The 71306-nt window shown below is 43.7% G+C and overlaps 3 protein-coding genes across 4 annotated transcripts in view; 2 read left to right on the top strand and 1 right to left on the bottom strand.

Moving 5' to 3' along the window:
• The window catches only part of atpv0e2 (ATPase H+ transporting V0 subunit e2), a 10479-nt gene extending 5210 nt beyond the window's left edge, over positions 1-5269 (top strand). The window contains exons 3-4 of the mRNA XM_075464192.1: positions 41-139; positions 2572-5269. Of these exons, the coding sequence (XP_075320307.1) occupies positions 41-134 (94 nt within the window). The 3' untranslated portion in view covers positions 135-139; positions 2572-5269. The remainder of the gene's footprint in view (positions 1-40; positions 140-2571) is intronic.
• A 7662-nt stretch (positions 5270-12931) lies between these two features.
• On the top strand, positions 12932-41565 carry LOC142379169 (uncharacterized). Its single transcript, XM_075464301.1, has 11 exons — positions 12932-15461; positions 16358-16468; positions 16589-16697; positions 16796-16885; positions 16991-17107; positions 17345-18170; positions 28021-28194; positions 28839-29028; positions 31615-31688; positions 35343-35471; positions 35654-41565. The coding sequence occupies exons 4-11, from the start codon at positions 16877-16879 to the stop codon at positions 35767-35769; spliced, it is 1635 nt and encodes a 544-aa protein (XP_075320416.1). The 5' UTR covers positions 12932-15461; positions 16358-16468; positions 16589-16697; positions 16796-16876; the 3' UTR covers positions 35770-41565.
• Positions 41566-53435: 11870 nt separating this feature from the next.
• LOC142379087 (ectonucleoside triphosphate diphosphohydrolase 7-like) lies at positions 53436-68819 on the bottom strand. Of its 2 annotated transcripts, none has more exons than XM_075464189.1 (14): positions 68646-68819; positions 67004-67102; positions 66685-66867; positions 64392-64597; positions 62982-63132; positions 62709-62812; positions 62512-62571; positions 62263-62411; positions 61976-62142; positions 61679-61880; positions 57571-57690; positions 57349-57434; positions 56310-56471; positions 53436-55896 (listed from the first exon to the last, which is right to left on the bottom strand). In XM_075464189.1, the coding sequence occupies exons 2-14, from the start codon at positions 67009-67011 to the stop codon at positions 55680-55682; spliced, it is 1815 nt and encodes a 604-aa protein (XP_075320304.1). In that variant the 5' UTR covers positions 67012-67102; positions 68646-68819; the 3' UTR covers positions 53436-55679. The 2 variants fall into 2 exon arrangements, with proteins under 2 accessions (XP_075320304.1, XP_075320305.1); XM_075464190.1 differs by having other exon boundaries at positions 62263-62408.
• Positions 68820-71306: the final 2487 nt, after the last annotated feature.

The following is a 71306-nucleotide window of genomic DNA, read 5'->3' as shown; positions in this document are numbered from 1 at the left end:
CCCTGTACACCTCTCCACCCTTCTCTATCTTTTGGCTCAGCTGGTTGATAGCCATCCTGGCCCAGGCCAACCCTCTGTTTGGCCCTCAGCTGAAGAATGAAACCATATGGTATCTGCGCTACTTCTGGGAGTAAACCGGGTGAGTTTGTCTTCATGATGTGCACTTTCGGGCATTGCATCAGGAACAATATCTGGTAGAAGTTCCTCAATTTTGAAGGAGTCTTTCATGTGCTTGGAAACACCTTTTCCAATTAAGTTCTGACATAGCAAGAAATGTGACTCTCATGGCTGATCATACGAATGATCAGCTGTTTGGACTTTTAGATCATGCTAGATGGGGGGGGGGGGGGGGGGGGCCCATTGTGTAAAACAAAAATAAAAACAGAATAGAATCATTTTCAAATTTTCAACCTGTATTCAATTGAATACACTACAAAGATAGGGCTGGGCGATATGGGAAAAAGTCATATCACGATATATATATATATCACGATATGAAACAAATCACTATTTTGTGAATTTTTAAATGTTCCCAATTACTCTTAATTGAGATTTGAAGATATCAGGTTAATTTAAAAAAAAACAAAATACCTCCACGCCACCGAACTTTTCAACAATGTCATCAGCGATGTCATCCCTTACGCCTTGGGCTGTGTCTTCTGTCGTTTCCTCAGAGGGAGCACTCATGTTCTGTTTTTATACGGCTGCAGCAGCACAAACAAACACGCCACGGCTAGCTGCTGGCATGGCTTTATTCCAGCCACGTGATTGGTTCAGCGCGGCACAACTCTTGTTGTCATTTGGCTGTTCGTATTGTCTGTCAAAAGAAAAAGTACCATGTTTCATATCTCTATCGAGGAAGAGTTACTCCTCAATAGCTATCGTTATGGTTTTCTCGCCCAGGCCTATACAAAGACACAACATTTAATTGAACTCATTTGAATTTGATGCCTGCAACATGACATGACCACGTGGGCTCAGGAACACCCAGGAACCATTTATCAGCAACACCCAGAAACGCTGCTGGTTGCTCTGGGCCCGAGCTCATCTGAGATGGACCGACGCAAAGTGGAAAAGTGTACTGCTGTCCACATTTCATATTGTTTTTGGAAATGTCGGACGTCGTGTCCTCTGGGTTAAAGAGGAGAAGGATTGTTATCAGCGCAAAATTGAAAAGCCAGCATCTGTGATGGTGCGGGGTTGTGTTGGTGCATGGGTACCCTGCACATCCATCAATGCTGAAAGGTACATCCAGATTCTGGAGCAACATATGCTCCCATCAATACCAAGACAATACCAAGCCACATTCTGCATGTGTGTTCATAGCAGAAGAGTGGAGGTCCTGAACTGGCCGGCCTGCAGTCCAGACATATCTCCCATTGAAAATGTGTGGCGCACTATGAAGTGCAAAATACAACAACGGGGACCCCGACCGTTGAGCGGCTGAAGTGGTACATCGAGCCAGAGTGGGAAAGAATTCCCCCCAATAAGCTCCAGCAGATGGTGTCCTCAGTTGGGTGAAAGGAAAGGTGATGTGACACCTTAGGGAACATGCCCCTGTCCGTGTTGCAGGCATCAAACTCAAAACGAGTGAATATTTACGATAAAGTTTCTCAGTTTGATGATTAAATATCATGTCTGTACGGTATATTCAACTGAATCTGAGTTGAAAATGATTGTATTCTGCTTTTATTTACATTCTACACAATGTCTCAACTTGATTGGAATTGGGGTTTGCAGTTCGTTGGTTAATGTTTTCTTCCTGGCAGCCTTTCCGAAGTCGGCTTTAGTTTTACATGACAGATGTTTGGAAACCTGAGAACCTGAGTCATTGTCACAAGTGTCTAATCTGACCACAAATGGCTAACATAAATTCTGCCTGCGTTAAATGGAGTAAATCTGTCGGTATCTTAGCAGCCACCTGAGACTAATCCAACACCAGCCTTTCATACAAAAGCTCACACAGTTGATGTCTGTGTAAAAGCTGTGAGTTTGACAGTAGCTCCATTTCACTTTTTCTAAGGAAAAAGTGCATTAAAGAATAAATTTGAATCCGAACCACAGCTGCTTTTGAATTACAACGAATACAGAAACACAAGTTATGTCAGGAATCCGATTCTTTGACCTGGTGCACACAGTGTATCTGACTGGGCCTTTATTGGGTCTCTGACTGAATAAATGTTTATTTCACTTTATTATTAACTTTTATTTTGTATTAGATAGAGAAAAAGAAAAAAAAAAGAGAAAAAGTTTAAATTTGAAGGACCGTTCTAACCGGTTGCTTTTGTATATTTCCCAGCGTGTTGGCTGCTCATTTATTTAGCTCTTTTTTGAGAATGCAGTCAAGAAAAGGACCTGCCACTAAACAGCCACAATAAAGAATTCATTTTTATGAACGTCACAAAAATATGAGCTGGCTGAGAAACCGCGAATCCTGTTCTAAATTCTCAGGGTCGTGTTTGCCTCCTGTTCCCTGGTAAGTTTGGACTGGTTTCCACAAACAAGCTGACCCTGAAGTCTTTTTCATTTGGTTAATGTCTGCCTCTTGTCTTGTGTGCATCTCTGTTGCAGGACTGTGTGTGGGATGCCTCTTACTGCCCCCCCCGCCGCGTCCCCCCTCGGTTTGCTGGACTTAATTTAACATTACTTCTAACCACCCAACAGATCCTCACACTCTCACCTCCAGTCTGCAGAAATGAAGGATTACATCATAAGTTGCAGTATTTTGCTTTATTTAGAATAATGTGCAGCTTCTGGATGCTGAGATTTAAAGATCATTGTGACACATGTGCTCTCGTGTGTCTTTAGATGAGGACACCTTTTGTTTCTGTGCTTACACTCAAATCAAAATGAGGAAAGGAAACGCCCCAACATCCTGTGTTAGAAGTTGATATTAATCTTCCATTTTGGAAATGTGCAGTGCTGTAGTTCACTCTGTGTTAGTTGCCATTTTTGGTTTTGTGTTGCTGCCATCAAGGAACAAGAATTGTTAAATTGTGTATTTATTTTGGCTGGACACTGATGTGAGTTTGTTGTAATCACCTCGGTGTCCACACCATCTATTCTATAACTGTTATTCTCTGTGATGTAACGGCGTGTGAGTGTGTGTGTGTGTGTGTGTGTGTGTGTGTGGACTGCGACCACAAGAATCTCCTAAACTGTAGGTGAAGAGCGATTCCCTCCACTTTAAACCACTTCAGCATGAAACTCCCTCCCAAATTCCACCTCATGCTCCACGTTTTGGAGGTCCTCGTTGCCATGGTTATTTCATCACCCAATTCAGTCCATCTGCACTTGACCCCTTTTGAAACAAATCCAGCCCATGCTGAGCTGCCTGTGCACAGACGTGCTGCAGGTTGTTCGGTTTTTCGCTGGCCGCTGCCGTCAGATTTGCTGTTAACATCTTTACGTGCAGTTTTCTCCTGTAATCAGGTGGTTAAACAGCACTCCCACCATATTTCTAATTTAAACTTTGTCAGAAAGATTCTTTTTGGCTCCTCTGGCTGGTTAATTTGATATGTTAGAGGCCGGGAATGCTACTGCATCATCCATCATCCATCATCCATCCATTTTCTGCTGCTTAGAGAGAGAGCCCCACACCTTCTCAAGCAAGTCTGGGAGTACACCGGGTGTTCCTAACCCAGCCAAGAGATTTAATCTCTCCTGCAAGTCCTGGGTCTGACTGAGGCCGTGTCCAAAACCCTTCTCCTGGGAGGAGTGCAGTGGGCATCCTGACCAGATGCCCTGAATCCCCCTAACCTTTTGATGTGGAGGAGCAGCCACTCCATTCTGAGCTCTTCACCTCATCACTGAGGCTGAGCCCAGCCACCTTTCAGAGGAAGCTCTTTTTGTGATCACTTTCTTTTGATCGCTACCTCCAGCTCATGACCACAGGTGAGGGTTGGAACCTTACACCGCTCCGACCACCACCCCCTCATCAATCCCAACCCGGAGTGAACATCCCAACTCTTTCCAACAAAGGAACATGGCCTCAGACTTGAAGGCGGTCATTTTGATCCCAGCTGCCTCACACTTACCAGCTGCATGCCCCCCCCAGGGGATTCTTTTTAATGAATCCAACAGGACCACATCATCTACCTTTATATGCGAGACCACTTATTCTCTCTCCAGTATATCTTCCCCCACTCTGTAAGTCTTCCCACGCTGTCCACGGAAAGGTTTCCGTGCTTGTCGTTTCAAACCTCTCTTACGTTTGCCTTGGATAAGATGCAGGTGTTGTTGTCATTTTGACACATCTGAGTCCTCTGTGGAGTCTCAGCTGCCACAACCACAATTGCACCTCCTCTCTCCACTCCCTATCTCCAGTTACTCTCCCTCCTCCCACCACTCATCCTCCCCGTTTTCCTCTCCAAAACCACTTTGCTTCAGCCAAAAAGAAATTAAATCAAAATACAGCTACTTTTTAGAAAGACCAAATTGCGTTGTATCTTTGCCCCCCAGTACCTTTTTTGTAATTGTGGTCGTGGCACACATCTAAAAGTGGATATCAGACTGTTCGGTAATGTACTCAAGAGAGAACCCGCCGCACATGGAATTCAGCGGGACCTTTTTAGAACAATGCCGCCGACTAATTTTGTCTGGAAAGCTGATTTGGTTGCAGTCAGTTTTTAGTTTCGTTCCAGGTGAGCCAGAGGTTGCATACCTCTGAACCCCGCAGCTCTGATAACGTATTACGCTGCAGGGTTAGAGATGGTGGTACTGACAGAGAGTCAGAAACCAGGTCATGTAATTTAAGCCCCGGATTTGTTCAGCACGAGCATCAGTGCACACTCTGGAGATGTATTTTGGGTTAGTTTCCTGTGGTTTCTTAGAATTACGCTCGACTTCACTCATCATGGAACACACAACAGTTTGCTTGCAGAAGGATGAAGCTTCACTTTCAGTGAATGGCATTAGTCTCCCCATGCTAAGCACACTGAACTAAAGGAGGGAAGAGCAGAGACTTGAGCTACTACGCACATAATGACAGTGTTTGCACCCGAATAGTTTGATCAAATCTGCTGCTTCTCTTCTTTTTCTGTTAAATCTCTTCAGTTCCTGTGATCACTGGCGACTGTTCATCTGCTAAATGTTCCTGGCAGCATTGATGGAGATGGTTTTGAATTGTGTTGAGTCACCATGGTAACAAAATTGAATAAATTACTCTAAATGTTGACTGAGATGTAACCCCATATTAGTGTGAAGTGAATGATTCTGCTTGAGTGGTGCTGTATGTGAAATACACAATAAATATCTTTTGTCACATACAGTCAAATGGCACTTTTTAAAAATTATTAGTGATCTCGGATCCTCACAGGTTTATTCTTTCTGTTGAAGAAATACACACACACACAAAGAGAAGAACACACCTGTGTTTTCAGTGGGAAAAAAGTACGTCATCAAAGTTTAAAGGAGTTTGAAGGATCTAGATTCCATGTAAAAGAATGTTTGATCAAAGTAACCATAACCAAAACCCTCAGAGTTTTCATCTTCTCACAAGGATGGAACAAGTGCACATGCATGCACAATAAAAGTATCATTATTTATGAGGAGTTTGGTGTGTGTGCAAAAAAACAAAACAAAAAAAAAGAAGCTGTTTCTCTGCTGGACACAGAGGGTGAAGCCCCCTGCTGCAGGACTGAAGCACTTTAATCAAGTTACCTTGATAATCAAGGACATGGTCTGCCAACTGATGGATCATCACAATGGCGCAAACCGGCACACGTGTATCACTCGGTCATCTAACTCAGTGGTTTTCAAAGTGGGGGCCACCACGGGGCACTAGGGGGGCCTCAGAAAATTGGAGGGAAGAAGAAAAAAATGCAAAAATAGAATCTAATTTTTTTAAACATTATAAAAAATAGTCACATTTTTTTAATCAGTATTGTAAAATACAATTTATAATAATATATCATATTGAAATGTTATTTGCCATGCTTGTCTTTCTGATTGGCTGCCAGTCAAAACATCGTAGACCTGGCGGTTTGCGCCTGTTCTAAAGCTGCTCTGCTCCTCAAGCTAGCGTGTAGGTAGCTTAGCCAAAATGGACAGATTTTTGACTAGGAAGAGACTGAAGGAACAGACCAACAGCCCTGCAGTGGAGGACACTGCTGCAAAAAAACCTTAAGAACTGGCCAACTAAAATCAGAAAGTACGAGGCAGCATACATTAAGTTTGGCTTTACAGCCATACAGAAAAATGGCCACGATTGCCCGAAATGCATTCTCTGTCTGGAGACCTCTCAAATGAGAGTCCGAAAAAACGGTAGACTTCTTCAGACGTAAAGAAGAGCATTTAGTCAGGCAATCTGCTGCATTCACACAGGGAGCTACTGTCTGTGAATAAAAGAAAGAAAATACGTTGTAAAAGTTGATGTTTCTTTACATATTTTGTAGCATTGTCTGTGGTTTGCAAAGGGGGTCCCCGGCCAGAAGCTAATACTGTTTGGGGGGCCTTGGCATGGAAAGGTTTTGGAACCACTGATCTAACTCACCTCATTCATCAGCAGCCTGCAACACTTCACAACAGATGTCCTAAAGTCCGAATACCTGTTCCCTCCACACATTTAGGAACCAAAGAGTTCAGGTAAACTGTCTGCTTTTTAGCTGGAGGGGTAGATGCTGATTAACTAAACTTTAAGGTGCTTTTACCCAAGAATAGAATGATTTCTGCTCAAAGGCTGAAATAGATATTTACATTTGCGTACTTAAAGTGCTGATAGCCAAGCAGATGAAAAATAAGGTTGAAAATGGATGATTTCTTTACGAATTAAATCATAATGTTAAAACAGAAAAGCCTCATGACATGATTTACTGTACAATGAGACTAATATTCTTAAACATGTGACTAAAATAATAAACTAGTCCCAAAAAGAGCTTGTGCACATTTGAAGGTTCAATTTCACAAAATGCATGGAAAACATCCAGGCTTAATAGTAACAACACACAGCCTCACTAGCGATTGGAACATTAAAAAGAAAATACTTCCATTCCTACATGGATCAACACCAAATAGATACACAAGGTTTGAAGGCACACTTACAGCCATGCGAGCTGACCTATATACCACCATCTGTACAAAATATGGGTTATGCTTCATCATAACAGAACAGCTGCAAGCTTGCAGATCCATATTTTCACTGCACGCATACGGTTACAAGGCAAATACAGATATGTGACAGTTGGATACAGTTCATTAACAACATTTTTTTTATAGACCAATAACATTGGCAGTTACTTCTCAGATGAAGTGAACGGGAGTCTTCGTTGTTGTGCTGCGCTCCATTCGCCTCGGAAGCTGGAACTCTGAGTTTGGAATGATCCTCACACCCAAACTGACTCTGTTCCAGCTGCCAGTCAGAAAACAACAGACTTGACTGTAAAGCAAAAGCTTTAATGTGTTCAAACTTTTTCACCAGCTGCTTTTTATTAGGCAGAAAGAAAAAGAAAGTTCAAAATCAAGAAGAAAGTCTAGATACTGACATGCTGACTCATTCCAAAAGCCCTGTAAAACTATGGTAAATGGAAGATCCGGTAGCTAAGAGTTGATTTTGTAAACACGAGTTTATGTTTGTGTGCTTGAGAGTATCAAACAATTTAGTGTTGCCAGCAGAGAGGTGGATTAAATGTAGACACTCAGCAGTACATCACCTTGTTACCAGCATGAAAGTTGAGAGGTGGGACTTGAGACAATTTGATCAAAATGGTTGACACATCAAATGAAGAGGTGTGGTCCCAGAAATAACCCCTGGGGAACACCCTTGGTTGCAGAGGGAAATTTGGAGTTGTCCAAGTTTTAAGGTTTTTTGCACCTCTGAGACTGAGTGGCATTAAACGAAAAGGATAAAATAATCGCCAGAACAAGCAATAGAAAAGTCTGCCTGACTAATTTGAGTAAAATCACAAGGATCCAGAAACAGTCAAATTACACAATCACGTTTTTTTTGGCCACCAAAGAATTTTTTGTCCACAGCGTGAACTCTGCGATTATTCCCATAAGAATCTTCCTAGATCTCAGATGATTACTTAAATGTTCAAAGATTCAGCAGCGAAATTAGCTGCCTTCAAAGCAGCCAATCTGAGTCGAGTGTTGATCTCCATGCTGTGGCCCAAGCCACATTGGGATTTCGGAGCAGGCGGAATAATGCAGGATAGTATGCGTTGCTACATCTTTTAACTGGTTACTCTCTGAAAGAACCATATTTGTCATTAATTAACGTCGGCTGAAAAGAAACAAGCAAACAGTAAACATAAGAGAAATAAGACGAACTTTCCAAACTTGGTATAATTTCCAGCTTTCAAATGCAGACTGTGAAACGTATTGAAACTCAATTAAAGTATTTTTGGATTTGATGGTAAATTGTTACAGATGAATGATTTTCAGAAGTCAGATATCAGAGGTGTTTAGCTGACAAAGCTGCAACTCAGTATATTTATGGGAAAGTCCAGTTCAATGATAAAAAAACCCACTATTTTTTTATCGGTAAGTAGATTAACGTATTTTATGCCAGAAATAAGGTCCAGGTTTAAAAAAACCGAGCTTTTCCTTTAAATAAACTTTCAGTTAACTTCTCTGTTAAGAAACCAAGCTTCTACAACCTGGTTTCCACATAAGTGGACATCAATTTTTCGGTTATCAGACCAAGTGTCCCCATATGTGGACATCATTTTTTTTTTCAAAAAGAGCTTCATATTCAAAGATAATATCTGCTTATTATACTTATTGGTTCCTCCTAACCCCAAATATCTAGAAGAAATCTAAAATGCAAGCCAAACCAAAGCTCAGGTCTGAGGAGGGTGAGCAGAAAGAATTATGTGTGTGATTTAGAACCACTGGAGAAGCAGCATTTAGCTGTTATGCTGCAAACAAGTGGAACAAACTGCCAGGGGAGATTCATTTTTCACCAAATGTAGACATTTTTAAATCCAGGTTAAAAAAAATTATTTTCTCATGTGTCTATGCATGAAATCTGCACGATATCTTTGAACTTATCTAGACTGTTGCTTGTTTTTAATCATTTTAATTATGTTATTTGTTTCTCTTTATATTCTTTTATGTATTTTTAATAGGGCTGGGCGAGTTAACTCGTTATTATCGCGTTAATTCGTTGATTATTTAACGCTGATAAATATTTTATCGTGCATTAATGCAGGTTTTATTTTTTATTATTTTTTTATTAAAATAAAATAAAAATTTGGGGGGCTTTTGTGCCTTTAATGGATAGGAAAGTTCAGAGAGACAGGAAGCAGGGGGCAGAGAGAGGGGGAACAACACGCAGCACAGGGCCGTCCGATACGGGACTCGAACCGGGGCCAGCTACAGAAAGTAATTGGCGGATCCACCAGACATGGAGAAGGATACGGAACTTTTACTTTTTCCATTTTCATTTTAAAGTTCTTCCAGACGGCGGAGTCGACAGAACCAAAGTCATCTGTAAACTCTGCCAAGTTGAATTGTCTTCTCACCGTAGTAGTTCCAGTCTAAAATATCCCTTAAAGGCAAAACACACAACTGATAGCAGCAAGTCATTCAAGGAAACAGACAGTGGAGCGAGGCTTCTACATAAAAACTACATAAAGATGCTGATGTTAAAAGTGTGTTTGCACAACAAATGTTATGGCACTTTCATTTATATGGCAGCACAATTAAAATAAAACTAAATGCTAAAAGCCATACACTACTTTTGGATTCATTTTTGGATTTTGCGTACAAATGTGATTATTCAGGGAAATCATGTGATTAATTAGATTAAACCTTTTAATCGTTGCCCAGCCCTAATTTTTAATGCTTCTTCCACTCCCCGCTGCAATGCTTTTATTTTGTAAAGCACTTTCAATTGTTTTGTACATGAAATGTGCTATACAAATAAATTTGATGATTGATATGTGTAAGAGTGGTTGTTATGTGAAGCCTCTGTTAACCTCGGCCTGCCGTCCCTTGCCCTGTCTGACATGTGGGCACGGAGGTGAAGTGGTTCCAGCGGGGCTCTGCCCGGAACCATCCCCGGGACACCGTTGGGTTCAACGGGTTCGAAGCTACACTTCTCTCGGTGTCCTTAAAGACGGGTCATGTGACCCCGCCCCTCTGACGAGCCTGTGTCGTCACTCAAAACCATATCCGTTTTCACTGGTTTCATTACACGTCAAGTTGTACAGAGTGAAACCCTAAACCGGAAATCAAGCAGTTTGCTTTCACAATAAGAGACAATCAGTCCGTGGGACGATAACTGCTCTGAGGAACCCGACGAAAAGTCATCTTACTCAGGCTGGTAACATTATGCTTGGTTTTCACATTCAAATAACCAAGTTTAGACTTTGAGTAGTTTTTTTTTTTTTTTTTTAAGTTAAGCTGCTTAAGCCAAAAATAAGTACGTAATCCTCTTATTTCAATCATTTCAGCTGGGACAAATCAGGTTTTGGTTTCTTTGCTTTTGTTTTGCACAAGGTTTGAAATGATGTGAAATCTTCTTCTTTGTTTTGTTTTTTTTACAGCTCAATGGTTTAAACTTTGTGCCAGTGAACACACTTCCAGGTTTCCAAATGATATTTTAGCTCTACGATCATCTGAGTTGGGGTTGTGGGATAGTTGATATGTATCTCAGAAATCAGTTTTACTCTTCAATTTAATTTAAAAGTAAAGGAAGAACATGAGAAATAAACATAAAACACACCAGGCATTAGTCAAGAAAAATACACCATAGACAAATATGAAGAACTGACATATTACCAGGGGTGAGGCTAGGGTATTTTTAGTGGTGCCAAGGGACCACCGTGAGATAGCTCGGCACCCCCTGGCTCAGCACATTTTTAAAATATTATATTATGCAAAAACACTTTTTTTTTTTGCTCAAGGATGCATTATTTTAGTGACCATTTTATTTATTTTCTAGCATTTGTTTTTGTTTTAACTCTTTCCTCCCAAAATAAATGTTGAGTTATCTTCAATATTTGTCTCAGGCTCTCTGTTATCCCTGTCAAGCCACAGTCTTTTGAAATGAAGAGGTCAAAATTGAATGTTGTAGGGGAAAACACTACTCAAAGCAAAACTAATGCGACTCCAAAATTTATAAATGTACTAGTTTGCCTCAATTAGTGAGAAATAATGTGCCTCTGTGAGCACTGGGGGCTGGGCCCCCCTAAAGACCAGATCCTAAAATCGCCTCTGCATATTCCTAAATTCTTCTTCTTTGTTTCAAGTTGACATATATTGTTAAAAGGCGCAGACAGAGGTTATTAACCTGTGAATTCAGTCTGCTGCAGACAATGACCTATAACCTGTCTGAAAGCTGCCCTTTTAAACAGATTCCTTTCTGAAAAATAATGCAGACACAACGGCAACAAATGGAGGACCAATCTCAGTAAGCAAACTTTTATTTTGGATCCTTGGCCGGAAGTCAGGCGCCCTCAAACGTTCGGCCGCGACGCTCGGTCTAAACGCTATTTGTTAAACTTTAAGTCTCCCAACATTTGGTGGCTGAGACTTGCGCCTGTTTTCACAGCTGACAGCCTTCATCCTGCCAACAGGTCAGTGACACAGCTCCGTCCTCTTCCTGCTCGGTCCGCTTGGAGCCCGAAACATGAAGCTAACCGCTGCGACAACAAGTGACAGCAAAACAGACTCACAGCGCACGCAGACACATCCACGCCCTCCATCTCTCACTCCTCACGTCCTCATTGCTCTGTTCAGAAAAAAAGTGGGTTCAACCTGCCGAACCGGGCCAGAGTCTCCTGGCGTCCCGGGCCCCTCGGAGTCAAACACGGAGGGGTTCGCTGGACACAGCCTGGAGAACTTTAGCAGTTAAATCATCTATATTTACGGGGAGGTCAGTGCTTGTACTGTCTCACCCTTTATCTCCATAACTGCAGGCTTCTAACTGCACCAATGAAAGAGAAGGAGAGGCGTGAGGAAGAGGAGGAGGAGGAGGAGGAGGTGAAGGGCTGTTAAACAGCCCTCCAACCATCTTTTCTGTCCTGTTTATCCGCTATGTAGGCCTTCGGAAGTGCTGTGAACTAACTTCCTACATGTGGCTGTAGGTGGCCTCAGCCGCGGCAGCTGCTGTCCGAGCGGGATCCTCCTCTCCCCTCCGTGGATGGTGCGGGATAATATCTGGAGAGGCCGTGGCCGACATTTTTAGCCGGGTCCGGGGAGGGGGGCCCCCTCAACTCTGAGGGGACACCCGAGGACACGGGCGAAGGTAAAGCGTCTCACAGGGAGGGTGTTTGAGTTCTACACCAAGTTGAAGGGCAAAGGGCCGGTAACAGGTTTTACACTGAGAGAAATGAAGGTGTTTAACTGTCTTGTGTGATTTAAGAAAAAAAAATGGCCACTTTCACATGGAATTCCATGCATGGAACTAAACTACCTGATTTAGTAAAGATTGGTAATGAATCTATGCTTTAACCCAGAGCATATTCTAATCCCAGCTCTGAAATGTAATATTTGGAGCCCATAATTAAACTATCACTCTTTCTAACTTCATGCACAGGCCTACGTTTCCTATGTTTTTGCGCACACTCGACCAAATTGAATTTCTCTGGGTTTTGTTTTGGTCCTCGGTTCTCCGGACTGAGCCGTCCTGTGGGAACACGCCTCGGTTTGCTCCGGGTTGGAGCTGCCAGCAGCTATCACCTGCAGGTGGACCAACACCAGGGAAAGTTCCTGTTTTATTCTGCGCTGCGCATTAATGTTGAGTTCAGGTCCACGGCAGCGTCCACCGTGTCCGCAGGTGGCTGCAGCCGTGAAACGCGCAGGCCGACAGAAATGCGCAGAAATCGACCGTATTAACAATTAATATTGGACATCCGGTGGCACTGCCAGCTGCGCCCCGTTCGTATTGTTGTCTGCGCTGAAAGGATCCCTGTTGTGTCGACTGGATACTCCGCCAAGCGCGGTGGCTCCTTTTTTGGTAAGGAGATCTGTTTTATGTTGTTCCAACATATAAAGATGTTTGTGATGTGACTGTGCGATGTGTAATGGAAGAGCGAGCCTGGTGCGGGAGCGCGGATCCTCGGCTCGCCGTGCCATGCGGGACGCGGAGCTGGCTGCCACCATGGCACCTTCTCTTCGCCTTGTTTCTGCTACTGTTGTCTCCAGCTGTGCGGACACCCAGCACGGCCATGCCTCGTGCGTTTTGGGTGCACCGATCGGTCCCGTGGCTGATCGGAAGGCTTTTTTAAATAATTTTTTTGTTAATGTCGGGGATACTGTGGATGCGCTCTGAAAAGGACTGGGAGCGAGCCGAGGGAAGACAAAACGGGGTCACTCGTGCTCTCCATCGGTAAGGGGAAACGCAGCGTCAAGGACACGCAGAGGCGGGGAAACATCCAGGTCACACGGAGTTTATTCGATGTGTGTTATTCTGCTGTCATATTTCACTCATTTGATCACGGGAAACAGGAAGGAGTCCCAGCTTTGTCCGCCACTCAGATTTTTGGAGCTTTAATTCGGTGAACTGGCTTCCCAGACAGGCTGGCAGTCAGACCAGACCGTCTCTCCTCTGCGCTTTCCGGTCATACTCTGCTATTTCAGCCTTTCTAAAGGCTCGTGCTTTAATTCACTTCTTTTTCCACAGTTCCCTTCTTCTCTGTTCGGGCGTGACCTCGGTCCGTCCGACGCGGGGCTGTCCGAGTTTTTTTTTATCTTTCTCTGCTGAAGAGGCCTCCAGCTGCTGAAGGTTCATTGTCTGGTCAGGCGGCTCGTGCTCTTAATTTGCCTTATGGTCTGCTGTCAGAGTTGCTTACTTCCACTCTCACATGCGTTGGGTTCGTGCTTGGATGAGAATAAGTGTGCGCTATCATTTTGGAATGCCTTTAATTGAAGAAAAAGGTTTTATAAGGACGGTGGAGAAGTTTTAAAAGGAGAGAAACACCAAAGCAGTTTGTCGCTTTTACACACACACACACACACACACATATATATATTATTTTATATGGAAACCTCATTGTGAGGATCAGAGGTTGAATAGGTCCCATTTCCGTTAAGTGGGGGTAAACAAACGGTTTTTAAAACGACCTCACTGTGAATCTCTTTTGTTTAGCGTTAGTAATGTACTTATGTCCAATAAGTACATGGTGTATGAAGGCAGGTGACACAGTGGCTTTTGTGCACAGGATGGTTTCAGTGCAATCTGTTGGTTTCCTTAGCTAGGAAACTGTTTTTGAATTGGCTCTATATGAACGAATTGGATTATTTTATGAATAATTATGATTACAATGAATTGAATTCCAATTGGCTTGAATTGGACTTTATTATCTAAGTGCCTTGAGATGACATTTGTTGTATTTGGCGCTATATAAATAAAAATTAATTTAATTGAATTGAATTGATGGAATGCTAGCCAAGGATGGAGGTTTGTTTGTCCAGCAGTCACTGTGGCCACACAGTGTTCTTCATAATTACTCCAGTGCTTTTCTACCGTGTTTTGCAGAGTCAGCTGTAAGCATCCATGTGGCTGGGTATAAGAAGGATAAGTGACTTTAGTTGTGCACAAACTGCCCTACAGGAGCCATATGAAAATGCTAGCACACGTGTTTGCTTTGTGAGCGTGGATCTGGTCGCAGACGGCACACTTGTGTTGGTGTCCGCTCTGCTTGCAGTCTTGTGTACAAAGTGGATCATGTGCTGAATGTAAAGCGGATGGTTCGTGCTGGTTGTTGACCTGCAGTAGTTTGAGATTAAGTGCTTTCATGTAGTTTTTCTGTCGGTGTGCTTCTGAGCAGAGGGACCTTTGAACTGTGCCCCATGTTGGTACAACACGGCGGCCCGCCTGCTTCCTACATCAGCCGTGGTAGGAATAAAAACACCAAACAGGAACCTGCTTGATGTGTGGTGTATATTTACCTGGTAAATGCAGCGAATGACACAAAGATCTCGGCTAAGTTGTAAACGTTGAAAAGTCCATTTACATTAGGTTGTTAATGTTAACTTTAAAACCTCAGATATTAGCACATTAGCTAACGCTCTGCATTTGCCTGAGGTTTCTGTCATATTTGCTGACCTTAATGTTTATCTCAGGCAGAGAGTGAAGCGGTCAAAGCCCCTGAACACACTGTGGTGTTGGCCCGTCTGACAGAAAAGCGTCCGCTGTTGAACCTTCAGCTCCCAGGGCTCCGTCTCTCAGATGCTTCTGCTCTCAGTGCTACTGCTTCGACGTCCCTATCAGGATGGGCGATTTTTGGAACATCTGTAGTCTGCTGGGATCGTTGCATTCGTTATCGACTTCAGAACTCGACTGTGTGTGTCTGAAAAGTCTTTGTGTACACAGTGTGTTGGTTGCTGGCTTGCTTTGTGTGCCAAATACCAGTTTTCCATATTCCGTGCCAAGACGGTGTCATAACCGCCCAACCAATCCTCATTTCCTCATTCTTGTGTGCCTGAGGTCAATCCACAGAGAAGGTATTATGGCATTGTTCAGATGACTGAAGCAGGGTCTGCTGGAGCTGCCTGCTTTGTCTTCTCCACAGGTATTTAACAGTGGGCCCACATTGCTCCTGCAGTGTGTGTGTGTGTGTGTGTGTGTGTTTGTTCACTGGTGGAGTGTAACCACACTGGGTGGAGTTAAAGAGTCATTCCTTCGGAGGACAGTTGAGTCAGGTTGAAAGATATGCAGAGCCGTGCTCTGTAACTTTCTCACAGCGTGCTAAAAGGGCATTTTGTGTATATCCCTGTGTGACACAGAGCTCCATTGTTAGTGGGAAAGAATTCAAAGCGCACCAGACGTCTCTTTATTATCACGAACAGCCTCGGTTGCATTGTTTGCAGTAATCCGTCTCTTCCTGTTGAGTCATGTTTGCTAAAAACGACAGTGTTTATAGATATTACTGGGCTTCAGTATCTGTGACTCATAAACTGAACATTCTCAAAGTGAAGGACTCCCAGTCAGGAGACCAGCGTGTTGCAGGATGTGTCCTTCTCAGTTTCCTTTCGGACGTACAGTAACTGTTCATGAGCTGAGTGTTTTACTCTGAGACGTGTTTAACTTTAAATGCTCAGATTGATCCCGCTCGTTGTGTCTTCATTTCTTTCGCTGCTGATTGTGTAATATTTAACAAACTAACCCGATCGTTGTTCCTCGGTGCGTGTTGGCTTGATAACAGCCCATATCGTCTCTGTAATTGTCCAAATGTCTTTTTCTAGTGCATGAAAGCTTTTCATGCTCAACCTCTCGCTGTTGAGACAACATTCATAGGAAGTGGTATGGCCTACATTTTTAGCGGCATGCTTTTATGTTGAATAAATGATGTATTAATAGAAAAACTAGCCTTGCCTGAACAGTGAAGAGCTCACTTCACTAAACACCCAATGTAAAAGCCACACATGTCCGAGCAAACTGAATGCATCTGCATTTTATCATCCTCAGAGCTGTCATCTCTTCTTATGTGCTGATCCAACTGAACTGGAGCTGTATTGTGTCATAAAATAATAGAGCTGTTATATAACAATCCATCTGGCAGTGTGCTTTTTATTTATGGTGAGTCCCATGCTCAAGACTCAGCATTGATGTGCATGACATAATCCTAAATCTCTTTGCTTTAACGGTGAGTTTACTCGAGCTTTATTGCTTAATGCTCTGTGTTTTGACCTTAAATAGACCCGGGTCAGACCGCCTCGCTTCCATCTGTTCCTTCAGGCTGTGACACAGAGCTGCAGGGCTGCAACATGTGAGAAACGGCTCCACTCCTTCAGCATCTCAACCTTCGGTAACAAACATCCTCTCCTTCTCTCTGCATTTCTTCAGTCTTTATTGTGGTCTCTTCCTCTCATGTCTCAGTTCTCTTTGTTGCATTTCAACACTCAGATCTGACCTTGGTTGTGTTTCTGTAGCCGAACTGATTTAAGCTGACACCGCGTCCACATCCTGACACCCCCTGCCTCGGGCATGCCTCAGGTAAAGTAGCAAAGCCACTCAAAGTGAGGAGTTGTTGTTCCTGACAGAGTTCTGGTTCCCACGTTGGAGTTTTGTCCCACTCTGTGTGTGTTTCCTCCCTCTCAGCCGGGTATGAATGGGATGGAGCCTGTGTTTGGCGAGGCCTACGGGGGCCACAGGGGCCTGCTGAGCCCCTGCCCAATGGCCATGTCGCCACAGGGGGGCAGGACTGAGTATGACCAGGTGAGATGAGATGTTATGAAGAGAACTGCTGTTTCACCAGTTAGAGTTCATTGTGAAACTTTAAATGTTTGTGACAAACATCTGTCATCTGGAGAAATTAGAAAGAATATATATATGTTTTAGATTAGCATATAATGAGGATGTGGTGACTCAGGAGTGATGTAAAACAGCATGTTGTTACAAAGGTAAACCTAGTTCTGGATCAGCTGTATTTAAGCGTATGTCTGTCCCCTTTAGAGTGTGCTCCTTATGCTGGGCTCCTCAGCACCACCCAGGAAGCGGCCCTTTGAGTTGCTAAGTGACCTGGTGGATGACGGGGGCTTTGGTGAGGACCAGCACCCGGAGCGCTGGGATGTGTCTGCCCTGGACGAGATGACTCGTTACACCAAGCTGGGCCTCGGGGTCGGAGGGGAGTTGCTGGCCTGCTCCGAGGAGGCTGTCCTGATGGGTCGCTGGGGGAGGAGCCGTGAGGAGCAAGAGGAGGAGGAGGAGAAGAGGAGAAAGAATAGACACGCGTCCCCTCTCGTAATCCAAGAGGTCCAGGCCAGAGCTGCAGGGCAAGAGGAGGGGCAAATCTCTGTTCCCATAGCAACACAGAGGGAGTTGTGTTTTGCGGGAAGAACAGCAGGAAGAGGACCGGATGGAGGGATGTCGAGGGAGTGTACAGTGGAGGTGTATCAAGTGGCACAGGAGGAAGAGGAAGTGGCAGCAGCAGCAGCAGGGCTGGCTCTGGAGCACTGCAGCGAGGAGCACAACTACTCCCTGAGCCAGGGAGGGGAGCTGGGCCCGGAGCCTGCTCACAGCTCCCAGTCTGAGGGGGAGCAAGCGGTGGAGACGCAGCAGGAGGAGCAGGGTAGCGATGAGAGCCGGGTTAACACGGAGCTGGAAGAGGACGAGGAGGAGGGGGAAGAAGAAGAAGAGGAGGAGGAGGAGGAAGAGGAGGAGGAGGAGGAGGAGGAGGAGGAGGAAGAAGAAGAAGAAGAAGAAGGAGAGGAGGGAGCGGAGGAAGCAGAGGAGACAGCTGTGGAGGCCGAACTCTCGAGCTCTTCGGAAACTGAGTGTGGTGAGTTTTGGCTTCAGTGTCTGACCCGATCTGCCCAGCAGAGACCCGTTTACTTGTCTTTAGTCCAAACGAGACCTCGGAGCATCATGTGTGGCGTGGCCGGCTGACCAGAGGCCCGTTGGATGTCTGTGGCTGTAGGTGTGACTGTCAGGATGTGGCTCTGGGGGTCAACTGAATACGGCCTGCCACGGCCACGCTGCTTTGCCTTTAGAGTGGGGCAGGGGGCTCGTTTCACAGAGCATGTTCAGCAGCGACACAAGCTGGAGTTTTGAAAAGTTACACCAACATACCAGCTTCAGGCGGCAGCATTCAGCTGGTGGCTCATTAGAAATGTTTTCCAGCCTCATTACTTCTGGACATCACCCTCTTCTTTCATTCACGTGCACTGAAGGCGACTGTGGCAGGTTTAACAGCTGCTGTTGGGATGATTGTTTAACTGTGAAGGTGCCAAACATTTTTGTTTCAGGGACTCAGTTGTGAAGATTAGCTGCTTCTTCTATTAATTATGAAATTCAAATGCTGCAAGGAATTCCTCCATTTCCTTTTTGATCTCAAGTTATTTCACATAAGAAAAGAAAAGAACAAGGACAGGAAATGTCTTCATTAGTTCTCCCAACACTTAAAGACGTTCTGACAGGGAGGATTCCAAGTGAAGCGTTTCAGCTGTCATTTTGTCCCATTCTTCCTGCAAACGTGTCTTCAGGTGTGCAACATTTCGGGGTGGTGGTTGTTTGGGGACAGGTCAGGACTGCAGGTGGGCCAGTCCAGCACCCGTACCCTCTTCTTCCTCAGCCATGCCTTTTGGAACGTGTGCAGAATGTGGTTTTACGTTGTCCTGTTGAACAATGCATGGACGTCCCTGGAAAAGATGTGGTCGTGAAGGCAGCATATGTTGCTGTAATATGTCAGTGAACTTTTCTGCATTAATGCTGCCATCACAGAAGTGGACGCCGCCTCTGGACCAGGTTAAATCGGGCCTCTTTTCTGCACAGTAAAGTTTGTGAATGGAACTCTGTATTGTAGTGCTTGACAAAGGTTTCCCACAGTATTCCCTTGTCCATGTGCTTCTATCGGCTGTTGATGAATGAGGGTTCTTTGTGCGGATCTTTAGCCGCATTCGCACTGTAGGAACCTTTGGCAGTTCCTATAACCTTTTCAGGAACGGGGCCACGACCCTCAGTTCCTATAACCATTTTAGCTCCTTCTCCTCAGCTGGGTCTTTTCTGGGTTCTATAGGAACACATCTGACGGAGGTGTTTGGTGGTTGGTAGCTCCGCCCCTTGTCATGTTGTCACGGCTGAAATGTTTCCTCATACGACACAGACACAACCGGCGCGTGTTTAATAAGTTAAACTTACACGTGGTCTCCTTTGTCTGCAGCGCTCTGCTCTCCTTCCTTCATGAAACCAAGAAGTATGGCCTGCGCTCCATCTTTCGTCTCCTGACTCTCTCTGTGAGCTCTTCCAGCCTCCATGTTAGACGCCCGATGTGATCGTCCACGATTAATATCACCATCATGCAGACCATGAACACGGTGGCCTCCCCGCTCTCCATGTTAGCTTCTTGTTTTTTTTTTTTTTTCTTCTCTCCTTACTTTTCGCGGGTTTTGTTTTGTTTTGTTGTTGAATGTGGCGCTAAAGTATACACGTTGGTTTTGATTGATTTTGTTTTCTTGCTGAACAGACCCGTTCAGCAAAGACACCACCCAAAGCCACCAAAAATGTTAAGGAACAATGTAGAGCTTTTCTACCCAGGCTCCGCCCTCGCAGTGACGCAACACCTTCGGCTCTGCTACACTTACTCAGGCAAACTGCTCATTCAGGTGGATTCGAGTTCCCGAAAAAATGGGAACTCCACCCACTTTGTCGGGAAGCAATCAACTTTGAGCAGCGCCAACGGCCCAGGGTAGAGGCGTGTTCAAGGTAGTGACGTGGTTGAACTGCCACTCAACCCATGGATTGTACACGGAAGCGCTTCATTCAACATCAACATGTCAAGCTTTTGACACTGCTGTAGATGCTGTAATGAAAGTGTTCGACGGGAGATTCTCGTTAAAAATCGAGCAAAGAACAGCCCTGGAATAATTTCTTGACAGGAAAGACGTTTTTGCCTTGCTCCCTACTGGCTTTGGTAAGAGTTTAATCTACCAGTTAGCCCTGCTGGTAGCTAAATCATACGTCAGAGGAAAGAGTGGTGTGATTGGCTTAAGCTTAGGCACAGCCTTTTCTGGCCACAACCAGTAGCAACCCGAGGGAGGCGGGTTGACCAGGCCATTTCGAATCGTATTCGTTATGGTCTTGGTCAGACCAGAATCTCGAAGAGATTTGAAAGTCTATGTTAATCAGGCTAGAGCTTTTCATGGTTCTAAATCTGCACGACGGCCACTTTTCAGAGCGAGCTGAGCAAAGCAGCCGCAACACAGAAATAAGCTGTTATTACTGACCAGCAGCAACAACAACAAAGCTCAGTCATCTGTCATCCCGTTTCTTTTCTCCGAGTTCTCTCTGGCAGTAAAGTCCAATCGGATGTTTATTTATGATGAAAGTGTGCGTTTTTTATCTTGCTGTTGGTATGTGACCTAAAGGAAATCGATATCCTGCATGACTTGAAACCAAAGCTGTGTACTGCAATGTCTCAGCCTCTGGGAACTCCAGGGCTGTTCCGGGCCTTGGAATGCATAACAGAAGTCGGTGTGTACTTCAAAACGATACTGTTAAGATTCACAAACTTCTCTTGTGTTGCTTTTAGGATGTGAATTCCCACTGCGTCCTCTCTGTTTCCTACGAGGTTCTTGTGGGTTCTGTTATGTTGAGATAGTTGTCTTTCAAGTATTTACATAAACCTTCTGTGATTTTTTTTTTATTTTTATTTTTTTTATTTATTTATTTATTTTTTTTAAAAAAAAGATTTTATCTCATTATTGAGATGCAGAAGTGGGCATACTGAAGGATATGTTCTCTGCTCATGATACAAGGTGCCAACGATAATTTTTAACAGTTAATTTTTGAGTAAAGGTGCATGTGAATTTCTGCTAATACTAATGGTGTGGACTAGATTCTTTAGCCTATAAGAACGGTGGTTTCCAGAAGGTAACTGAAGGATGTTCACCAGACTTGGAGGGTCTAAAGAAAGCTCCTGTTTGGTTGTATGATGCTTTCTAATGTGTGTCTTTAGCCAGTTTCCCAAACGCACTGGAGTCCTGAAAGCTTTCAGAGACGTTCCAGAGCAGTGGCATGTGAGAATGACTTCCTGGAGAGGAGTGAGATCTTTGGAACGTCAGCTGGAGAGGTGCTGAGTGAAAGTGTAGGGGAATATTCAGGAGCATTTCCTGCTGCTGTGTGCTGCTGGTGGAAGTCTGTCCTTTCTGCTGAGCTTTGATCTGCCATTCTCAACACGTTGTAAAGAAAAGGGTGTTTTCCACAGCGTCATTGCTGCATGACACGCTGCCCCCACACGCTCTCCCTCCTTCACATTTCCAGCTGTGAGGATTCATCTTCATCAGAAAGCCTCCTGCTGGGATGTGCTTGTGTGACCAGTAACTGCGGGGGGAAAAAACTGTCTTCTGAACATCTCCAGTGTGTGGAGATCTCCATCTGTGACAATGGCTTCTGTAAAGTCTGGAAAATAGTTTTACCTTGTGTCAAATCAGCCCTTTAAAGCAGCCTAATGCTTAACGCTAAAGCAACATTCTGCATATGCCCCGAGTGTTGGAAGCAATGGTGTCCTGACTGCTGGAGCTGAAATCTAAACACGTATATTAGATGACACGCACGGAAACTGGCTTGGCATCAGATGGCCATCTTTCCCAGGCTCGCTCTCCCTCCCATCGTCATCACATTAGATAAACAAATCTCAGGCGTCTTGTTGCGAGGTAATGAGAGGTCACTGGCTTGATCCCAAACACCAGCCTGGGTCAAGTTACAACTGTCACCAGGCGCTGTTGTTGCTCTCCATTGTTATGCTAGTGTCTGTACAGATGAGCTAGAGTTGCCTGGGACTACTGTAAAAACCTATATGATGGATGGAAAAGTGTGTGTATGTGTGGACTTGCGATCCCTAATGGCAAAGATCATGGTTCTGGATTGCGAGTTGGATTAAATCCAACTGGAAGCTCTTGATCGGAGCAGGATGTTGATGACTTGTGAACGTAGCTTTGACTGTTTGAAGGAGCGTCTCTTTTCTCCTCCTGAAGGTGCAGCTCTGTATTATATATGATGTCATTACTCGTGGCTCTGGACGCCTGAGGCTAATCTTCTGTGACATCTGTTCATGAAACGGAGTCCATGCGTTGGGTTTTGGCTGCTGGTGGCTTTGTCACTGGGACGTACGGCATGTGTTTGTGGATTAGGGCTCACAGCATGATTTCTTACCAGGCCACTGTAAACGCACAAAGCTGTCGGCTATCCTTAGCGTTCAGCTATCACTTGGGATTTCTGTTAATCGTCTTGCATACGGCTGTCGGTGTTTTCCACCTCTGTAGTAATGGATGACTGTCGGTTTTCTTTGAAACACAAAGATGGAATGACCTGGAGGATTGAATCTGTATTTGGATGCTTTCATTGCAGCTTCACTTTGGTGGACTTCAAACTGTAAGTGGTTCTGTTTGAACATCTGGACCAGACTACAGTCATTAATGTCTGTTTCTTTGGTCAGAATGGACATTTTCTTTTTTCGAATTTCTTACTTTTTTTTTTTTTTTTTTTTTTTGCAAGTCTTAATTTGTGCACGAGATTCCAGTAGAGACACAAAGTGATCACAACAAAGCAGCCTTTCAGCCTCACTTGATACGTGCCCCCATGAAAACTCCATTTGTGCACTTTTGGAGAGTCTCTAAAATAAACATTCACTGCTGAGGTGCCCGAGATCAAGGCCCCAGACCACAGAGCTGCTTTAGATGTGTGTTCACAGCTCACAGATGGATTAAACTCCGAGGTCACAGTCCTGTGTTTCTAAAAGCATGTTGGCATATGAGGGATTCTTCTTCTTTGTCTCATGGATTCTGTGTCAAGTCAGCGATAAAGTGTAATAACCCCCCCCCCTGCGCTCTATCGGCTGGCAACACCTCTTAAATGCACCACGTGCCCCTCATGCAGGGGCACAAAGCACTGGTGTTACAACTAAACCAGGCTAAACAGTAATTACAAACAGCATTACAGCACGCAGCATAAGGCTTCCAGTCTAATGCCTTGTCACACCAAGAGCGACCTACGCTACCTGAGCGCCGGAAATCATTATTTCTCTATGGAGGGTGAGCGAACTGGGCGACCAGAGCGGATTCCAGCGATTAAACTCAAGCTAATATTATGGTAATGAGCTATGACGCGGTTCGGCGAAAACCAATGACAATCCACAGATTGTAGGGGTCCGACAATCCACGGGGTTCGCGGAAATAGACGTGTAAACTTTGGTTCCTAGTTCCTACGTATTTATTTATTTAATTAATTTTAATGTAGAACATGCACGTGTATGTTGTTTAATGTTACTGATGTGAATTTGCTATAGATCTCAAAAATCCGAGTACAGCCTGGCACGCTTGCTGAAAATGATATAGTATCAGTGTTTCCCGCAGCGCATTATAGTCAAGGCGTCCACCTTAGCAAACTCGCACTGCCGCCTTGCCAACGTTCCCCAAAAAAAAAAAAAAATGTTTTTTTTTTTTTTTTTTTTAAACCGAAGTAATAATGCTTTGCCAGGCTCAGACATTAAAAGACAGCATTGATAACGTTGAATTGCGACACCTACTGGTTGTTAATGTAAATAAAAAAGTGTTACAGCTCTTAAACAGCTTCGTTATTGCTCTAACAGCCCCCGTCCCATTCCAAGTACCCCCCACCGCCACCCGACGGAACGCTATCTGCGCAAAACCCCTGGTCCCGGCCGACGACTCACCACATTGACTAAGCAATTTCCTGCGGGAAACACTGAGTATGTGTATGTACTAGGGCCGGCACGGTATATGTATTCGTACCGAACCGTCACGGTTCGGTACGCGCATTTTCACGCAGAATACACACGGTACGGAAGTTTTCTGAACGCGGAACTTTTATTTTGCAAGAGTTTCCTTCAGGACCCATTTAAACACTGCCACATGCAAGCTCTGATTGGTCCGTAGAGATATACGCTTTCGGACAGAGTAGTTATAAGAACGCAGTTATCAGAACTGTCCTACTCGAATTTCGTTCTGATAACTGTCCTTCCCCAGCTGAGCTGTTTCAGTCTGTATTGCACATGAGTCGGGACCAGGGCTCTCAAGTCTCACGCAATGAGCGTGAGACACACGCATTTCAACAAGTTCACACGCTCACATGCCACACATGCCATTTCTCACGCTGAGAAATGATCAACTTCGTCGCACAGATATTCTAATGGCCGATACTATAAACGAGTCAATGGCAGGTTACTGTGCGCTCCTACAGCTCAGAACTATAGCTCTGGTACAGCTGTCTTGATTTAGCAACCCATCGGCCAATCACAAAATAGAATTTCTCAGCCAATCAGAAAACAGAATTTCTTGTTGCCGGGTGAGGTCTGAAATAGCTTTCAGCTGCAAGCACGCGTGCAGAAGTTGTAGACGAGCTTGAGGTGGAAGAGAACCGTCAGGATCATCAGCAGGTCATATCTTCATTTATTTTAATCTTTTGTTAGTTACTATAGTTTTCCTACTCCTTGTAAAAGACCAATACCTGCCGGTTAAAGTGTTCGTTGGAGTAGTAGGCCTAAATATTCAGCACACACCCTTGACATGAGCAACTTAATGAAAAATGAAAAATATGTAGGAGTGTAATTAGGCTTCCGTGGTTAATTTTTTTCAAAGCTGACCGGTATGAACAGATTCCCAATAAGGCTATCTACAATTGCCAAACTGGTATTAGTTCCGCCACACTGAAATGCTGATGCAGAGAGGGTTTTTTCCATGGTGGGGCTCAATAAAACCAAGACCAGGAACACGTTGGCTCTGAATGGAACTCTGTCATCCATCATGACTGTGAAAATGGCTGTGCTTTAAATGGGAGCCGCCAATATCAGTCATCAAGCATCAAAATCTGCCACAAACACTTACAACAATACTTTGCATAAGACTTTGCATACCTAAAACAATTTATTTTTAAAATATAGCAGAATTTAGTGTAAAAGTGAAGATTTGTGATTTTGATATTAATAAAACAATTTCTTTGTTCTTTAAGTAGCTAGTTTATGGCGATGGGATACTGCAAGGGACCAGCCCCCCCCCCCCCCAAAAAAAACCCGAAAGAAACCTCCGCACACGGCCTGGCCCCTGCCCCGCCCGAATCTCACTCCAAGCAAACTTGAAAACTTGAGAGCCCTGGTCGGGACTGATGCGCCGTGCGCAGCCGTCCGCGTCAGTGACGTGTTAGCCGTTAGCCGTTTAGCGCCACATTCAACACCAAAACGGAACAAAACAATACCCGAGAGAAGAAAAAACACCACCAAGAAGCTAATATGGAGAGCTAGGAGGCCACCGTGTTCATGGTCTGCATGATGGTGATATTAATCATGGACAATCACATCAGGCGTCTAATATCGAGGCTGGAAGAGCTCACAGAGAGAGTCAGGATCAAGCGCAGGCGATACTTCTTCATTTCATGAAGGAAGAAAGGAGAGCAGCGCGCCGCAGACAAAGGAGACAACGTGTAAGTTTAACTTATTAAACACGCGCCGGTTCTGTCTGTGGTATGATGAAACGTTTCAGCCGTGATAGCATGACATGGGGCGTAGCTACCGACCACCACACACCTCCGTCAGATGCGTTCTATAGAAACCATGAAAAGACCCGACCAATTACGTCTCCCAAATTTTATTACAACAACCCCTGGATACGAATACATGCAGAGCAAAAAAAATTACCGAAGCAATTGGAATTTACATCGCATCTGCTATGCGCCCATATTCCACTGTAGAAGAGGCAGGATTCAGATATCTTATTACATGTGCTCGAACCTCGCTACATGCCTCCTTCGGCACTGTACCGAAAATGTACCGAACCGTAGGGTCCAAACCGAGGTACGTACCGAACCGTGAGTTTTTTTTTTGTACCGTTCCACCCCTAGTATGTACGATGAGTAAAGAACAGAGTTTGGTTAATGCTGATGGTGTTTTTTACGTGTTAAGTGCCTCCACCAGGTGGTAGTAATACTTCATATTAGACTCTTGCTTTTCCGAGACAAACTATCTGGTCTTGACACTATGCTCGTCTTCCGAAGTGAAGAGCCAGTTGTTAAAGTATTTTGTTTGAAGCAAGATCGTGTTCCTCTCAAAAGAGCGGGGGTGCTGCACAGCCGCGGGGCCTTTAAAAGTTGAACATTCTAAATGTGACGTCACGAGCGAACAAAGCTACCAAAGTGAATTCTCAAGCGAAGCTTCTCCAGCTACCTCCGCTACCAGGCAGCGTAGGTCGCCCTTGGTGTACACGCAGCATAAGGCTTCCAGTCTAAGGCTTCCAGTCTAAGGCTTCCAGTCTAAGGCTTCCAGTCTAAGGCTTCCAGTCTAAGGCTTCCAGTCAGGTTGGAGAGCTCTGCCACTGAGCAGTACCCTAACCATCCTTTTCTCCTGATCCATGACAGAGAGAGGTGCAGGGCAACAGCAGCACCCACAGGCTGCTTTGCTGTTTCCTTTCTGAGCATTTAATCATGCACACACATTAGCTACAGCATGTGAGCAAGCTAACTGAAATGAGTAAATTGGCTGTTGTTCGATCAAAACAAAGCCCTGGATCTTATTACCCCTCTTTGTCCACTTTGAAATAATAGCTACTATGTCATGGTATGTACTAAAATGTATTATTCCCTGTCAGCTCTTTGATGGCTCAGCAGTTCTGTCACTTCACAGGATATTTAGAGTTGCATGGAACTATGTATGGTGTGCTTCTCAGTGAAATTAAACCAGCAGATGAGATCAAGCAAGATAAGAGCAAGAGAGAACTGAGCTTTTCCAGTGCACCCTGGAGTCAGATGAGGACACGATGGCTGCAGTGTTCTGCAGAATGGCTTTGACCCAGATGAGCAGTGAAGTGCATGTTTGGGGCACGTATGGTACCCAGAGAATGATTTCCGATCTGTGTGAGTATCAGATGTGACAAAACTTTCTCCTTTTCTCTTATGAGATATTGTTGAAGTGAGAATTAAGAGTCACGCTGTGCTTTGAGTTGCTGGAGATCAGGCGTTGGCAACCTTTAACACTCAAAGAGCCATTTGGACCCGGTTTCCACGGAAAAGAAAACACTGAGAGCTGCAAATACTTTTTCACATCTAAGATGAAGATATTTTTTACCTTTCTGCATCCTTAAATGTTCTATTTTCTTCAGATATTTTTCTTCTTTTGCATTTCTCCACACTTGGCCTACCTGGGTCTGAAAGTCTGGATAAATGCACAGCGTTTTGGCCGGCATATACCAGCTTTCGGCGAGCACGACGCATGTTTTGAGCGCCGAAAAATAATAGAATATAATTTTATTTTGATATTTCAAGATCACAATAATCTTCCAATTTAGACCTACAATAAAAAAAACTAACAATCACAAATAAAATACACTTCAGTTGGATACTTTTTAATTTATTTTCCTGCAGCATGAAGAGCCGCGGGTTGCCGACCCCTGCTGTAGATGAGTGAATCGCACTCAGAGCCATGCTGTAGATGGATTCATTATGGGGCAGTATTCCTGTTAAAATTTAAAAATGTCTCATACAATATTCATTTCTTAAAAATCCAGTCAACTACGGAGGAATTGTAGAAAGCAAGTTTCCACTTTTTCGCTTGAGGAATGAAACTTCTCCAGCGGTTTGTATAAAGTGCCCACGTGTGAAAATCTCTGTGTTTGTGTTTGTGCCACCAGAGGTCGAGGCAGAGCCAGCCAGGCAGCCAGGTGAGCGGCCATTGAAGCGGCGCTGTTTCTGGGAGTACAGACGCACTCGAGAGTCGGCCACCAAGAGAAAACTGGGCGGTGACATCCACTGGTCTCTGTCCTGGTCCTCCAGCACTCTGCCCAGTACGCTGTACCGCCGTGAGGGTGAGGACTTCACTGCTGCATCACTCTCACTGCACTCACTGCATTAAGACCATTCATCAGTGAACAAAGTGATGGATTTGTTATTGGTAAAGGAATCGTAAAATTGACCAATCTATGAAGTAAACCCAGGTTTTATGTGGCAGACATTAGGAAGTAACTACGTGAAACTCGAGTGTTTGATTGGTTGGTGATTTCAGGCTAATCGGAGACGTGGATGCTGAACGAATAAGAGCCATGCAGCAGCAGGAGTCGTTTCCTCAGACGAAACGAATCAGATCAGGACCCTCGGGCGTGTGCCCTACATACAACTTTTTTTTTTTTTTTTTTTTCAAACGGAATTTTTCAGCGTTTCTCTGACAAGTGAATGGTTGCATCAGCTTGGCAGCACAGGCCCACATGACACAGTCCATTAAAGTAATCCTGTGAGCAAAGTCACAAACTGCAGAAACGCTAAGATAAGCGGTCCTCTGTATCTTTTAACGGGGGGGGGGGGGTCTTTCCAACAATATTTACTTTGGCAGATCTGAACAGTGTTTGGCTGCATGGTGAAATATGGACCTGCAGAAACACGGGTGGATGGATGATTGTTAAAAAAAGGACGTGCACAGGCACGAAATAACTTAATTCTGTTGTGCTTTGTTCAGGCAAAAAAGGGCGCCGCAAAGCTCGCAAAACGGACGCCAGCGACCTCACCCCCAACCCCCAGAAGCTTCACAACATCGGAGAGCAGCTGCAGAAGCTCAACGCAGCCATCGATGGCATGGGTCCAGTCCACGAGCTGCCTGCTGTAGCCCGAGCCCGCTCCCGCAAGGAGAAGAACAAGCTGGCCTCAAGGTACCGCATGCCCTTTGATGCCCTTTGATGCCCTCCTGCATCTGCTGCGCCGCGTCAGCTCCTCAGGAAGCTTCTGCATTGATTTTGAGCTCTTCAGTGTTGCATCTGAATTATTGGTGGAAAAGAGCCACGCAGGCAGTTCTTGTAAAGACTGGTTTTAGATGATGTTGTGCATTTAAATGTTGACCTCCTAATATTCCTTCTGAATGACGTGGACAGAGAGGAATATAATGAGAAAAAATCTGAGGGAATTGATTTGATTCTCTCAGAGAAACAAGCAGAAGACCTTTAGTCTGCCTCCTCAAAAAACCTGCCTCCATAGGCTTTAATACCTTTAAATTTTTTTTTTTATTACAAAAGCATTACGAATGTGTCCTTGAGGATGTTATACTCACCAGAAAGGAATTTTAAAACGGAGGTCGTGGGCATATTTTTGAGTTGATTAGCTATTTTTAAAGAGTTTAGCCTGGATATTATCCTTCCAGAGTGAGTGAAGGAAGCCTGAAGGGAAGTAGAGGCAAAGCACACAGACTGTGAGATGGAGGGAAGCAGGATGAAAGGCTGACTGGGTGGAAATCAGACGGGACTGAGGAGATGGCTCAAGGAGTTAAATGTGGAGGGACAGATGGGTCATGTAAAGTTCATCTCTGCAGGGAGGGAAGTGGAAAATTATTAAAAAGGACGGGGAATCTGAGATTATCTTTTATTCGACACAACACAAACGCTCCATCTGATGGAAAGTTGGCACAAGAAATGCTGGAAGAAATAAACAAGCAGGGGCCGGGGAGAAGGAAGTTTACTGCTGGAGACTGTGCAGTCCACTCTCACTGTAAAGTCACCGAGTTCATGTTTCAAGTGAATATGCAGGAATTTCATCTGGGAAGATTCCCTTCTTTTTAAAGGCCTATGTGTGGATATATCTGAGCCCAGATCAGGGTCAGCAGTGGGATTATCCTGACTGAACTCCACACCTTTTCCCAATCATATCAAAGTCAACATGCTCAAGGCGATCAGGCGGAAAGAGGAAAAACACTCACCCAGGCTGAACCCAGTGCTGGGAGGATCACATTCTGACCTACTGACTGTACAAAGGTGTGAAGGAAACAAACCCTGACTTTAGAATGCATGTAAACATGTTTGTCCAACCAGTTTCTGGATAAACACTCCCAGATGATGTGGTTGGGGCATGGTGCTCTGTTTGCTCCAAAGTTCCTTCTGTCTGCATCTTTTGGTAAAACCAGTAAAGTGTGAGTGTCCATTAATCCAGCTGAATTCCCAGTAAAGCTGCTCTCGTTCCCATATTTTCCTGTTTCTCTGGTCAAAAACTGGGACTGAAAATCAGCCCGGTAAGACTGTGTGTCAGCTGGTGGCCACTTAAAGCTTTTCCAGACTTTTCCAGAACTATCAATGCTATAACCGCTGCTCTGTGATATCGGACGAGCTGTTCCTTAGATAAGCACATGTTCCATAGATGCTTTGTTCTCACTCTGCTGTCACAGCTCTCCTCCGTGCTTTAAGTGGTCAACTGACTACAAAAGAGCTGTTTAAGTACAGTCCATTTACCAATTATTGCTCTGAACAGTGAGAGGAGAAGCAAATGTCCACCTTCTTAATAAAAAAAAAAACTAATAAACTTCTAACGGCTTGAGACTTTTTTTGGCACCATATTTGTTCAACTGAAGGACCAGTTAGTGTGCCGCCAATGTAAAGCTATCAGTGACTGGAAGCCGCGCACAACACCGACTATCTGAGAGGATATAGCTCCAAAGAAAACAGCCACCAGAGGCCAAAGGGAACTGGTGTAAGAATCAGTGATGTGTGGCCAGCTTGCTGAAAGTTTGTGGAGTTTCACTTGTTTCAGATGGTGAAAATGTGCTCTTTTTGTCCGTGATTTGAGAAGCTGGTAGCTTTGTTAGCCCATCAGAGAGCTCTGTGACTAGTGTCTGCTGCAGGTGGGACGCCCACGCAGCCCTGATCTGAAAAGATTATTTCCCTGTAACACTCTGGGGTTCAGGGGTTTTAACTAGGCTACTTTATATTGATCTATATATGCTGTTTACTGAATGCATCCAGGAGAGCTGCATGATGTGGGAGAGCAGAACAGAAGATGGACCAATCATAGCTTACTCTAACAACCTAGTTCGAATGAAGGTTTGCATGCTGAAACACGAGTGCTGTGACGTTCCCTTCATCACTGAGCAGCTGCTCGGCCGGCACCTGCAGGGACTGTGGAGTTCCTGTACGCCAGCACTGACTTTCATGTAGCTGCCTCCCAGCTGCAGGAGAGCAGAAACACTGCATGCTGCTTCCACTCATCCCCATGAGACCATTTGATACTTCTGCATCCATTTTTCCTGATCACCCAGCTCTCAGAAAGCAGACCGGTTGTATTTTCTCAGTGTGAGGCGGTGCTTCAGAGGAGCAGTGGAGGTTTACAGTCAGTCTCACAGTTTGGAAATGAATCCTTGCTCGTACTACTTAGTGCGAGTCGGCCGACTCTGCAACGGGATCATGCGGTGAACAAGAATACTCGGGGAGAGTTGGCCGTTCCAGAGAGTGACTGTGCTCATTTTACTGTGTTTTCAGGGCCTGCCGGCTGAAGAAGAAAGCCCAGCATGAGGCCAACAAGATCAAGCTCTGGGGGCTCAACCAGGAGTACGGTGAGTGCTGGAGACCAGTTTGATGTTGATGGATTGTGTTCTGCTGACTCTGGGCTTAATCAATCCTTAAATTCATCTGAGTAAACTCTTCATCAGGCTCTTGTTTAGAAGGAATATGTTTTATCGAGGGCTGGGCGAGTTAACTCGTTAATTATTTAACACCGATAAATATTTCATCGCGCATTAACGCAGTATTTTTTATTTATTATTATTTTATTTATTTTATTATTGTAAAAGTCTGTTGCTCACAGGCTTTTATTTTGTAAAAGTCTGTTGCTGTCTGCTGTGGAACAGGAAAAGAAAGTAATCGGCGGATCCACCAAACATGGAGAAGGGTACGGAACTTTTACTCGGCCATTTTCATTTTAAAGTTCTTCCAGACGGCGGAGTCGACAGAACCAAAGTCATCTGTAAACATTGCAAGTTGAATTGTCTTCTCAGCGTAGTAGTTCCAGTCTAAAATATCACTTAAAGGCAAAACACACAACTGATAGCAGCAAGTCATTCAAGGAAACAGACAGTGGAGCGAGGCTTCTACATAAAAACTACATAAAGATGCTGATGTTAAAAGTGTGTTTGCACAACAAATGTTATGGCACTTTCATTCATATGGCAGCACATTTAAAATAAAACTAAATGCTATATACTACTTTTGAATTCATTTTTGGATTTTGTGTACAAATGCGATTAATCGTGATTAATCAGGGAAATCATGTGATTAATTACATTAAAAATTTTAATTGTTTTATCATGACCGTGAAGAGTTATTCCAATTGAAAATGGTTTGGTTTGGTATTGTTTAGTTGTCATATTTGTGGACAGGTGACCTGCAGAGCCTCTTTGGCTGCCTGTCAGGTTTTACAGTTTATTATTAACACCTGCATTTCTAAGTGTCTTTGCTAAAGCACCCAGACCAACCTGGCAACCCAATGCTACCTGCCGTGGTCCACCACTGAAACATCAAAAGTGTCTTTTTCCTCATTTTTTAAGTCCTTTTTTGAGTGTTTTAAAAGACACTGGAAACTGGGTGCATCCATCTACTCTTAACTCGTTCGTTTTTATGGTGTGCGGAGCATGTGAACGGAGCCGAGCGGTAAGAATTTCGCTCCGCCCGTTTCCGCTCCCCGCCCACCGAAAAAACGGATTCCGCTCCGGTGAAATCCGGTGTAGCGGGTTTGTTGCATGACACACGAAGGATTTTTGAAGTGTAGGCTAACAGTTGTGTTAATTGTTGAAGGCACAGGTGAATTCTGGGTGGATTTGTGCATGCCCTGGACTCGTGGGGTGAGCGGCATGGACCAGTCGCTCCGGCCATTTGATTTAAAAACTGTTCACATTCTCCGATGGTGTGATTAATGAGCCCTTTTCACCTGTTTGGCTAAACTCAAGCATCTTATTTCTCTTTCAGTTTCTGTGTAGTAGTTGTAATTGTACTGAAAAATTCAAACCCCGTCTCATTGTAAGATGAAATCCAGTCTTCATAGAGGAGCCATCTGTTTAGGAACTCGTGTAAATGCAGAGCTGATGCTAACAGGAGCACTGCAGAGCATGTAAACACATGGAGTAAGAAAAAAAAGCTGTGACCTCTTTTCTGATAATCAGCACCTCGGCTCTGCCAGATTTCCTGGCTGTCTCCTGCCGCCTTCTCCTCCTCGTCATCATGTAGTTCAGCCTCTTTCCAACCTTACCAGCTTCCTCAGCCCTTTTCTTCTCCTAGTTTTTTTTTTTTTTAACATTCCAAATATTCCTGATCCTGGTCCAGCATTTCTTTCCAAAGGCTTTTGTTGCAGCCCCTACAAACTTTTTGTCCTTTTGTCAGGAAGCTGAACACACTGGCCTCAACCTCACATGTTCATTTGCTTCCTCTCTTCTTGAGAGCATTTTTTTTTCTCCCCTGTTCACTCGTTCCAGCACTGTAATTTCCATCTTTACAAAACATACATTACTCACTCAGTTGCAGATCCAACAAGAAGCCTGAAACAAACAGGACGCTGGCACCATGCCAGTAGTGTGTGTGTGTGTGTGTGTTAAAAACCCGCGGTTCAGACATCGTGCAGTCTTTCGCCCACACACGCATCCATTCACTGAGGAGGAATCCCATCGGTACAGCCTGACAGTAGAGGTGCTGCAGCACCACCAGGTCACATGACTCCTCTGGAAGAGGAGCCAGAATAAGAGGTTGTCCTGTTTCTCAGCATCAAAGTTGACCCACAGATGGTTGGTGTGTGTGTGTGTGTGTGTGTGTGTGTGTGTGTGTGTGTTTGTGTGTGTGTTGGGTCTTTGTTGTGCAGACCAACATGAAGATGACAGATTAGAAAATCCTGTTTGCTGCTCCAAGGCTTCGCTCATTTTCTGGGGGAACTAGATGGAAGTCAGCACCTGGACCGCCAGTAAAATGGTTTTCTTACGGCGGTCTCCCTCAGAGAGCTAACGGACCTGTTTTCAGCTCCGACTGCTTTCACACGCCTCGATAAAGGCAGGACTGTGACGGCTCTCACGCCATTCTGTTTGTGAGATGCACAAACAGGAAGCTGATGCTCCTCTGAGCCCGCAGCAGAGGTGGTCACATGACCCAACTGATGTGTGGGAGACCCGGCAGCCGCTCAGCTGATGCCACGATGCGCCGTTCAGTTCCAACATGCCACCGTTTGGTACATTTGGATACAAAGACGAGCAGCACAGTCCACTGCTAATGGGGTTGAAGGATTTTGCTGGGAACTGTAGTCTGATTATAGTTGAACTTTATCATCTCTAACATGGATGGGATCTAAACGGAGTTGCAACTGAAATCGGTGTGTGTGTGTGGGGGTGTGTGTGTGTGTGAATAGTCTTTTTTTCTTTTTCAGGAACACCCGCTGTCATCACACACATTTTCCTGCTTCATACAGCCGCAGACTTTTCTTCTGGCCTCTGAGGGGTTCCTGTTGAGGCAGTCGGGTCATTGGTCATGTTGAAGACATAAGGGCATATCTGCTAAAGCGGTGTGCCTGACAGACCTTTGCTCTGACTGCGCTCTCCTCTCCTGCTGCTGACTTTTTCTTTACAGTCCTGGTACAATGTTTCCGGTTGGTGGGTTTATTGAGGGGTTTGGTCCCAGTGAGTTTTTGAGTGTCAGTTCATTGCATGGCACAGTTCAGCGCAGCCAGCGGACGGGTTTAGTTTTGTGGACATACGCGGAACGTCCGTAGGGCAGAGCTCTCGTCACCTATTAACTACCTATACTGGATTCAGTCTTGTTGTTTCTGCTTTTAGGTAAAGCGTTACATGAGATAACTCACTAGTCTCCCAAATCAAACCTGGAAGGTCCGCAAGCAACACTGAGCAACATCGGGGCAATGAACTGTCAGTCAAAAACTCATTAAACAATGGTAAAAAAAACCTCTCAATGAACCCTCGCGAGCAGCAGCGGAGTGTTGCCGGGGCAACTGCAGAGACATTGAATAAAAAAACTGTTATTTTATTCACACACACATATCTGTGTCTGTATGTGTCTGGACATATAGTCGGCGTCACTTTTCTCAGCTCAGCTGCTGCGTTTTATTTTGCTTTTCTATTCCTTTTTTTTTTTTTTTTTTTTTTTTTTAAGTTTTCATGATAATTGATGATCATTTAAACTAACATAAATTTTTCCATATTTTCCTCTTCATTTCACAGAAAACCTGTTGGGGGCTCTGCTGCAGATTAAGGAGGTGATCAGACGGCGGGTGGAAAGCAGTGAGGAGGATGACCTGGACGAGCGCGGGATGACCCAACGCCTGGAGGACATCCTCAAAGAGTCCAGCGGTTAGAATCACCACTAAAACACACACACACACACACACACACACACACACACACACACACACACACACACACAGCTTTGAGTCTTCACTAACTTGGTGTAACATTTTGACAAATACATTTCAGAACATGTAATGACGCGTCAGCCTCTTCTCTTTCCATTTCACCGATCGTGACGCCTTCAGGTCCCTTAGTTGCTGGGCGGACCAAAGACTTTGTGCAGAGGATTTTGGCGGCCAGCGCGAGCAGTCAGAACCAGCGCAAAGAGTCTCTGCAGGTGGGAGATGAAGCTGCAGGGTAGAGCCACGCTGCACTCCTCTTCCTCCACAGCCCTGTCCAAGCACCGCCCTGACCCGCCCTGACCTGGGACAGCTTCTCTACACCTGCTCCGCTCTCATACTGTGCACACTTGAGGAAGAGATGGAGGCATGGACAGGCTGGGAGATGGGAGGAGGAATGAGAAGCTGCTCCTTCATGGCTGCTCCTGGTCCTCTGCTGTCTGCTCTCCTGGAACAGCAGCTGTCTTCACTGCTCTGTCCCTGCAGCTGCACCATAACACCACCAGGCCAGAGCTGCTGCTGACATCTCTGTGTTCTTTCTTCTTCTTCTTCTTCTTCTGTGTGTGCGTGTGTGTGTGTAATATACTGTATGAGTGTGTATGATGTTCCTTTTTCCCTCCGTGTGCTGTATGCGTTTCCCATTGTGCCTATGAATAGACATTGCACTGTTTTGTAGATGGTCGTAGTTGTCGGCAGGGGATTGGTAGTGAGCAGAGGGCGAGGGGGCGCCTGAGGATGGAGGAAGTTCTACAGTGAGGAGGTGGGAGGCGCCCAAGTCCAGAAAACAGAAGTTTTCTCATGTGACTGTGCTCCTGTAGACTTACTGCACACCATTGGCATCTGACATGTCAGCAAGTGTTGTTACACCATGGTAAAGTTAAAAAAAAAAATTTAAAAAGTGAAAATGGCACCTTAATTCAAACTGACCAAAGATGACTGCTAATGTTTAAGCACCTGGACACTAAAAGCTCTCACTGCTTCAGATGCTGCCTGCCATCAGCACATGACTTTGATTTAGAAAGAGAAGGAAGAGGCCAAACACTTGACCAGCATGCTCCCATCACCCATCTCTGATTCCTTTCACCTAAATGCACTCCAGCCGTGCACGTGAGAGGCTGTGGTGTGGTGTGGCTCTGCAGCCGGGTGCTCCTTATTCTCATCTGCAGTGGCTTCATTTGAACCCACAAAAGGGAAGTGTCCCCAGCGTGTCCCCCCGAGCTCTCTCCTCAACCCCTGACCCACTTATGTAGCTCAACTTCCTGAATTGCGATGACAAATAGAAAAAACACTTGTAGTTCTAGACAGCGAAAAAGTCTCTTCTGTTGTTTTTTTGAATGATGATTTTGTTGTGATTTGGCAAAGCCACAGCCCACAAAGTGGGTGTCAGTCATGTGAATTTGAGAAAATCTGCCTTTCTTCTGTGGTTTTCGCTTAAGCTGTAGACCAACCTGTCCACGCTCTCTAAATATTGTTGGACATAAAAACAAATCATAGTCAGTGACCCTTTGAATTGCACTGTGGTAAGAGCAACTAAGCACCTTTTGAAGAGGGCCTCAGATCCTCCAAAGGAGGGAAATAAAGACTCTTGGCACCTTTTTATAGAGACGGACATGGATTTAGAGACTTGAGAGCGCCCGGCGCTTTGGGACCGGCCGGTGGCTTGGCTTTGTGTCAGTACGGTGCTACTATATCATTAGAAGATGAAGAGCAATGCAAACCTGTGTGGGGGCTGGAGGCAGTAACTGCTGACTGGGGTTTGTCCTGCGAGCATGTGCTGCAGTAATGGGCAGTTTGTTTGCATAATGACGCCTTTCTGAAGTGCCTGGAGTTTAAAGCCAATGGGACCTGTTATTATGCCTGATCCTAAATCCTGTTACAAGGTAAAACCAAACCTATGACTACTGCATCAGGCTTGGCCTCACTTGACTTTATTAAGAAGGAAAAAAAAATGCAGGCTTGTCCTGGGTCGTGTCACCTGTTCAGCCAAAAGAAGGTTCCAAAGTATTTTCCTCTCGGATGACACGTATGTGTGGAGAGGAGCTGGCACTGGTCTCTGTCATCACCTCTGGGAAACTTGCACGCAAGAGTGACCGTAGGCCGAGCAGTTTCCTTTTGTTTTCCAACCTTGACGAGCAGCCTATCTGAGCTGCATTCCAAAGCTGCTGCACTTAAACCTGCTGCTTCCCTCCTGTTGAAAACTCATTTCTCACCTGAGCCAGGAGGGAAGCAGTCGACCTTAAGCTCTTTCTCCCTCTTTGAAAGCTGTGGACAGAGGAGCTCAGAGGTTATTGTTGCTACTGTTTTAGTTGTTCTGCCCTTTAAATTATGAGAAATGTTGCTGTTGGTCATTGAAGTTTAAGATGTTGTCCAACCGGCCTGTCATTTTCACTCTGAATGCAAAAGTTTGTCTTGATGCTTCCTCTCGTTCAAAGCCGAACATCATCTGCTGCTGAGCTGAAGAGAAAACGCATCGGTGGATTTTTAACACTTAGCGGGAGGGTATAAGGGTGTAGCATCTCTCCTGAAGGTGCTGTGGACTGTCCCTTTAACTGCAAAGCTTTAATGAGGAGTGGCAACTCTATACAAGGCCTCCCGTCTCTGCTGCCATGCCCCTTTCAGTTTCCCAGACTGTTTCTGTTTCCTTGCACCTGGAAGAAGCAGATAAGTGAGGGAAACTTTCCTTTGGTTGTTTGTGACTGTCCTATCAGGATGACCTCAGCCGGGGTCCACCGAGCTGTGGGGTCCAGTGTGCAGCATGCTCTTATTTTTTATTTTATTTTTTATGCTCTCCAGCTCTGGCCTGATATTGACCATGACTCTGCATAAACTGGACGGTCCTTTTTGTAACTTCCTCGCTGGGTGTCACTGTCCATCGGTCTGAAACTGGCCTCTCACTGAGGCACATGTCTGCCTTCTTCTGAGAAAGTTTTTTTTTGTGTGACCCATCTCAGCTGTTGAGGGGATGTGATGGTCCGAAACCTTGAAGCCCTCTTCTGTGGAATATACCCAGACTGAGCTCACAGGCAGAATAATGAGGCTGCTAATGAAGAAGTCTGTTGCTGCTCTGCTGCCGTTGTTGCTAGTCCACTGGAAGCCTGATCAGACTCCACCAGTCTGGGTTGTTATGTGTCCGAATCGAGAGAGGATTCTTCCCACATATGCTATAAGCTGTTACAGATACACAAAAGACATAAAATGGCTAAAAACTTCTATTCAGTGTGGTTGAAAAACTCAGAAAAACAGGTGAAGAGCTCTGCTGCTTGGAGGCGCCCCACCGTAGAATGCCTTCAGTGGATGTTTGATCCGCAGCAAAGGCCTGATGGAGCAGCCCCATCAGTCATTAAATGTGTAGAACCAGCAAACTGTTCCTGTTCTCAGCTTCAGATGACATGGTCTGTTGTTTTTTCACCTTAAACTGGAAAAAAAAAAAAAGGGTTTGGGGCTGTCTTTGATATTGCTCCCATGTTTTTCCCAACTTGGAATATCTCAACTTGAGTCGAAGTGGATCAGGCAGCCTAAGAGTGAAGGCTTTCTGAAAGTACTGGCCTTTATGTGGATCTTTGGGGCCGGTGGACGTGGCCGGATGAATAGACCCATCGGTAAGCTAACACTGGTGGGATGTTGCTGACCTCTGGGTGCCTGTCCCCACTCTGCTCCACTGCTCACGTTGTTAGACACTGGGGCTTCTCCCATTTCAAAGGCGATGTGTTTCCATGCAGAGGAGCCGGGGGACGCAGCACTCAGCCAGGGCCCCTGAGCAGTTTATCCGAAGCCTTTTAATCTGCACCACCACCTCCGCCCGCTGTCGCTCTGCCAGCTGCAGGGGAGGCCTCCTCCTTTGTGTCACAGACCTGAACGGGATGGGGGCAGGTGTCAGTTAGACCAGCAGGAGGTGTGCTTCCTGCATCAGGGAAGCTGAGGCCAGCTCCTGTGACTGCTGCTCATGTCTTATCATTAGATTGAAATAACTGAGCAGGACTCTGCTGGGATCAAAGGTTAAGAATGCTTGAGGATTCTTATGCAAGACAGAACCCGTTTCCTCTGTGCTTCTTGCCATAAGGACGCGTTCAGCCAAAGTTGGAGCGTATCCACGTTTTCACACGAGGCATCGTGTTGGGTGTGGGGACAGAAATCGCTGGATTGACGAGAAACATGAATGAAGACCAGATGATATCATGCTTTTAAGGTTAAAAAAAACCAGTTGATATTTCAGTAAATCTCTGCAGCTTTGCTGACTGTGATGAGAGGATTGATACTGTTGCTCCCTGATGTGAGACACGCCTGCTCAGGTCAGGCACCTCAGGTGCAGGTACCATGCATCAACAAATTCTGGACAGATTTTTATGAAATTCTGCTTGTAAACATGAGAATTTGCACCTAATGCATGTTACTACTTTGAATTACATATGGACTCAACTCTTTCAAAAACATTTATTTACTGTTTCAGCCTCTGAATTCCTCCAGAAATGAAGAATTCTGAACCGCCTGATTACTTGAAAATGTATAAATGGGCCGATTTAAATTTCGGTCCAGAGATATTCTGAAAATCCTTAGACACATGGAAGGCCCAGCTCTGCAGGCTGCACAGGTGCCACTGCACAAGCAAACCTTTTTTACGTCTTCTTCTTTTTAATCACCAAATCTCACAGTAAAAACAGTGAGTTTTCACAACAGAACATGGAACACGTATCATATATGGAAAGTGACGCATTTTATTATTTCATTAAAAACATCAGCTCATCTGGAATTTAATGGCAGCAACATGTCTCTAAAAGCTGGGACAGGTCCATGTTTCCCACTGTGTAGCATCCCCTCCTCTTTTAACAACATCTGTAAACATCTGGAACTGAGGAGACCAGCTGCTGGACCTTTGGGAGAGGAATGTTGTCCCATTCCTGTCTGATAAAGGATTCTAGCTGCTCAGCAGTCAGTTGGTGAAAGGTCTGGACTGCAGGCAGGTCAGTCCACCACCCGGACTCTTGCTGTTGGAATAGATGCAGGATGTAGTTTAACATTGTCTTGCTGAAATGTGCAAGGCCTTCCCTGAATAAGATGACATCTGGATGGGAGCAGATGCTGCTCTAAAACCTGTTTATACCTTTGAGCTTTGATGGAACCTTTCCAGATGTGCAGGTTTCCAGTTCCATAGGAACTAATGCCCCCCATACCATCAGAGATTCAGGCTTTGAACTGAGAGCTGATAACGAGCTGGATGGTCCCTCCCCTCTTTAGTCTGGAGGACACGGTGTGTCTCACATCAGGCAGTGACAGACGCCACTCTCACGTCTGATTTTTCAGTATGGCGCTACAGCTGGGGTCAGGTTCGGGTTGGGTTAGCTGAAGCAGCTTGGTGTAAAGACTGAAGACTTCCAGCCTCAGGGCACCATAGTCTGCCTGCCAGCAGCTCTGAATCTGTCATGGATTTGCTCTTTTCTAACCTGAACATGCAGTACATGCACATGATCATTGAACCTTTTAACCACCAGCAGTCTGTGAGATTCTGCTCATTGGCAGACAGATGTTCAGTTCCATGTTGCAAATGTGATGGTGATATATGAGATGCTCCATGTGGCGTTTTAACCAAAACTAAGTCAGTTGTTTGAAAGCCAAAGGTCAGTCATGGATGTGAGCAGGGAAGGGCAAAAATCCACTGAGTAATCACATGGCTGTTGGTTCTGGATTCTGTTGAAGATGTGCTGAACGACGGGAGGAAGGGAGAGGAAAGAGACTAGCAAACATTCCACGATGCCATGTACAGCAACCCGAGCCCTGCATCCCTGTCTGTCTTTCAGTACTCACAGTACTACAGTGATACTTTGGACCTGTTAACACATTAACACATCTTTATGTACAACTTCTTTGTCAGTTAGTAACCTTTTAGGAAAATAGTACACAAAGTGGAGAAAAAAAATACAAGAAGTGCCGTACAAATAGAAGCCTAATATTTTTGTTTTGTGTGAGTGTACTGTACTCCTGTATATTGTATATTTTAATATTTATATGCAGCTGTTGTATTAAAGTATATTTTTAAAATAAAACCTGTGTTTGTGTTATGGTTGGGGAAAAAAAAGAAAATCCAATTTTTTGCATGATTTTCTGAGAGTCTAATTTGACTTGCTAATTATTCTTGGTGTTAACTGCGACAGTGAGGTGAGGCTTTTGGTCTGTTTATTCATCACGTCCTGCAGCAGGATGTTAACAGTTCCAAACTGCTGCTCATCATCACCTACAGGACTACAGCATCACTGGTGATGTGTGCATAGCTTCAAAGCTGTGCCATGCACTGGCAGCAGTGTCCTTACAGGGTAACCATGATCCTCACACTGCTTTTGTGCTGGCAGGTGTTTGTCCTCAAGTTGTTTTAAGTTCAGTATCTCCTATTCAGCCTTAATATTTTTAAGTACAAGCTCTAATCACCACAGTCTCACTGAATTCACCAAGTTGATTTTCCTCTGAAAGCAAAACTCCCTGGGTGATCAAATTTAAATTGTCAGTTCATCTCACTTTAGCTCACATTTACTATCAACTATTGTTTTAATTCTTTTTTTTTTTTTTTTTTTTTTTTTTTTTTAACTGTTATACAAACATCACGAACAGGACAGAGGAAATTTAGTCATAATAGTAATAATAACGACATGAAAATGTTTATTCAGACAGGTTATGTCAACATATGATTGCAATCTTGATTCAGTCCAAAAGCAGCCTCCATGATGGGGGGCAAAGATGGGCAGAGAATCTCCAGTTTGTCCACGAATATGTGAGAAAATCATTGAACTGTTTAAAAACGATGTTCTTTGTAGAAGAATTGGAAGGGATTTGAATATTTCTCCCTATACAGTGCAGAATAGCATTAACGTATCATTAACAAGGAATCGGTGTGTAAAGGACAAGGGATTCAAGCCTAAGATGGACACCCGTGATCTCTGATCCCTCAGACGGCATCTGCATCAAGAACCGTCATTCATCAACAGCTGATAGTTCTACATGGGCAAGGGAATACTGTGGGAAAACTTTGTCAAGCGCTACAGAGTTCCATTCACAAACTTTACTGCGCAGAAAAGAAGCCTGATGTTAACCTGGTCCACTTCTCTGGGATGGAAAGTTTGAGCACATTTCACCGATTTCAGCCTCACTCCACTGGCTACCTGTCCATTTTAGAATTTATTTTAAAATTATTTTATTTGCTTTTAAATCCCTAAATGGTCTTGCCCCAGTGTTACTCTCTGAACTCCTGCACCCCTACACACCCAGCCGATCCCTCAGGTCAGCTGACCAGCTGCTCCTGAGGGTTCCCAAAACCAGGCTGAAGCTCAGAGAGGACCGAGCATTCTCGGTTGCAGCTCCCAAATTGTGGAATGAACTGCAACTGCACATTAGACAGGCCTCCTAACTGTCTAATTTTAAAACTCTTCTTAAAACGCACCTCTTTTCCTTGGCTTTAAATACTACGTAGGCTGTTGATTTTATGTTCACATATTTTATTTGGGGTGTCTATTTATTTATTATGTATTATTGTATTTATTTTTGTACAGCACTTTGGAAACCTTTGTGTTTATTTAAACTGTGCTTTATAAATAAAGTGGATTGGATGGAGCGTCACACGGTGGAAACGTGTGCTGTGGTCAGAGTGATCAGTGTTCCAGATCTTTGTTGGAAGAAATGGACGCCGTGTGCTCCGGAGCAAAGAGAAAAAGGAGCTTCTGTGATGGCAGCATTAATGCAGAAAAGTTCACTGACATATTACAGCAACATATACTGCCTTCACCACCACATCTTTTCCAGGGACGTCCATGCATTGTTCAACAGGACAACATAAAACCACATTCTGCACACGTTCCAAAAGGCATGGCTGAGGAAGAAGAGGGTACCGGTGCTGGACTGGCCCACCTGCAGTCCTGACCTGTCCCCAAACTCTGAAACAACCACCCCCCCGTGCTGCTGCACACCTGAAGATGCGTTTGCAGGAAGAATGGGACAAAATGACAGCTGAAACGCTTCACTTGGAATCCTCACTGTCAGAACGTCTTTAAGTGTTGGGAGAACTAATGGAGACATTTCCTGTCCTATCCTTTTGTGATTTGGAGTTCTACATTACTATTTGATTCATAGAAAAACACTAAAGAAAGAACTATAATCACTATAATCAGTCCAAAAGGCACCTAAATGTAGTTGGTGTAGTTCCGGTTGTGTCTGTGCTCACTGATACTGTGAGAGCAGTAGTTTCTTTGATCAATTAAAAACTGTTTCGATACAACTCTGCTCACAGAAGGCTGGGAGTGAAATCAAGAAGTGTGGTGCAGCGGTGACCTTTCACAAGCATTAAAAAGAGGACGTGCGTTGGATCACGGATGAGACCATCATCAGACATGTGGAGGAACAGCTCCTTCCTGAAAGCCTGCCAAGTTAACAGTTTGTCTTTTCTTTTGAGCAGCATGTCCAGTTTCAGCTTTTTTTGTGGAATATTTCACACGATAAGTCACCTTGTACCATCCATCCATCTTCTATACCTGCTGAATCCATCAGTCGGGTCGTGGGGGGGCTGGAGCCTATCCCAGCGGTCATCGGGGGAGAGGCAGGGTACACCCTGGACAGATCACCAGTCCATCACAGGGCCACACAGAGACAAACCAGACAAACACACACACACACTTACTCCTTAGGACAATTCTTTAGGGACACCAATGAACCTAACATGCATGTTTTTGGACAGCGGGAGGAAGCCAGAGTACCCGGAGAGAACATGCAGACTCCACACAGAAAGGCCCCAGCTGGGAGTTGAACCTGGAACCCTCTTGCTGTGAGGTGATGGTGCTAACCAGCACACCACCGTGCAGTTTCCACCTTGTACCATTTAAAAATAATAAATACCATGTGTTGATATTTTATTGTAAGTGACAGATTCCATTCAATTCGATTGTTTTCAGTAACCAACAACGTTAGCTTAGTAATCATTCTTCAATGGCATTCATCGTCTTGTTCTCAAATCTATCCACGAGAAAGTTGTCATTAAATGCTGCTTTTTTCATGTTCAGTCACCGTGTGAACCCGACATGTTTGTGGAGGTGGGCTTCAGATAACGTCAGCAGGTGGGCTGGTTCGGCTGCAGATCTTCTTTTCTTTACTTTGCCCCTCTTATCCTAGCCTGACTACGTCATACTCACGATTCTAGTCAGAATGTGAGTCTGATACCGCTCAATAGAGATTTGAGTATGGGGCGTGTTTCAACCGAACCAGGAGAAAAAATGCCTCTTCGCTCAATTGGATAGACCTACAACCAATCAGAGCAACATAGTATGTGACGTAGATTTAGCGACACACACTTGTTGTAGGAAGGACGGCAAAAACATCTTTTCTATCGATAAAAGCCTTTATCGCGTTCCTCTGTTCGTCTTTCAAAATGAATGCAATGTGGAGATCCTGTAGAACAGACTCGTTGGCAGAATCTACACACCCTAGCTCTCCAGCAGCAGCCATGTTTGTTTCAAACGAAGTCAAACCAAGCGCTCTTTAGTGATGTAGTCGATAATGTCCCTGTTGATCATCTGTCCATCATCGTATAAAGCCCGCCCTGGCAATCTGATTGGGTCGACCGATTCTTGGTCGGGCATAATAATTTCCCAACTGAGCAGAGCCAGACCGAACTTCCCGACCAAAACTTTTATGGGCGGGGCTAAGTTCGGCTGGCACCCTGGCTACTCTTATCCTGGTAGGCCTTTAAAAAAAAAAAACGGGATCATTGGCAGTTCCACAACAGCCCTGGTACTGAACTGATCCTGTGGTGCGTTCATCAGAGGAAATGTCCCTGTTCCCACAACACCATCCAACTTTCCTACTCAAAGCAAAGTTTCTGATTGTTGGAGCGTCGCATTGCAGCGTGGCAACAAGACAGTAGAGAGGCTTAAAGGACCATCTGATGTTTGGATCCTTTCTTGCGGTCTTTAGTTTGTCCTCACCCAATATTGACAGTACTACTACATACTTAGCTGTTGTCTCCCATAAATCAAAGCATTGGAAATTACTTCACTGCGACAGCTCTTTGTGAATTTGCCAAAATTGAAATGATACCTAACCCTACTACCAGGGAATATGTTTATTATATTCATCGATTTGTCTTACGGTCTTGTTGTTGTGTCAGTTCTGTTTCTGTTCTGTATTAGTCACATGGATGTGGGAACATCTGACAAATTTAGGTTTCTTATCCTGCGCATTTGTAAATATTGAGACTGATTTAGCTCCATATCAAAAGGCCTGAAATGTATTCTTGAAAGGAGCTGGAGCTGGATGAAGACAGAAAAATACAGAAAACAGAAGAAAAATTCAAAACAAAAAGTGGAAAAAATGAAAATGGTTATGGTATTTATGTATAAATACCCACTGGATTCAGCGGGACTCACAGGTTCTGGAGTTTTAACGTTTTCCATTATAATGTTTACTATCTCAGCTGCTGTGCTCTTTGCTAAGTGAGTGGGGCTGATGGGCGAAACATGTCCACTTTCCTGATTTAGACCTGTTTCAGATCCTGACCACTTCATCAGGATGTCACTCACACCTTCAGTGGTTGATTCCGTGAGAGTGAATGATTGTGTATTGCTTTCGTCTGACTTACAGGAGTCACTATCACTTATTTCAATGTATTGTTTAGACCTACAACATTTGGGTTTCAGCGTAAAAAAGCATTCCCTTAGGCATTTGGCAGCATGAAAAGCCATGTGGCCAAGACGATAAATATTTGACATGAGCCCACTAACAAAAATAGCAGGCTTTGGGGGTAAAACTTCTGTCACTGTTGCTTCATTGAGAAGAGAATTTACTCTTTGTTCTATTTCTCCCCCTATGAGTTTGGTCAAATGTTGGCTGTATTTATAACTGGCTTGTGGTGCATTAAGATAGGTGGAGAAACTTTTAGGCAAAGAATCTCCAAGGTCTGCTTTTATTGGTGTCAACCCAGAATCTGTCCGATCTGTATTTTCTACAGAGCCCTGCTGAATTTTGGGAAGCAAGATTCTCAAGAGGACTGTTGACACCGTCTGTACGATGTCTGCTAACATCTCTGCAAGAATGGCTTGCATTTCCAAATCGATCGTTCCACTTCCCAGCACGGTCCACTGGGCTGCTGTAACTTTTTCCAGATGTCTGTTCACAATTGGTCGGAGATTTTCCTCTGTAATTGTGACGGTGTCCATTTGCATCCTAGTTGCGTCCATTTTGGTGATCTTTCCTCTTCTCTTTCGGTGTGAAATAAAATTCTCTTGTCCGTGCAATAGCTTAGCAATAGTTACATGTATAACAGGGTCCTTTACAAACTTTGAAACTGCGACAATGTGCGTCATTCTGACGCACATTGTCTCTGATGTGTTTGACTGATGTTCCTCTGTGAAGTCATGACGTCATGATGTGCGTCAGAGCGTAATCATTTCTGCCCTCGTGCAGAACTTTCACACAAGCGATGGATGGGTAGCCTCGGGTTAAAAAAAAAAAAAAGAAAGAAAAAAATAGAAATAGAGATGACAAAGGTTCGATAAGATAGAAATTTGTCACTGATCCAAATGTTGGAGTTGTACCAGGAAGTTATGGATGATTCTGTGGGTCAATTACAAGTTGGACTTGTACAGATCAGAGAAAAAGGTGACTTATCTACCAAGAAATATTATTTTTATTTTCATTATTTGTAGCAGTGTAATTTTTGAGCGCCGGCTTTTTTTTCTTCTCATTTTCATTTTCTTTCCTTGACTTCAAAAATCTGGAGTTAAAGCAATACCATGTAACTTCTCAAAAAGCCCATTATGGAGCTCCCCCTAGAGGCTTGGAGGTAATGTACGGTTACACTGTCGTAAATACAACACCCTTTCGCTTTCACGTTTCACGTTTGTTGACGAACCGGCGAGGAGTCAGAAGGTGCAAGCTATGTCAACCGAGAAGGTAAGAGTAATCAAATGTACCTGGGAACGTGAGAGGGGTCTATTTGTTTTTGCGGTAGGTGTGCCAGAAAGCAAGTTGAAGTACTTCCGCTCAGCTCCTGGGCCGGTCCCGGGCCGGTCCAGCAAAGTATAGCGCAGTTATTCCAACTCAGACCCCCGAAGGGCATAGGAGACAGGCCAATCGTAATATTAAAACTCATTCTAGCCGCACAATTTTTTTCAAGCTGTTATTTTAAGGTAGAAATGTTACATAGTATTGCTTTAAACAAAAAAAGTCAACTATGGCTTGTGTTCAGGGTAACTTTGGCGGAGTCACTTTGGACTTCACCGTGACTCTTGAGACAAGTAAAAGTGCCATTTTAGTCCTCAAACTAACGTTATAGTAGGCTTCCATCAGTATAACAACGGCACATTTGTATGTTTTGTCATAGACTGATTTTGCGAGGCCAGACTGGCCAACTAGCAAGCTAGCGTTCGGGGCAAATGTTCAATTCAACAGCTAACTTAGCTAGATGCTGAAGCTAACTTAGCTAGCTGCTGAAGCTAACGCAGAACATGTTGAATGTTGTATGACCCACTAGCCTGATAAACCAGCCTAAATGGATTGGATGTCTAATTTAGTCTGGCTCCGATCAATGGATACAACGGAACATTGTTGATGAGCACAACCCGTTGTCTTTCAAACCGTGTCTGTGCCTATAGGCCAACGCTCTGACCAATCAGCGCAACTGACTGTGACGTAGTAAGCGCGACAGAAAGCTTTGGTGGGAGGGGACTCTTCCAAAACTGATGCCAAGGCTGAATCAAACGAGCGCTGTTCCATCTTTCTTGTTGTGCTTTCGCTTCCTCTATGTTCGCTTCCACTGCCCAACGTCGCACTGCTCTGTCGTCACTCCCTCAAAACCCCGCACCAGAACCCTCTGCCCCGCCCGCGTTGATTCAAAACACATCTCTGCGTTGTGATTGGTTTAGTTGCCATCTGCCAGATTCAGGGCAGTATTTTCAAAATGAAAAGTGGTTCGAGGCCAGACCCAACCGCAGGCAAAACATTTTGCCGTCCAGCAGTTGGCGCTGGTTTTCCAGGCTAATGACCCACAGCAATCGGCAGATATTCTTCAAATGTCTCCTCGTTTCTTGGACACGAAGGGACTGGTAGGCAAAAAAATGTGCATTTTAAACAAACATTTGTGAAAATATTTGATTTTACTTTCAGTGATTGTAACAGTAGTCCTTCCTTTTTGTATTCGATTTTCTACGACTTCTTTTGTTGATGTTTTTTTTTTTTTAATACAACTTTATTTTGCTTTACAAGATACAAAAACGGTGCAAAAACATGACATTAATAATAAATGAAGAACAAATAAGTATACCAAAATAAATACATACATAAGTAGTTTAAATAACACATAGAGAGAGAGAGAGAGGGAGAGAGAGAGAGAGAGAGAGAGAGAGAGAGAGAGAGAGTATACCAGGGGACATGAACAATGAGGATTACACTGAGTTAAAGATTTCAAAGTAGACTACATTAAACATAAAAGAAACACAAAAGAAATTGAGGACAGGGAAGACGATCACAGTCCTGACTGACTGTGAGGAATAGCTCGTCATAGAATAGCTTTACTATTCTGTTTTGCTTATTGTAAATTTGTAAATATGTTTTCTATCTTTTTTGTGGTTTGGCTGTGTTGTATATAGTTGTGAGTGAATAAATGAACGAACGAAAGAATGATTTCATGGTCCTTTTCATTACTAAAACTCAGTTGATTACCTTTTATTGATAGAAATGACTTGCATAAAAAAAATAACTAGGTCGCCCACTTGCCTCATTATTCTTCGTGGGGACGGCTATGTATAAAGCACGTTTTAGGATCAATTTGGTCGATTTTAGAAGACTTTTTGGAGAATTCCTTTATATCGGTAAAGTTGAATAAAACCACGGAGGCAGCCATGTTGCCGGTTAGTTGTCATAAATCTGCTACCCTATTGGCTTAGCACGATCACGTGTCGAGCCGTGCCATTACTCCCTGGCCAAAAATGATTACGCCCTGTAGAAGCTAGTTCTGCAATAAATGTCTCGGCATAAAAAACGGGCAGGAATTTTTGCGACAAACTTTTTTACTGTAAGCTTGACATACCTCCTGCTTTTTTATGAAGTAGAGATCCTTTAGTTGCCAGACGTCAGAGCAAGATGAAACGAAAACGGGGTTCACCTTACGGCCTATTGCTCTGACTTAAACTGCTACTGTGTCAATGCTAAATTATTACATTACATTACATTACGGTCATTTTGCAGACGCTTTTAACCAAAGCGACTTACAATAAGTGCGTTCAACATCGGTAGGCAAAAGAACTTCAGGTCACAAGAAATCATAAGTGCATTTCCTTCCAAAACCAAACAGCTAAGAGCATAACTAGTGCTAGAGTAAGTGCGATAAGTCAGGTACCTCAGCCCCTCACCAACTGCACACCAGTCACAGCGGGGTGGGGATGCAAACCCTGGTTCGGGTAGGGGAAGAAATAAAAGAGGTAAGAAAAGCAGGAATGGGATTCAAACCCTGGTTCGGGTAGGGGAAGAAATAAAAGAGGTAAGAAAAGCAGGAATGGGATTCAAACCCTGGTTCGGGTAGGGGGTAATGAAAATATAGAGGGTGCCAGTGGTGGAGGAAACAATAAGTGCGTAAGGAACTAGGACGGAGCAGGTGATGTCCTAAGAGGGCGGATCAGGGTAGTGTTTCCTGAAGAGATGGGTTTTCAGCCTGTGGCGAAAGATGGGCAGCAACTCAGCTGTCCTGATATCAGTCGGGAGATCGTTCCACCATCGGGGTGCCAGAACAGAGAAAAGCCGTGACCGTGTCGATCGTGCGCAGGGACCCCTGAGTGATGGGGCAGCCAGGCGCCTGGAGGCCGCAGAGCGAAGTGGTCGGGCGGGGGTGTAGGGCTTGACCATAGCCTGGAGGTATGAAGGAGCTGTTCCTTCCACTGCCCTGTAGGCCAGCACCAGAGTCTTAAACTGGATGCGAGCGGCTATAGGGAGCCAGTGTAGAGAGCGGAGAAGGGGAGTGGTGTGGGAGAACTTGGGGAGGCTGAACACCAGACGAGCAGCAGCTTTCTGAACCAGCTCCAGAGGTCTGATGGCAGAAGCCGAGGCGCCAGCAAGGAGGGAGTTGCAATAGTCCAGGCGGGAGATGACAAGAGCCTGGATGAGCAACTGTGCTGCCTTGTCGGTGAGGAAGGGGCGAATCCTCCGGATGTTGTAGAGGAGGAATCGGCAGGAACGGGTCACTGATGCGATGTTTGGCGAGAACGACAGTTGGTCGTCCAGGGTCACACCCAGATTCCTCGCGGTCCGGGTTGATGTCACCACGGAGTCATCCATGGTGATGGCCAGATCTCGGAACGGGTAGCCCTTCCCCGGGAGAAACACCAGCTCAGTCTTGTCCAGGTTCAGCTTAAGGTGGTGCATCGAAATCCACCCCGAGATGTCTGCCAGGCACGCAGCAATGCGTGCTTCCACTTGGGTGTCAGAAGGGGGAAAAGACAGAATCAGCTGGGTGTCGTCTGCATAGCAGTGGTAGGAAAAGTTATGGGAGTGGCTGTCATCCACTCCCATAACTTTTCCCATAACCAAGAGATGATGTGTAGAGGGAGAAAAGAAGAGGACCCAAGACCGAACCTTGTGGAACCCCAGTGGTGAGCCTACGTGGCTTCGAGACAGACCCTCTCAGTGTGACCTGGTAAGAGCGATCTGTCAGGTAGGATGAGAACATGGAGAGTGCAGAGCCAGAAACCCCCATTCCCTCCAGGGTAGAGAGAAGGATGTCACTGTGTGAAATTATGAAAAGAAGTTCTAACTCAAAGGTCACAACAATAAGGATCAATGGAAATATGTGTCCCTGTATAGGTCCCTCACTGTGTAGACCCTCCAGAAAAACGCGGGCATAAATCCTTGATTACGCGGGCTAAAATCCTGGATTTTTTATTTTAACAACTTGAGCAGTTTCACAATACATACACACGCACACACACACACACACACACACACACACACACACACACACACACACACACACACACACACACTTCTCGGTCTTATTCTGTTTCATTTATTCTTTATTTGGCCAATTTCAAGCTTGTACGCTACTCACCTCGTTTCTGGTAGCCCTCGCAATGGTTTTGGAGGTTGATGCCTCGGTGAACGTCAGCTGTCTGGCTTTGGCTTTCCTTTCCGCAGCTGCAGAAAGCATTTTCAAATGTTTTGCGCTGGTAAAGCGGCACGTCACCGACGATTTTCTTTTATGCTCCAACACACAGTTGCACGGGGTGCAGAATTGTTTCCCCCCGCTTTCGTGCAAGACATCGGGGTACTGGTTTGCCCGGTCTTTGGCAGTAATGTGCGTCGGTAGGTGAGATCGATTAGCTTTTTTCATTTTGTCTCTCGTTAATTTTCTCTTCACGCTATGGTGCTGTTTTCCTTGTGTGTGTCGGTGGCAATGACGTCGCAAGCCACGAGTCACCAGTTCATTTGGTTCATTTAGACATTTTTTTCTCTTCCCAACTTTATGCAGAAAAGTGCGGAGATTGTGAAATCAAGCGAGTCCTGCATATTTTGCACGGAAATTGTGATTATTGCGGTGAATATGCGGCTTTTTTGAAAAAATATTGACCCCCGCATAATCAGCGGTATTTTGCTGATTTTGCAATAAAATCAGCGATCGCAAAATCGCATTTTTCTGGACGGCCTAACTGTGTCAGGAGAAACTGAGTCCTTTCAGGCACTGGAACCTGCAGGGACTCGACCAAGAAAAGACTTGAGCATGAAAAGTTGTCCACAAGACAAAATGTATAAAATATGAAGTATACTATCAAATTTAAGATGGCTCTGTCAGAAGTCAGCCATGGTGCCTGACAACTTTAAGCAATGAACCTGTATTTAATTTGGCCAAAAGTAATTTCTATCCGTGCCCTTGTTTTAACATGTGCATGGTGGAATGTCCTCTCCGCCCTTGTTCCTGGATCAGGATATAGCGTGAGGAGGTACGGCCAGCATGCATAGCCTCTGTCCCCAAGCAGGACACTCTCCTGCAGAATAAGAGAAATGTTGGATGGATATACATGTGTTAGGACTTTAGGCAATTTGATGCAATATGTGCCTTTTATGGCTATCTATGATAAAGTATGACGAACACTTTGAATTCCTTAAGATGACCTCTACACCTGACCTCTCATTAGATTACCAAAATTATGACTATGCTATATACACCTTACTTCAAAAGTACACTCCTTCGGGTAAGTAAAATTCTTGCGCCTTGTGCAAACCTCTGTGCCAGTGAGCAAATGTCTTCAAATTCATAGGAATAGTTGTCCATTATGAGTGGAATAAATGACCAAAAACACAAGATGATTGGTTACTCTGAGATATATAGGGGGGGAACAGATTTTACGTTTTTCACACTTACCTTTTGCTCATGACCTCATTTTTCATAGAAAAATACTTTATTCATAGAGACTTGTATTCTTGATGTTTATCAATGGTTCAATTGAAAGAAGTAGTTTACCATATTGTCAAGTGTTTGTTTTTAATCCCTGAGATGAAGGTTTTGGTAATAGTACTGGCAAGAATTAAAAACTACTTTCATCCCTGGTCCTAACATTAATAAGCTAATCAGTATTTCAAAAGGTCAGGCATTGGATACACCTACTGTGGAGTATGGCAAGATATTAACATTACTTAAATCCCAAACAACTTTTTCTGTTTTAATACTTTAGACTCTAAACCTTCAGCTCGTAACACATCAGCCACAGGTCAGCTCCCCTGAGACTGTGCTGCGGGACTTCCGTTACCTGTTTGACACATGGCAGCTTTTTCACTTTGTGCTCTTGCACAGTTCAGGATCAATTCTAAACATTTTTCAAATAGGAAATACAGTAAAAATTTCCCATGTACACTGAACGCACCCACTGCCGCCTGCGAACATGCAACACAACACACATTCTTCCAAAGAAGCCTTTTATTGGATTGGGATTGTTTCGGTTCACATTTATGTTAAAAGGTCTTTTTTTTTTTTTTTTTTTTTTTTAAATCAGCTGTCCCCTTCAGTGAATTACTCCTCAACATTGCACAACACCCAGCTCTGGAAAAAGATTGGTCCTTTGACAGGAGCTAAAAAGTCACAGAAGCAGCAGGAACCTGAAACTCGCATAAAGACGGATCAGAAAGAGGTTTGCAGTGTTTTGATTCATTTCGTCACGTGGAATCAGACATGAAGCAGAAATTGCTCGAAAGTTTCAGACTTTTAGCTTCTGTGATTCAAGTGGAAAAGTCTCTCTGAAGTACAGAAGTTACGAACACCGATAGCTCGACAAGGACTCATCAGAACTCAGGAAGAACAGACATTACACAAAAAAAAAACCACACATACTTTATCTATTAAAAATGTCTCAAACAGCACAGCTTATAAAACACACTTTTCTCTGAAAAAAATGGAATCATCATCGTAAAGTTGGATGAATCATGTCCTTCGCCTCCGACTGTCATCCTAAGATTCATTCTTAATCATAGAAATGATCCATTTTCCCAAAGTAGGAGTATGGACACATCCTGGAACCACTCGGGAAGTTTAACCCCTCAGACACATAGTGGCATCATTATGGTTGGTTGGACAGCTGTATCCGTCTGTCAGCCTGTGACATGATGCCAAGAGCAAAACAGTGGCTTCTGAAATGTGGAAGGAAGTAATGAGGGAACAAAAGGGATCAAGCCATCTTCCTCAAAAATGGCTTCAAATTTGTTTCAGTGAACAACTATATAAGAAACACTTGTTGGAGATCTGCCCTCTACAAGCCCTGGGAAGAGGAGGAGGAGGAGAACATTCAGAACAGTATCACTGAGAGTTCACTCTGAGACCACAACTCTGACACAAAGCTGACATTATCCCTTTCAAGGAAATCTAACGGTGGAAATGATGCCAGCTCATTGGGATATCACCTTACACTAAATTGCAATGGCCTCGAGTTCAACTGGTAAAGATGGGAAATGTCACGAGGCTCTGGGTAAAATAAAAGTCAGTGCCAAGCTATTTCTCAGCCTGTTCACCTTTTCTTTTAGTGTTTGCAGAGCAAAAAGTCATTTTGGAGCTAATAAGAAGTCACATGTGCATGTTGGAGAGGTAGAGACACAGATCCAAACACATAAGGAAAAGATGGCTGTGAAAGTGTCGGACAACAAACACAGAATGGCCAAACCGTAGCCGGAGACTCATGCGTCTCCGGTCAGCTGAGCTTTAATCTGAATCGGGAACAAAAAGGTCTGTGTCAGCACAGTTCCAGTCCTGTGCTACAAATGGAAAAATCTGATTTACCAAAAGCATTCCTGGAAACAGCACAGGCATGGAGGTCGCTTTACAGTCACATATGTACACAACATCTGTCACAATGGGTGGTCCACGTAAACATCTGGGCCTGAGTCAGGCCTGTGCCCCCGGCCTGCTTTTAGACCTCCACTGCCCTCAAATCAAGCTCTTTGTAATCTTTGTCAACCATTTTAAGATTAAATGTTGAAGGCAGATCTGAGCCACGCAGCCAAACCAGAGTTTCATACCTGAAAAGTTACTCGCACACTGAAACAATCCTGCTGCCAAAACCGACAGATTGTCTGACACACATGACAGAAATGCAGGTGATGCTAGTTGGGAAGGAGTTCTCTTTGGTGGCCGTGCTTGAAACAAGAAACTTGCCTTTTAATGTAAAAAGACTTTTTCTCTTCCTGCCCTTTAGGTGGCATCTCAAAAGAGCCCACACTGTTAGATATCCTCTGCCATCTCACTCAGAGATGAATGTGTTTGAAATGGCACTAAATGCAGGTTTAAAGTCCAAACTGCCACGAACCCGGACACAAGACCTAAGAAAAAAAAAATGGGAGGAGAGGAAAAACAAACAAACAAAAAAAAGGGTGACTTTTTACCCAGAGAGAAGTCGTAAAGAGAAGAAAGTCTGAGGTGGGCGCCGTGTTTAAAGAGTTTCATTTCCTGCCCCCCCACTCTGACCTTTTTCCTTAAACGTCCTCTTACAACATGACTTCCATCATTTTCTGCTGAGTAATTTATAGGATTTGTCCCTCCAACATATTTTTTTGAGCTTCGGTCATGTGGCTCAGACGCAGAGAGTCAAACATGCTAAGGATGCTAACATGCTTATGGTCAGCGGTCTGGAAGCTGGTCCCATCGCAGGCATGTTTCTCAGGGGAGGAGGGCCTCGCCCTCTTCAGCCCAGAGGAGGTCCAGCACCTCAGCCTGCCGCAGCTCCCGCTGGTGAATCCTCCGCAGGCGCAGGATGTACAGCAGGATGGCCAGCACCACCACCAGGATGCAGAGCGAGAACAGGTGGTGGTTGTAGACGAAAGAAGGGCGCAGCCAGCTGGGGTGGTTCTGCCGCAGCGTTTCCTGCTGTAGGTCCCTGCAGAAAGGGAGACGGGAACACACCAACCCATGTTTGTTCATTACAAATAAAAACCCTCATTGCTGATACTGTAGTTACTCTTTATTTATTTAGATTTTTTCAGGATGTACTTTTAAAAGAAGAAATGATAAGTGGTACATCAGTATCAGTGTTGGAACTGTTTAACGTGTCCATGTGTTCATCCACACTTCTGTGAATCTCCCATTACTTAATGAAATATTAACTGTTTCATTGAGCCTGGGAGGGTTCTTTCAGACTCAGAATCAAATATAAATGCCTTCAGAGAGCCTGATGGAATCTGAAAGTATTCGCTTTTCTTTCGTAATCTGAGACTAACATTGTGATTCGTCTCCTGAACAAAGCCAAAGAACAGTTACTCAGTGTGAGGACAGCTGTGGAAGCAGAGTTACCTGAGAGGCAGGAAGCGGGTTTTAAACAGGATGGCCCCCAGAGTCCACTGCACCTCCTTGTCATAAACCAGCTGGGCTGTTTTCAGGCTTGGGTAGTCAGAGGGGAAACGGAAGCCAGAGTGCAGCACCTCATACATCCAGGCTGACTTGAAGCACTGATACCTGGGGAAACAAATGCAGGATAAAGCACCTTTAGATGTCTGCAGAATCTGTGGGCAAGAAAAAGAGCAAATGTGCCCCACCCAAAAGAAAGAAGTCAATAATGTGGATGGATTTTTGAACGGGAAAGTTAAAGCTCTTCTTCCAGATAGTAGATTTCTGATTGTGGTGTTTAAAATAAATAAATAAAACATTTTTAAAAATTGGAACATGAAAAAGAACAATGTGCATGTTGGTTAAAAATATAAAGAAATACTACAAGATTAGAATTTCTCTATTGGGATAAAAAAAGTATTTTCCAATTCATTTCATTACAATGGAGCCACTTTTATTTTTAGAAAGTCAATTAAACTGTAAACTAGCTTCCAGCAAACTACCGAACTGAATTATTTTCTCTCCATCTCACTCGAGGTTTAAGAAACAAAATTCAGTGCACGTAGTGTACACTAAAAAATGTTTTGTTTTGCATGTATTCTTCAGGTTTGCTACAGAACTCTGACACCGACTCAACAGCACCTCCCTGTGGACAACCTGCTGCTAAAACTCAAATAGTGGGTTTGTAACCTGCTGATATTCTTCAAATTAAAAAAAAACAATCATAACTTGGTTGTAGCAAGTACCCCAAGTGGGCTTTTTTAGTGAGGAAACATTCAGTTGAAAGACGACGGGATTTATAACCGACATAAGCTGGAAGAAGAGAATTCAAAGTCGTGGTCACAACAGCCGGTGAATTTATTGCTCGCAGAATGTGGAATATGAACCAGACCAATGGCGTGGAAGGTGCACACCTGTGCGACTGAACACACAACCTGAAGAGCGCCACCTACAGACCGCGCAGAATGACAGATGCTGTGTGTGACGACCACAAACGGGAGCTTACTTGAGCCTGCTGATGTCGGCCTGCTTGGAGAAGAGCTGGCTGTCCAAGCGCTGTTTCAGTGTCGACCACTTGGTGGCGCAGTAGTCCTGTTGAATAAACCAAAACCAACTTCTACATTTGCTTTGAACATAATAAGCAAGATATCACATTGAACATATTTCTCAAAAAGCTTAGTCCTGAAAAAGACTGGCAGTGTGTGTGTGTGTGTGTGTGTGTGAGCACCTTGGCAGCCTGGGAGTATTTGTCGCTCTTGTACTGTCCTCCTATCCTCAGCACGTCCTCCATACAGTAGTAAAACTCAGAGAAGCCGTAGAACTCACTGTTACTGAAATTGATGGGAGCCTGAAGATCACAGTGTTCAGAGTCAGTGAGTGAAGAATTAAACCAACTGTTCAGTCAGGAGCAATTTCATCCTGCCTTCATGAGTAAGAACACAGTAACAAAGGAAGGAAGCATTTACTGCAGCAGCAGGATCATGTTAGCATTAATGAATCAACTCCCTCTGACTGTTTAAATGTTCACGTTCCTCGAACCACAGGCAGAGGAGGAGGAGTGGCAGCTATTTTCAGATCAGGGTTACTAATCAGTCCCAGACCCAAGATTAGTTTGAGCTCTTTTGAATCTCTGATTCTCAGTTTTTCCCAAAGTGGAAATCACAGAAACCTCTTGTGTTTGTTGTTGTGTATCGTCCACCTGGCCCTTATTCTGAGTTTCTGTCTGAATTCTCAGAGTTTTTATCCCAGTTAGTGCTGAGTACAGATAAAGTCATTGTAGTGGGTGACTTTAATATTCATGTAGATGTTGAAAATGACAGCCTAAATATGAACTTTAATTCTATATTAGACTCTATTGGATTTTCTCAGTGTTCACAGAGCGACTCACTGCCTTAATCACATCTTGTTCTGACTTATGGCATTGAGAGTGAACAGTTAACAGTGTTCCCTCATAACCGTCTTATCTGACCATTGTCTGATAACCTTTGAGTTTACATGACTTGACTATACAGCTTCTGAGAAGAAATTTACATATAGAAGGTGTCTATCAGAGGATGCTGTAACCAGATTTAAAGAATTAATTCCATCATCCTTTTCTTCACTGCCATGTGCAGATATGACAGAAGACGACTACCTAAACTTTACTCCAGCAGCACTTGACTCTCTTGTTGACAGCACTATAGTTTCAATGCGTACAGCACTGGACAATGTTGCCCCTCTGAAAAGGAAAGTAATCAGTCAGAAGAGGTTGGCTCCTTGGTATAATTCACAGCTGTGTGCTTTAAAGCAGACTGCAAGAAAGCTGGAGAGACAGTGGCGTTCCTCTAATTTACAAGAGTCTCAATTAGTCTGGAAAGATAGTTTAATAACGTTTAAGAAAGCCCTTCGTAAAGATAGAACTGCTTATCATTCATCATTGATAGAAGAGAATAAGAACAATCCCAGGTTTCTCTTCAGTGCTGTAGCCAGTCTGACTAAGAGTCTGAGCTCTGTTGAGCCAGGTATTCCTTTAACTCTCAGCAGTGATGATTTCATGAGCTTCTTCATCAATAAAATAGTTTTTATTAGAGAGAAGATTAATGGAGTCCTTCCCACTATTATCAGATTCAATAAAAACACAAGAAACTTGTGCTAAAGAAAATAAAGAAAAATAAATAAATAAAATAAAGGACCAGACTCAGTGAATAATTCCCTACACTCCCTATTATATAGATCAGTGAGCAGTGCTGACCAACATATCATTGGTGTCATCAGGTGGGAACCTCCTTTCATCAGTGTTTCGTCTAGTTGGGCCCACGACACCTCCAGGAGGCTAGACAGTGACCACTGGCGTCCCAGAGTCACCCCCCTAATGCCAGCCAACACTGCCCCTCACACCACAACCACCATAATCTACTTCAGCCTTTCACCAACTGCACACAAGTCACAGCGGGGTGGGGATGCAAACCCTGGTTCGGGTAGGGGGTAATGAAAATATAGAGGGTGCCAGTGGTGGAGGCAGGACAAGACACACTAGCAGATTCAGCCGACAAACTCACATAAACAGTCCTATAATCACTAAAATACCAGCAAAAACAAAGCCATACAACTCACTAAATGATACATCAGTGATGTATCATCAAGTACAGCCGCTTTAGAAGTATCTTTAGAACCTGATTTGTATTCAGACGGCTTCTGTCCAGTTGATCTCTCTGAGCTAACAACAGCAATAGTCTCTTCTAAACCATCAACTTGTGTATTAGACCCAATCCCAACCAGACTGTTCAAGGTTTTCCCATTAATTGACACTTCCATATTGGATTTGATCAATCTGTCTTTGTTGACAGGATATGTACCTCAGCCTTTTAAGGTTGCTGTAATTAAACCTTTACTTAAAAAACCTACTCTTGATTCAGAAGTGTTGGCTCATTATAGACCTATATCCAATCTCCCTTTTATGTCTAAAGTTCTTGAAAAAATAGTTGCAGCTCAGCTTTGTGATCACTTACACAGAAATAATCTGTTTGAAGAGTTTCAGTCAGGATTCAGAGTGCATCATAGCACAGAAACTGCACTGCTGAAAGTTACCAATGATCTCCTCTTAGCCTCTGATAGCGGACTTGTGTCTGTGCTTGTCCTGTTGGATCTCAGTGCTGCATTTGATACGGTCGATCACAGTATCTTATTAAAGAGACTTGAACATGTTATTGAGATTAAAGGAACTGCATTAGGCTGGTTTAAGTCATATTTATCTGATAGATTTCAGTTTGTTCTTATAAATGAAGAATCTTCCTCACACACCAGAGTAAGTCATGGAGTTCCTCAGGGTTCTGTGCTTGGACCGATTCTTTTCACTTTATACATGCTTCCATTAGGTAACATTATTAGACAGCATGGCATACATTTCCATTGCTATGCTGATGATACCCAGTTGTACTTATCTATAAAACCAGATGAACCCAATAGGTTGGTCAGACTACAAGCATGTCTTAAAGACATAAAGACCTGGATGACTCAGAACTGTCTGCTTCTAAATTCAGACAAAACTGAAGTCGTTATCTTTGGACCTGAGCGTTTCAGGGAGAAATTGTCTAGTTATATAATTACTCTAGATGGTATTTCCTTGGCTTCTAGTTCTACAGTGAGGAACCTTGGAGTTATTTTTTACCAGAATTTATCTTTTGACTCGCATATAAAACAGGTTTCTAGGACTGCCTTCTTTCACCTTCGTAATATTGTTAAAATCAGGAACATCCTGTCTCAGAGTGATGCAGAAAAACTAGTCCATGCATTGTTACTTCAGGATTGGACTACTGTAATTCTTTATTATTGGGCTGTCCCACATATTCTCTGAAAAGCCTTCAGTTGATCCAAAATACTGCAGCCAGAGTTCTGATGAGAACTAACAGGAGAGATCATATTTCTCCAGTTTTAGCTTCTCTTCATTGGCTTCCTGTTAAATTCAGAACAGAATTTAAGATTCTTCTCCTCACATATAAAGCTCTTAATGACCGAGCTCCATCATATCTTAAAGATCTCATTATAAGATATTTTCCTAACAGAGCACTTTGCTCCCAAACTGCAGGTTTACTTGAGGTTCCCAGAGTTTCTAAAAGTAGAATGGGAGGCAGAGCCTTCAGTTATCAGGCCCCTCTCTTGTGGAATAAGCTGCCAGTAAATGTCCGGGAAGCAGACACCCTTTCCATTTATAAGACTAGGCTTAAAACTTTCCTTTTTGATTAAGCTTATAGTTAGGGATGGCTCAGGTGATCCTGAAACATCCCATAGTTAAGCTGCTATAGGCCTAGACTGCTGGGGGGCCTCATCTGTCACACCTTTCCTCACTTTACTCTCTTTATGTATATGTGACATTATTGTTCTCATTAACTTGTGTTTCCCTGTTCCAACAGATATCCTTTGAATGGTGTTACAGTGTTTGTTGTCCCCCCCTTTCTGTCTTCTCAAACCCCAGCTGGTCGAGGCAGATGGCCACCCTTCCTGAGTCTGGTTCTGCCAGAGGTTTCTTCCTGTTAAAAGGGAGTAATTTCTCTCCCTTTTAACAGTTTCCGTGGAATGTGTTGGTTTCCTTAGCTCGACTGCTTTCTTCAAACTGGCTTTGTATGAAATAGGCCAATTTAGAACTGAATGAATTGGATTTCGATTGGATTACACTGAATTCGATTCTAATTGGCTTGAATTGGACTTTGAAGTGCCTTGAGATAACATTTGTTTTAATTTGGCGCTAAATAAATAAAATTGAATTGAACTAAATTGAATTGAATGAAATTAAATGACTTGAACCAGCACTTGAGCACCTCATCTGTCATAAAGCTTGGTTTTAGTTCACAGGCTTTTACCTGGTAGACACCCCTTGGTGACATTGTGCCATTGTGGAGGCCCAGGAAGGGTCGAACAGCCTCCTGACACAGAGTCCAGTCACCCTGACCCCTTAGGTACAATGTGTGGTTGTCCCGGGTGACTGAGTCCAGCAAGCCGAGTGGCAGACAGGGGTCCGGGAAGGGTTTGTCCTCACTCCGACCTGTCTGGGTGGCGAGGAAGCTGAAAAAGAGCATGGAAGAAGTATTCAAAGCTGTCCTGCTCACTGATCTACACGTGCATGTGCGTGTGTGTGTGTGTGTGTGCATGTGTCTGACCTGTTCTTGTCGAGTGTGCTGTTGACTAGCTGGTCCTCGTAGCGCTGTCTGGCCATGTTTCCTCCAAAGCCGAGGAAAGTGGTGACATAGACTCGGTACACATGTTTCGTGTGCTCAACATCACAGCCAAGATTAAACTCTGCGAGAACACCTTTCCCTGCCTCCTCCTGAAAAACACACTGAAGCTGAAACTGCTGCAGTTGAGACCTGCTGTCAGTCCCCAGCCTGAGAATGTCTCATGAAGGACTCTCAGAAGTGCTTTGCACTGGTGCTCCTGCATCCCTTACCTCTTGTGGCGAGTTGAAAGTGATGGCACTGGGCACCTCATAGGCAATCTGAAGTGAGGCTCCACCCATATCCATGATGCCCACTGTGCGGCGCCTGCTGATTGGCGGCTGATTCTCAGACCCTGTTGTCACCTCAACTGTGGCATCTTCTAAAATAAAAGCAAAGTTTTAGGAATTTACATAAACATGCAGAAATGTAACATTAGGTTAACCTTCAAATACATCCAGCTAATATACCTTCACACTTACCCACATCAGCATGGTCAAAGCGGCCCAAGACAAAGTTAATACCAATCCATGCGTACACGCCTGGAGGGTGGAGAGGCAACAGAAATATGATGGTGAGGAGGAACAAAAACAGGCACTGTCAGCTTTCAGAAGACTTCTTAATTCAAGTAATTCTCCATCTACATAAACAAGAATCAGCCACAAAAATGTTGCGTCACCTTCCTGTTTCCCAGAGATAACCTCAGCATATGAACGGGAAAACAGGAAATCAAAGTCCAGAGGAACATCAGTGACCAGGTCCTCCAAGATGGCTGCCTGTTGGCTACACATGAAGAAGTTAAGCATGAACATGGAGAGTTCAGGGGCAAAGTCAGAAAGATGCAGGGAGTTCACCAAAAGAGCAGAGAAGGATAATACAACAACCTTACAATCAAAACCAAATTTGTGAGTTTCCAATCTGACAACCTTCTATGATCTGAAAAACTGTCCACCTGTCAGGCAGCAGCCGCATTCCGGCAGTGCAGAGGATGTAGAGCGGCGTCTCCTTGTGTTTGCTCTTTGGGACGTGAGCAGCAGCAAAACTGAGGAGAGGTTGCAGGTAGTCACTGGCCTGCGTCGGTGTGTTCGCCAGAGTGGATATACCTGAGAGAAAACACACATTTAGAAGCAAAAGCTAATAATTATAATGTCAACACTGACGGGATACTCAGACTGAAAAATAAAGAATGAACTGCAGCTTTGCTCAATAAAGCTAAATGCACATTCAAGCAAAAAGAGGCACTTTAGTTTCTGTTAAAATTATCAGACAAACTGCTTTATTAGTTGGGCAATTTTCATGAATCTTCTAAACTACAACTTTATTTGGATGTGTTGCAGCCTGAAATGTAAAAATGGAAGTATATTAGAGGTATATTAGCAGATTAAATGAAGTTGATGAGACAAAACATGGAATATGTTGAGTTCATAGTGTCAGCAGAGAGATAAAAGTCATGTTTTTTCCCCATATCAACCCAGCCTTTTCTGATTCGAGGTTGTATTTACTACTCCTGTAGTATCACTGTTGCATTTTTGCTTATAGGAGTCATGAGACATTCCCTTCTGCCCTTCTGGGAGCAGACAGTGGTGACCTCTCCGAGTGCAGCCGTCACTCTCATGCAGAGGTACAATGTAAGCAACAGAAATGCATAAAGGATAAGAATTTTCTATCATTATTACAGTCATGTGCTGACATCATCAGTCATGACAACTACAAGATAATCAGTTCCATGCTGGCTGTCACAGTATGTGATGTCCCAGCGTTCAAAGTGCAACATGGCTTTTTCCTGCTAAACCCAGAACTGAGGCAACATATCTAATCTGTCAGATGGCTCTGAGACCAAACGTAATGAGAGCTGACTGGTCCTCGTCACTCTTATTCGTTGGACTAATTATTTATTATGACTAATAAATCCAACGAACATCACTAGAAAAAAAACACTCCAGACAGCCATCTCAACGCAAGATAACACACAAACTCAATCTATGAGATCTTATTTTTCCACACATATGTTCCCTCTCACGGACTTTGTCCTTCACTTGTTTGGCAGTGAACCCAAGCAGCAGATGGTGAGATTTGCTGCAATTTAATCATTACCGAAGCTAAACAGAGCCGCTGAGAGTTACTGCTCCTGCTCTGGCTGGGTCTCGATCAAAGAGTTGATGCATGTTTGCTCACAGAATGCACAGGAAATGGTGAGCCATGCACAGAGCTGCTTCTGTTTGAGTGCACTGGAAGACTTTCTGCATGCCACCAACTGACTTCTTGTCAAAGATTGAAACTATAAAGTCTTACACCTTTAACTCAAGGACATCCATGCTTAATGTTGGCGTTATAGAAAGTACAGAAAGTAAGTCCTCCTCACCGGGCTTGATTTTTTTGACAACAGGTCTGCGGTCGCGATCCCTCATCTGTCTGATGTCCAGCAGGGTGTGGGGGTTCCCGTTGTGGGGGGGCCAGTAGTACACAAAGACCCTGGAGCCACTGCTGCCACAATCCACCACAATCCCATAATTCAGACCCGAATTAAGGACGTCAGTGGGCTCCATGGACTCAACAATGGAAAAGTATCTGAGGGAGGGGGGTGAGGCTGGTGAGTACAACTTCTGCACAGTAAACAAAGTTGGGTTCATACAATTTAGATAATGTATAAAAAGTATTAAGATACTACAACATGCAGTAGTAGGTAATTTCCACAAACATCTTTATCACTTCCGGCCTTTAATTCTAAGAACCTAACACATGTGAACATCAACGTGAACGTGGTTTCTCCTCCCGTTAAGAGAAATTCTTAAGAAAAACAGCAGCTGTGACACATGTGAGGCATCTGAACCTGGAGGTGCTTACACACATCTCAGGATTTCTGGAAAAAGATGAGAAACATCTCCCTCGTTTTCAGTCTCTACTTCAACTAAATGTTTGACAAACAAAGATATATTTACGTATTCTGCTGCTTACTTAAGAGAAGTCTTACAAATTCATTTCAGGTCACTCATAGCTGTTTTCATAAGAGTTTATATCAAATACAGCCCCAATTAAAAAAAAAAAAAAAAAAAAAAATGTACATAAAAAAAGAATGCAGTGATTTGCATATTTCTGAATACATCTTTATGTGCAAGGGAGAATAAATACTGGATGTCCATGATCTTCAGGCCCTCGGGCAGCTCTGCATTAAAACAGACATGGTTCTGTGCTGGAAATCCCTGCATGGGCCCGGGAACACTTCCAGAATCATGGTCTGTGAACACAGTTCACTGTACCATCCACAGATGCAGGTTAAAGCACAGGACTTGCATAATTTATGGTAGCTTGCAAAAGTACCTACAAAAGCACTGTATGAAAGTGATCCAGGATCACTGCCATCTTATCTGAACCAAAACTCATTCAAAATGGACTGAGACAAAGTGGACTGAGTGGAAAACTGTTCTGTGGTCACGTGGATTCAAATTTGCAATAATTTTGGAAATCAGGGACGCTCCATCCTCCAGACTAAAGAGGGGAGGGACCATCCAGCTCGTTATCAGCTCTCAGTTCAAAGCCTGAATCTCTGATGGTATGGGGGGCATTAGTGCCTATGGAACTGGAAACCTGCACATCTGGAAAGGTTCCATCAAAGCTCAAAGGTATAAACAGGTTTTAGAGCAGCATCTGCTCCCATCCAGATGTCATCTTATTCAGGGAAGGCCTTGCACATTTCAGCAAGACAATGTTAAACTACATCCTGCATCTATTCCAACAGCAAGAGTGGTGGACTGACCTGCCTGCAGTCCAGACCTTTCACCAACTGACTGCTGAGCAGCTAGAATCCTTTATCAGACAGGAATGGGACAACATTCCTCTCCCAAAGGTCCAGCAGCTGGTCTCCTCAGTTCCAGATGTTTACAGATGTTGTTAAAAGAGGAGGGGATGCTACAAAGTGGGAAACATGGACCTGTCCCAGCTTTTAGAGACATGTTGCTGCCATGAAAATTCACACTGAGCTTGTATTTTTCAAGAAAAGCATTTCACTTCCAGCATATGATACGTTTTCTATGTTCTATTGTGAAGCAAATGTTTGTTTATGAAATGTGTAAATCATTTCATTCTGTTTTTAATCACATTTTACACAGCGTCCCAACCCTTTTGGAATCGGGGTTGCAACTAATTACATTACATTTCATCAGCTGAAATAAAATATGGTCAACAAGAGTAATCCATCTTATCTAATTGATGTAAAACATTTGGTTTATTTGCAGCTAATCATTCACACAGTTACATAATGTTACAGTTTACCACATCGACACCCTGGATAGTGAATGTTTGATTACATTTACAGTGTTTTAGATCAATGTGGCCTTTACCCAATTTTCTACTAAATCAAATGGAAACTAATAGCTTTCGCAACCTTTCAAATGAAACTTGCTAAAGAAACAAACCTGTTCAAATCAAATCATTTCAAGGATCTGAAAAAAACACTGCGAATGTAAAATGTCAATTACCTTAGCATGACAAAGTATCACACACTTCAGTTCATATCTCCAGATGTGTAAGACAACTCAAACACCTCAATCTGTCTGCCTCAGCTCCAGCTTAACAAAGTGTGTGCATCAGATTTGATTCTTTTTTTAACCATTTCCTTCACTTATCACCTCTTGTCAATACAGCATATTTCCACTCACTTGTTGACTCGGGCCCCTGGCCGTTGCTGGATACCCCACAGCTGCCTCTGGGAAGTTCCCAGGAGAAGGAGGGCACAGGTGATGAGCAGCAGCAGGAAGAGCAGCCTCTGCCTGGGTGCACAGCCCAGAGACAGCAGGGACACGCTGCAGTACCAGGAGGCTGGCAGGCAGGACAAAGTAATCCTGTGGGGGAAGAAAAAAAAAAAAAAAACACATCCATGCTGCATCAGAACTGTGGAGTCTGACTCAGGACATCATCATATCCCGCAGTTCCACCTTATCATGAACAATCCGATGGAGAGCGTTATCAGCTTCTCACCTTGCCATGTGGCCAGGTCAGCTGGAATAGAAGGCGTTACAATCGTCACCTCATGGTGACTGCAGTCTGACCAGATTCCGTCCAGTTTTGACTTTTCTCCTGAACAGACAAAAGAAGGAAAATACTTAGCTGCTAAGCAATGATACAGCATCTTTTACAGCTTATCCTGAATTTAAAGCATAGGGAAACAACACAAATAAATAGGACATTGTGAAGAGACTAAGGCATTCAACTGCACATCCACTTGAATTCTGTTTACTTTATTAAGACAGGGATAACTGCATACTGTCATTCCTTTCTACTGTGTTAAATGGGAACAAATGACGTGTCTTTGTGACAGGGTGCGAGCAACAAAGTGCCTAAAAATACAAATTAAAATTGGTTCTTTGCCAAGTTTTCTGTCATCCCTTGAGTTGAGTGCCTTTTCATGCCTTAATGATCCATAGGTCAGTGTTAAGTGGCTTTACAAAGAAAAAACACATTCTTCTGGTGCCTTTCCCAGCTGTCACTGGGTGGTGACAGGCAGGGTACACCCTGGAGTTTATTCATCTCGACATAAATGTGCAGCTTATTCAATTTAAACACATTCCAGACTCTATTCATCTAAAAACTATTTCCAGAATAATTGATCACGTGCAGCCAGTGTATGCTTTTTGTTTGCACACTGCAAATTATTTGGTTCTTACCAAGAAAAAAACCCTTACATTTAGAAGTGCTAGATATTTTTTTCTTGTTTTAAGAATTAATTTCTTATTTTAAGTCTTCAACTTAACAGTATAATCTTATATCAAGCAAAACTTTACTTTTTTGTCTCAAACAGGCAGGGAATCATAAAATGAGACCATTAACACTTAAAATAAGATGTATTACGTTTCTCCTCCAAAGTCTCATCAAAATAAATCTTGTTTTAAGATTCAATAACAAACTCAACATGCTTGATTCAAAAGTCACACAGAAAATATCTGAAAACACACTTTATTCGTTGGATTTTAAGCATATGACAAATGTTTGTTCACAAAACTGCCTTTGTTAAATCTAGAAACAAGACTCCTACAATCTTAATTTAAGAAATCTTGCCAAGTCAAATTATCTTGCTGCATGGACAGATTTTTTCACTTGTTTTGAGTACCTTTTCCCTTATTTTTTGTGTGTTTTATCTTGTTTGAAGACCCCTATTTTCTGCAGTGCATCTTACTCTACTTTCATGTTTAAAAGGTCACTTCACTGACTTGTTGATCTGGCACCCCTTAATCCAACAAAACAACCTTATTGTACTCTAGATTATCCACATCTTTCAAACGTAGCTCTTGTGCAGTCTTGTGCCGGACATGGCGCAATAACAGTAGCCTATAATTCTATTTTAGTCATAATGTAGGAGGAAAAAGAGCTGCTTTCTTCCGTTCAGGTCAGAGTGAAGAAAGTAACTATCTTACCTAATATATACATATACATATACATATACATATACATACATACAACTATTGTATAGAGACAGACAGTCAAACCAAATAACAATTTAATTGAACAAAAACAGTGTTTTCCATTTGCATTCAGCGGATATACAGAATTCCAACCGGCTAGCGGTGCGTTTCCACACCGCTGTTAACGGTCTCCATATGCTATCAGTCTCTCAGAAACTTACCTAAAGACGCCTTTCCTCCACCGTGACAGTAAAGTCCGCAGGCGAAATGTGACGTTCCTTCGACAGAAAAGTTGATACGATGTTATCTTCTTTATCTTAGCTTCAACTGGATGGTTTTAAAAGAGGACAACAGGCAGAGGAGCAGGAAATGACCGAAATATTTAATACGCATCCGAGGATGGCCAACCTCTTAACAACGTCATCAAAATGCGACTGATACCTTCCCGTGCTGCAGGAATATTCAGTACTACACTTTGAAATGCCTGTTTAATGCTTTTCCCCGTGTATATTTTTCTTCTTCTCTTTTTTTATTTTAGAGTGGAGATTTCTGGATTTTTTAAAATACATTTTTTTTTAAAAACTCGACAACATGCTGAGTAATCACCACAAGCAGAGAGGAAAGCAGCTAACTGAATTTATGAGCTATTTAAAAAAAATGCATCTTGTTCAAACTTTTTCTCTTGCTGCCTCTCAAGTAAATGTAAGTGTATGTATATTATACAGATGATGTCCCATGCATTGCCCTGTGCGGTGATTCACTGCGGTAAGCATGTGACCACAAATGGATAGCTTCTTTCTTATTCTTTTTTCAGTCACGATAGATTTTCTTCCATAGGAAAAGACAACACTCCTTAAGGTTCAGTCAAAGCTTATTATGGGTGCCAACGCCAAAGGCAGGGCACACATATGACTATTGTGTCGGACTCTTCTCACTATCGTTTTCCTGTTTCATTATTATTCCATACGTTTTTTTCCGTTTAAGTACTTCCGCATACTTTAAGCAAATGAAACCATTTTTTTGGGGGGGGGGGGCTTTTTTTTATGCCTTTATTATAGGAGAGTGAAGAGGTGGCACAAAGATCATGCCATACAGAGAGAGGGAAATAACACGCAGCAAAGGGCCATCCGATGAATGATTCGAACCGGGGCCAGCTGCACGAGGACTATAGCCTTTGTACATGGAGCGTCTGCTGTACCCACTACGCCACAGACCGCCCCTGCAAATGAAACCATTTTTGCACAAAATGTTAATCTCTTTCTGGACATGATGGCTATATCTTTTGGTGTTTCTTACTTTTATAGTTTTTAAAATATTAAGGTTTTTGTGCAAATGACTCATTTGTGACTTTACAATGCATTCCAAGCATACGGAATGTTTGTGTGCATTTGGCAGAAATTTTCAGCAGTGCTGTTTCCTGACTGAAACGCTTTAAACAGATTATTTCTGTGTAAATGATCACAAAGTTGAGCTGCAACTATTTTTTTCAAGAACTTTAGACATAAAAGGGAGATTGGATATAGGTCTATAATGAGCCAACACTTCTGAATCTAGAGTAGGTTTTTTAAGTAAAGGTTTAATTACAGCAACCTTAAAAGTCTGAGGTACATATCCTGTCAACAAAGACAGATTGATCAAATCCAATATGGAAGTGTCAATTAAGGGGAAAACCTTGAACAGTCTGGTTGGGATTGGGTCTAAAACACAAGTTGATGGTTTAGAAGAGACTATTGCTGTTGTTAGTTCAGAGAGATCAACTGGACAGAAGCCGTCTAAATACAAATCAGGTTCTAAAGATACTTCTAAAGCTGCTGTACTTGATGATACATCACTGATAATAGTGGGAAGGACTCCATCAATCTTCTCTCTGATAGAAACAATTTTATTAATAAAGAAGCTCATGAAATCATCACTGCTGAGAGTTAAAGGAATAACTGGCTCAGCAGAGCTCGGACTCTTAGTCAGACTGGCTACAGTGCTGAAAAGAAACCTGGGATTATTCTTATTCTCTTCTATCAATGATGAATAATAAGCAGTTCTAGCTTTACGAAGGGCTTTCTTAAACGTTATTAAACTATCTTTCCAGACTAATTGAGACTCTTCTAAATTAGAGGAACGCCACTGTCTCTCCAGCTTTCTTGCAGTCTGCTTTAAAGCACACAGCTGTGAATTATACCAAGGAGCCAACCTCTTCTGACTGATTACCTTCCTTTTCAGAGGGGCAACATTGTCCAGTGCTGTACGCATTGAAACTATAGTGCTGTCAACAAGAGAGTCAAGTGCTGCTGGAGTAAAGTTTAGGTAGCCGTCCTATGTCATATCTGCACATGGCAGTGAAGAAAAGGATGATGGAATTAATTCTTTAAATCTGGTTACAGCATCCTCTGATAGACACCTTCTATATGTAAATTTCTTCTCAGAAACTGTATAGTCAAGTAATGTAAACTCAAAGGTTATCAGAAAATGGTCAGATTCTGTCTTCTCAAACCCCAGCTGGTCGAGGCGGATGGCCACCCTTCCTGGTTCTGGTTCTGCCAGAGGTTTCTTCCTGTTAAAAGGGAGTCGTTTCTCTCCACAGTCGCCTCAGGCACGCTCAGGCCGGGAGATTGGACCGAAAAACAAAAAGTTTTCAGTGCAATCTGTTGGTTTTCTTAGCTAGGAAATTGTTTTTGAATTGGCTCTATATGAACGAATTGGATTATTTTATGAATTATGATTATTATTAATTAATTGAATTCCAATTGGCTTGAATTGGACTTACTATCTAAGTGCCTTGAGATGACATTTGTTGTATTTGGCGCTATATAAATAAAAATGAATTGAATTGAATTGAATAAGAGATATGAGGGAACACTGTTAACTGTTCACTCTCAATGCCATAA

Source organism: Odontesthes bonariensis, chromosome 4 (assembly GCF_027942865.1).
Source record: "Odontesthes bonariensis isolate fOdoBon6 chromosome 4, fOdoBon6.hap1, whole genome shotgun sequence".
Lineage (NCBI taxonomy): Eukaryota > Metazoa > Chordata > Actinopteri > Atheriniformes > Atherinopsidae > Odontesthes > Odontesthes bonariensis.
The sequence above is the reverse complement of the archived record's forward strand: the minus strand, read 5'-3'. Positions and strand labels throughout refer to the sequence as shown.

Bases quoted from the DNA above. Each gene is read 5' to 3' on its own strand.
- LOC142379169 (XM_075464301.1), top strand. The intron at 18,171-28,020 runs GTGAGTTTTGGC...TTGTGCCACCAG, and splicing joins CTCTTCGGAAACTGAGTGTG to AGGTCGAGGCAGAGCCAGCC. The intron at 29,029-31,614 runs GTACCGCATGCC...CTGTGTTTTCAG, and splicing joins AAGAACAAGCTGGCCTCAAG to GGCCTGCCGGCTGAAGAAGA.
- LOC142379087 (XM_075464189.1), bottom strand. The intron at 63,133-64,391 runs GTGAGGAGGACT...GTTTTCTCTCAG, and splicing joins TGTCAAAAAAATCAAGCCCG to GTATATCCACTCTGGCGAAC. The intron at 55,897-56,309 runs GTAACTCTGCTT...CCCTTTCTGCAG, and splicing joins ACCCGCTTCCTGCCTCTCAG to GGACCTACAGCAGGAAACGC.